The 72,089-nt window shown below is 38.3% G+C and overlaps 1 protein-coding gene across 1 annotated transcript; it reads right to left on the reverse strand.

The window, feature by feature from the left end:
- On the reverse strand, nt 6,516–52,236 carry RBM46 (RNA binding motif protein 46). The gene is made up of 6 exons (XM_003356986.4): nt 52,064–52,236; nt 39,320–39,481; nt 37,975–38,442; nt 36,616–37,398; nt 15,086–15,145; nt 6,516–8,537 (listed from the first exon to the last, which is right to left on the reverse strand). The coding sequence occupies exons 2-5, from the start codon at nt 39,468–39,470 to the stop codon at nt 15,090–15,092; spliced, it is 1,458 nt and encodes a 485-aa protein (XP_003357034.1). The 5' UTR covers nt 39,471–39,481; nt 52,064–52,236; the 3' UTR covers nt 6,516–8,537; nt 15,086–15,089.

Consider the following 72,089-nt stretch of genomic DNA (forward strand, 5'->3'; position numbering starts at 1 on the left):
TGGTTATGCTAAAGGTGTGGATCATGTAGGGCTTCATTGGTTTTGATACTATTCTGCATAGTTTACAGAGAATGTGTAAAGAGATTTGGGTTTTGGTGATTCCCATTATCCTTAGGAAACTTGGTTCCAAATTTCTCTTTAGCCAGCTGACTTAGGAATCGCCCATAACACAAGAGTTGGAGCAAAGGAGGGCAGTATAGCACAGAGCTCTTTAGGCAGTCATACACCACTTCCACCTGACGGTGGCACTGTCAGATCTGTACTTGCTGAAACAGCCAGTCCGTGAGGGTCAGACTTTATTAAGCCTGATCACTAACTGAGAGCTGTTTTCCAGATGGAGGAGAATTATTTACCTAAGACACCATGACTTTGTTCCGAATCTTGGAGGTCTTCATTGTGTTTTTCCAAGGAAAGTTTATACATGCTTCACACACATCTTATTTAGTGACACATCTTAAGTACATTGGACCCATTGAGTCAAATTTGGGTGAAGTATTACACTGCTGCATTTATCACATGGGTTTATATGGCCCTAGATTACTCTAGTCAAAACCCATTAACTTCTGGCCCCTCAGTAAATCAGTGTAGCTTTTCCTAATGTGTTCTCTTCAGATTACAGTTTACTAAAGGTCTTCATTTTGTTTCTGAGAACGGTTACATGTCTTTTTACTTTAAAAAATTAGATAAATAGGTAGACAGATTTACCATTGCACTGAGTCTGGAGTAAAGGGAACCTGTGCTCTCATATGCTTTTCTCATAATTATTTACTTTTTTGCGTATCCTTCCAGTTTGGGTATGCAAATATAAACACAAACAAATGTTTTCTTCCTTCTCACTCTAAATACATCAAGGAGCTTACCCACATATTTTGAATCTTGCTCTTTTTCACTATTCTCTTTCTATATTAGGAATAAAGGGTATTCTTATTCTCTTTTGTACAACCTCTATGTACCAACTAAGATATTATTTTAATCAGTCCCCTAAGGATGGGTATTTGGGTTCCAAACTATTTCAGTAAATAGTGTTTTACATGAGCCATTTCACGCACATATGTAAGACTATCCCAGAAACAGGATTGCTGGATCAAGGCCCTTAAGTATTTACAATTTTGGATGATGGCTGCAAAATTGCTCTCTATGTGAACTAAACCAATTTATAATCCCTCCAGCAGTGTATAAGAATGCTCATTTCCTTCAATGTTTACCAAAGGTTTATTAACCTTTTTAATTTCTGCAAATCTGAGTTTTTTAGTTTGGATCCTTCTTATAAGATAAAGTACCTCTTAGTACATCTTAAGATATATTTCATCTTAAGAAGCTGTAATACTTCTTAATACATCTTAAGGGACATCTGCCTTCATACATTTTATCATTGTTCTCTTGATGGGATTATCTTTTCATTGATACTCAGAATTATTGGAGTTTAGCCCTCTTCAAATGATTCATAATTATTGTTCAAGTTTATCATTTGCCTTTTGAGATAGCTCATGGCACTTTTTTGCTATGCCTGCTTTCCTTTTTTTAATCAATTAATTTGCTGTGCCCACACGTGGCATGCAGAGCTTCCTGGGCCAGGCACTGATCCTATGCCACAGCAGTGACCAACCCACTAAGGCACCAGGGCTCTCCTTAGGCCACAGGGGAACCCCAGACTTTCCTTTTCAAATGGGACTTATTAACCTTTTCTATTATGGCCTCTAGATTTCTTTTCCCCCTTTTTAGGGCCGCACCCACAGCATATGAAAGTTTCCAGGCTGGGGGTTGAATTGGAGCCGCAGGCCACTGGCCTACGCCACAGCCACAGCAACGCAGGACCCAAGCCGTGTCTGCAACTTACACCACCGCTCACAGCAACATCAGATCTTTAACCCGCTGAGCGAGGCCAGGGATCGAACCTTCATCCTCATGGATACTAGTTGGGTTCTTCATCCATTGAGCCACAAGGGGAATTCCGGCCTCTAGAATTTGACTCATAGTTTGGGAAATCTTCCCACTCCAGTATCGTTTTAAAAAAGAGAGAGAGAAGAGAGGTAAGGTGAAATTTTCTGCATGACCTTTCTGCATACAAGGGATTTTATGCAAGCCAAGGGATCATGGCTACTTACAACATACTCCACATCTCTGCCATAGTCCCTTGCACAAAGTTGCACAAAGAATTTGATAAAGGACTGTCTTTAGAAATATTTCCCTGGAGTTCCTGCTGTGGCTCAGTGGTAATAAATCCGACTAGCATCCATGAAGATGTGGGTTCAATCCCTGGCCTCACTCAGGTTAAGGATTCAGCATTGCCATGAGCTGCAGCGTAGGTCGCAGATACAGCTCAGATCTGGTGTTCTGTGGCTGTGGTGTAGGCTGGCAGCTGCAGCTCTGTCTCAACCCTTAATCCGGGCACTTTCATAGGCCACAGGTGTGGCTCTGCCCAATGAGATAATATATATAGCTACAAAACTTAGCAATAATGGCTTGTGATCAATAGCTACCTGCGTCATAAGAATTAAAGTGGCAAATAATTAGTAGTTATGTTCTTAAGTCAAAGAAATTTTTTGTATTTTATTGTTATTTCCCCCAATACAATTTTTTTTCCCACTGTATAGCATGGGGACCAAGTTACACATACATGTATGTATACATACTTTTTTCTCCCATTATCATGCTCTGTTGTAAGTATCTAGAAGTAGTTCTCAGTGCTACACAGCAGGATCTCATTGTTATTCCATTCCAAAAGCAATAGTTTGCATCCATTAACCCCAAGCTCCCAGTCCATCCCACTCCCTCCCCCTCCCCCCCGGACAAGCACAAGTCTATTCTCCAAGTCCATGATTTTCTTTTCTGTGGAAAGGTTCATTTGTGCTCTATATTAGATACCAGATATGAGTGATATCATATGATATTTGTCTTTCATTTCTGACTTCACTCAGTATGAGAGTCTCTAGTTCCAAACATGTTGCTGCAAATGGCATTATGTCGTTCTTTTTTATGGCTGAGTAGTATTCCATTGTGTATATATACCACATCTTCCTAATCCAATCATCTGTCAATGGACATTTGGGTTGTTTCCATGTCTTGGCTATTGTGAATAGTGTGGCAATGAACATGTGGCTGCATGTGTCTTTTTTAAGGAGAGTTTTGTCCAGATATATGCTCAAGAGGGGGATTGTTGGGTCATATGGTAGTTCTATGTATATATTTCTAAGGTACCTCCATACTGTTCTCCATAGTGGCTGTATCAGTTTACATTCCCACCAACAGTGCAGGAGGGCTCCCTTTTCTCCACACCCCCGCCAGCATTTGTTATTTCTGGACTTATTAATGATGGTCATTCTGACTGGTGTGAGGTGGTATCTCATGGTAGTTTTGATTTGCATTTCTCTAATAATCAGGGATGTTGAGCATTTTTTCATGTGCTCGACAAAGCCCAACATCCATTTATGATAAAAACTCTCACCAAAGTAGGTATAGAGGGAACATACCTTAACATAACAAAAGCCATATATGACAAACCTACAGCAAATATAATACTCAATGGAGAAAAGCTGAAAGCTTCCCACTAAAATCTGGAACAAGACAGGGACGCCCACTCTCACCACTGCTATTCAACATAGTATTGAAAGTCCTAGCCACAGCAATCAGACAAACAAAAGAATAAAGGGCGTCCAAATAGGAAGATAAGAGATAAACCTGTCACTGTATGCAGACAACATGATACTATATACAGAAAAACCCAAAGACTCAACCCAAAAACTACTTGAACTGATCAAAAAATTCGGCAAAGTAGCAGGATATAAGATTAACATTCAGAAATAAGTCACATTTCTGTATACTAACAATGAAACTTTAGAAAAGGAATACAAAAACACAATACCTTTTAAAATTGCGCCCCAAAAAATCAAATACCTGGGAATAAACCTGACCAAGGAGGCAAAGGACCTATGTACCGAGAACTATAAAACATTAATCAAGGAAATTAAAGAAGATGTAAAGAAATGGAAAGATATTCCATGCTCTTGGATCGGAAAAATTAATATTGCAAAAATGGCCATAGAACCCAAAGCAATCTACAATTTCAATGCAACTCCTATCAAATCACCCATGACATTTTTCACAGAACTAGAGCAAACAATCCAAAAATTTATATGGAACACACAAAAGACCCAGAATTGCCAAAGCAATCCTGAGAAACAAAAACCAAGCAGGAGGTATAACTCTCCCAGACCTCAAGCAATATTACAAAGCCACAGTCATCAAGACAGTGTGGTACTGGTACCAAAACAGACATATAGAACAATGGAACAGAATAGAGAACGCAGAAATAAAACCTGACACCTATGGCCAATTAATCTCTGACAAAGGAGGCAAGAACATAAAATGGGAAAAAGACAGTCTATTCAGCAAGAATTGCTGGGAAACCTGGACAGCCGCATGTAAATCAATGAAACTAGAATACACCTTCCCACCATGCGCAAAAAAATAAACTCAAAATGGCTTAAAAACTTAAATATAAGACAAGACACCACCAAACTCCTGGAAGAGAATATAGGCAAAACATTCTCTGACATCAACCTTACAAATGTTTTCTCAGGTCTGTCTCCCAAAGCAACAGAAATAAAAGCAAAAATAAACCAATGGGACCTAATCCAATTGACAAGCTTTTGCACAGCAAAAAGACAACTTACAGAATGGGAGAAAATAGTTTCAAACGATGCAACTGACAAGGGCTTAATCTCTAAAATATGCAAACAAATTATACAACTCAACAGCAAAAAACCCCAACAACCCAATAGAAAAACGGGCAAAAGACCTGAAAAGACATTTTTCCAAAGAAGATGTACAGATGGTCAAATAAAATTTCACATATAGTATGAACAAAATTAACTGCTCAACCATAACATCATAGAAAAGGACAGTGCTTGATATGAATGCACTGATTTACATATTTCTGGTTGAAGGGGGTGGAAGGAATGAAAAATTAGTACAAATAAATGAATATTATACCCTCTACAGAATTATACCTAAAGAACATGGGCTACCATCTGAGTGTCTTCTATTTGCACGTGTTTTACCTTTAACATTAGAAGATTTATTTATAATCCTGCTTTTCCAGATGTGAAAGTATGGCTCAGAGAGATTAAAAGCTGTGCACAAGTTCAAAGAGCTGCAACTTGGCAGAAATGGTCATCAAACCTGATTTCCCATCATGTGACTATAGATAGCCAAATACACTGAGAGGCGGGGAAGCTCCGACCCTTGAACAACACGGGAGTTAGGGGTGTCCACAGTCCAGTATCCGCGGTTCTTTACTGGTGGATTCAGGTAAGCACAGAGGGTGTGCTTCTGCAACATGTATTCATTAAAAAAAAAAATCCATGTACAAGAGGACCTGTGCAGTTCAAATGTGCAGTTTAACTCTATAACTTAAGTGAAAAAGTTATGTGGGAACTTACAATTGCGATGATTTTGGCCATCTGAAATGTTTCTATGAAAAACAAAATTCATGTGTCTATTAACTTTTCTGGTTTGGAATCTGAGTCACTGCTGCCTCCCAAGGGTATTTCCACAGCAGCTGACAAAATAATAATACTCATTATATGTTTGCTGAAGAGTGATAGGAACCTATGAGTCATGGTAATTAAATTGTAAAATCAGATGTCAGAGAAAAATTAATGCTAATTATGCATGGTGCTATGCTCATTTCAATTAGAGGTTAATCTAAGGCAGTAAACTGGAAAGTTAAGCATTGCATGTGGTTAGGTGGAATGAACCTTTAGAAATGAAAAAAGTGAGACTAATTTTCTCTCCAATAACTTCTGCTAGAAAAAAAAAAAAACTTTAGCAGAATATTTGCAACTATTTCACATTCTATTTATGAAAATCCTATGTCCCCTACAACGAGTTGATCTCAAAGTTAACGTCTGGTATCTAAGAGTGGAAAGATTTTTGTCTCTGTAGACCTTCATTAGTAATGCAATATAGGAGCTCCCGTTGTGGCTCAGGGGTAACAAACCCAACTAGTATCCATAAGGACTCGGGTTTGATCCCTGGCCTCATTCAGTGGGTTAAGGATCCCGCACTGCTGTGGCTGTGGTGTAGGCTGGCAGCCATAGCTCTGATTCGACCCCTAGCCTGGGAACTTTCATATGCTGCAGGTGTGGCCCTAAAAAACAATAAAAAAATTCATTATAGACTCATTATTTCATTCATTATATCCTACTAAAATAGTAAGTAACATAGTCAAAATGACCTAGATTCAGTAATTATTCACCAGAAAAAGGGGAAACATCACCAGGTTCATCAACAAAATATTCCTATTGGTCTATGAAAAGGATTTTTGTTACTATGTTTTACAAAACTATTAATTTTCTTTCTGCAGTATCTTTTGCTTTGGTCCCAGTGAAAACACTGAGCCTATGATTATATACGAAGTAGGGGGAGTTGTTCTCAGAATGTCAAGGCGATGGTTAAGTGCTAAATTTTGGGTGCATACTAATAAACAAAAGTAAAAACACATGCATATTAGAAGCATCGCATATTTAATGTCCAAGAATTTGAATTCAAGTACAAAAATTAAACAACACATGATTTCAACATTAAAAAACTCTAACACTTATTACTCAAACAACTATACAGTGAATATCAAACACAAATGAAGCATAACTATAAAAACCTTAAATACATTAACAGCAAAATTATAATTTATTTCTATAACAAATAATCATCAACTGAAATATTTATAGTTATTTTCAAGGACAATGGTAGACTGCTTTTTCTTTAGTACTGCATAAAATTTGCATCTTAATCTTTTTGCCCTTCATTTCTTTCTACATAATAGTTAGATGCTTCTGGTTACAGAATTGTTCTAATCTCTAATACAGATGGTGATCCTTGGTAATCAAATCTAGTGTAACCACTGTCTGCAAGTGCTTTAATGTTTGTGAAACTCTAGCAAAGTTATAATGAAAAAATTTAACGTAAACTTCTAGGTTCTACTGACCACTCAGGAATTAGAAGTTATTTAAAATCCCGAAAGTTTAAAAAGAATAGTAGTTTGTTATGCCTTTATCAAGAGAAATCACTGAGTAACTTTTTAAACTTAGCATTTTTACAAGTTTTACAAGTGTAAGTTATTCTGAATTGTGATGTTTTACTATGTTGAAATAAATATATAATTATCATTTTAAAACCAAATGTGCAAACCCGATTCTAAAATAAAAGAGTATTTTAATTTGCAGGCTTTACAAAGAAACTTTCATACTCCTGTTTACAGTATTTTCTTCAGAAGAACGAGGCCTGATTGGAGATATACAGTCGCTGTCCAACATGGCTGCCATTAGCAAGTGACACTGTTGGTGACAAGGAATAGCTCGGATAAGAGTAAAGCCTTGAAGTGTAAGGAAGCACGCTGGGTGTCCCAGAAGAGAGGGTAGCACTAACAGGGGAAAGGCTATTTATTGAGCTGCGACGAAAATTGTAGTCTGTAAATAAATACATAACAATTATGCTGCACATCTTTATGGTTACAAATTTAATTCAAAGAGACAAAGCATAAAAACTATAATCACAGTTTAACATAATGTTCGAACATTCAAAAGCCTGATAATATTATACTGCTGGTAAAGACTGTCAGTACTCACTGCATTGCAAATACCGAAAGTGTCATCGGTCGGTATCATGTAAGCTTTCAGCGACACAATGCTTCAGAGCTCTTCCTAAAATGCATTCTTGGATTATCTATTTCCTGGTTACCTATTAATTGTTGTGTATCTTTATGTTCACCAAAAAAGAGAACCTCTGATTTCTCTTTGCTCCATCCATAATGAAGCTCCTTTTAAATTTGGTACTAACACTAAGGGGTCATGAAGAAAAGATAAAAAACAGTGAATTCATATTTACTTCTTTTTTGAAATTGTATTAGGTAGGTATCAAGGAGCAGAAACATTCACCCCTGGGTTGCAAAAACTGTCTATATTTCATTATTTAAATACTACTGTAAACATTTATACAACTCAACAAACCAATTTAACATTAGAATTCTACTGGTATCATAAAATAATAAAATGAATCAAATAAACTTCAAGAAACATTATCAACTTATAGGATAGAAAAATCCAAAAATTAAACCAAATTATTTTTTAAAAAGCCAACGTTTGAAGCATTATTGTTCCACAATGAACATTCATCTTATTTATCAATAATGTCCTGCTTCATTAATTATAATGTGTATAGATGTGTGTGACTAGTAAAGACCAAATCTGTAAATCCTGTACTTCCCAAAAACTCAACTATGTTCTTTAGTGCAGAGATAAGCCAAGGGTGTGCAAATGACTGTAAGATGATTCCTTATAAAAGTTATGGTGCTTCTAGGAATGGAAAAAATTAGGTCATTGAATGTTCCAGGTAAAGTTCTTTCTGTATTTTCCTGGTACTATAAGTGAGAGCTAAAAGATGAACGTTAACTTAGTGTTGTCATGGGTCTTAATATTAAGCCAACAGGAATGAGATCAACTGCAGGGAGAATAAGTTCAAGCAACATCAGAAAGGACCTAGTTAAGAAAAAAATAGAAAAATAAAAATCAGTTAAATATAGGTTTAATTTCTAATACTGTAAAACTCTAGTTAGAATGATTTTATAACCTTGTAATTTTTATTAATGGTACCATAAGAGCAATAAAAGCAGTTCATTCCAAGAAGACATAAATACACTTAAGGCATGCAGTTCTATTTTTGTATTTTGAAATCAGATAAGGAATCACTTTGATACCATTTGCTTTTCTAATATCCAAAGTAGGATACTTCCAGGTATTATAGAACTTTTTTCTTAAAGTATTCACTTTGCCTGAATCATTATGGTATTGAGTATAAACGGAAAACTTAGTGCTCCTGATAATTCAAATACTTGCATTAAAAAAAAAAAAAGTTCTGATTATTTCCTTCTAAAGATTATCACACAGATACGGTCAATTCCCTATTAGTCCCGTATATGTGACACATCTAGATCCTTCAAATTGTAACAATGTGGTCAGAGACAACATGATTTACAAGAGTGGATCTTTAATTAGCTACATTTCTGCCCTGAGGAAATGTAGTTTTTAGAGAAATCACTCTCACTTTAGGTTTACAGCCATTCAAGAGCTAATGCAGCATATTTATGAAATGTGGATCAAAGAGTTCTTCAGGCGAAGGGCTTCACACGTAAGACAGACAATTAGCTACTGGCAGAGTGCTTCTTGGGTGTGCAAATTTGCATTTCTGATATTCCCCTACTGTAAACCTGCAATTTAAAAATACACTAACCAATAACTGTACTCTCACACTTTTAAGAAGACTAAATTAAAATACAAAATTAAAAGTTCACTTTGATGACTTTATTTATAAAGGATAAGAAAAAAATTTCCTCACCAATACTATAAAGATTAGGAGATGAAAAGCTTTAGATGTTTATAAGCACTTCAAAACTAATTTTATTACAATCTAATGATCTAAATATATTTGGAAAAATATCTGGATGATTCGAAAAGACAAGGCATATCAAACTTAAGATAAATAATTAGTAATGATAAACCTAGATGAACCATGTTTTCCTCTAACATACAATTTATCTGAGACAGTAAAACTCAGAAAACATCACTGATTTCTATGAAACCACCAATTAATAAATGAATGAAAACTCCTAGCATATATTTACTTGCCCACCCCTGCTTTTTAGTCCCAATGAACATCCTTAGCTCTTTAATCCCTCAGACTGGGATCTATACTCCCCTTTTTCCTTCTTAGGGGAATGATACGGAGCCAATTTCAGAATGTACGTTTTACACTGAGAATTATTCAACTGTCCCAACACCTTTTAAATTGGGGTACAATTTACATACAATAAAATGCACACATTCTATGTGTTCATTTCAATGAGTTTGACAACTGTATAAACCCATGTAACCAACACCCACAGCAAGATATAGAACATAACCATCGGTCTACAAGTTCTCATTATCCTTTCCTGTCAAGAGCCCTTCCGCTGGAGGCAACCACTTTCTGATTCCTTTCAACGACAGCTTAGCTTTGCCTGTTCTTGGACTTCAGAGAAAATGTGTTCTTAAAGTATTTTTTTATATCTAGCTTCTTTCTTTCAAGATAATTTCTAAGATTCACTCATGTTGCATATATCAGTGCTCTGCTCTTTTTATTGCTGAGTACAGCAGTCCAGTGTATGATACACAATTTCTTTACCCATTCACCTTTGATAAAGACGTGTGTTATTTCTAAATTCTGACTATTATGGATAAAGCAGTTATACACATTCTTATACAAGTCTTTTTGTGAATACATATTTTCATTTCTTTGGGGGTAAATAACTAGGAGTAGAATTGCCGGGTCACACAGGAGAGAAAGATATGGCTGAGCAGTGCTCCAACGTGAGCATTTTGACACTCACATCAATGAAATGGAGAGCTCCAGCTGCTCCACAGCCTCAGCGACATATGCTCGGTACTGCCAGTGCTGTGAAACATCACTATCCAGTGATGTGAAATGGGGTCCCGTTTTGACTTTAATTTGGATTTCCCTTAGGACTAATAATGACTATTATTATGGTTTAGTGACCATTTGAACATCTGTAGTAGAGCATCTGATCAAGTCTGTGGATTCCTTACTGGTTTTGTCTTTTTATCATTGATAACAATAAAGTTTCTGACCAATAGGATTCACTAAATCAAAATAATAAATTAGGACTAGGTTGAGTCCTCAGAAGTCTTTAATTCAAGTCGCCTCTTTCACTGAAGAAGATTACAGACAAAAGATAACCATTAAGTATCTGTTTCATATTCCTACAGATAAATGGAGAAAGAACAAGTTAAAAAGTAGGCCTCCCAATACCTAGTATTATTCCCCTTGATCAAGCTTTCTTACTCTGGCAATCTTCTCAGAACAGGTTTGAGGGAAAGCGTCTCGAATGGCTGTTGTGGGCAGGGGGAGGGGAACACGGCATAGGATGCCTAAGCTGTCTGGCTTCTGCCCACTCCTACCGACCCTCACTCTCCCACCTCAGTCCACGCAGCTCTGAAGTCCCTTGCTTTAGATGCTAAACTTTATGTAGTAATTTATTTGAAGACAAAGGCCCTTTTGCACAAAAATAAATGAAAAATGGATGAGAATAACTTACTCTAACATAATGCTTCAATATAGTGATTCGAATTTTGATCAAATTCTCTGAATTTCATATTTACATCTCGAATGAACACAGTTTCACAGAATAACTTTGATCTATGTGAAGACTAGTAAACAGGCTTAACCTTAAGTGCCAATTCTAATCAAGCAGTAATTGCTGAAAGGACCCTGGCTCACAAAGCTGTGTCTGGAACGAGCAGCAAAGTGGGTAATAACTGTGACCTCACATCAGACATGGGAGCCAGGGCCAAGCCTGGCAGCACATCACCAGCGGCTCGCCAGCCCCGCCACCGTAGCAACTACAAACTGGTCTCCCACAGGAGAGACGAATACCACCAACACGCTCCTCAGAGAAAATCTAAGCAATGGATATACACTGATGTTTTCTTCTATTTGTGTCTTGCATTTTTGTTTCTAATTCTCTTACACGTCCTGACCAAACATCAGAGGTTCTCTAGTTGCATTTGTTTCAGGCAGATAATCTAAGGGAAACCTGCATAGAGCTTTAAAGTGAGTTTGGTGAAAGAATCTTCTCACATTAATTTTGGCTATCTTTTCTTTTAGTTTTTCTCTGAGCAGATACTCTGAACTACTTTTCCATTAAAAAGCAAAGTCCTCATAATTGTTTTCTTCTTCTTAGCTCCATGAGGTCCACCTTCACAACCCCCTCTTTATGATGCACCTTTTAAAAGTGTATGATTCAATGGTTTTTAGTATATTCACAGAGTTGTGCAACCAACACCTCTATCCAGAACATTCTCATCACCCTCATCAGAACCTCTGTGTCTCCTAGCATTTCTCCCCATTCCCTCTCCTCCAGCCCCAGTAACCACTAATTTTTCTGTTTCTACAGATGTGCCTTTTGGGGATGTTTCATATTAATGGAAGAGCATAATTTATGTGGTCCTTTTTAACTGGCTTCTTAGCACAATGTTTTCAGGTCTCAATCATGGAGAATGTATCAGAACTTCATTCCATTTTATAACCATTGTATAGAGTTACTGTAGTTTGTTCATCCACACAGCAGTCAAGGGAAATCCATGCTGCTTCCACCTTTTGGCTGTATATTTCACATGGGCATATGTTCTCAATTCTCTTGAGTAAATAACTAGGAATGGCATTGCTAGGTCATATGGTAAACTCTATGTTTAACTTTTTGAGATACTGTCAACTAGTTTCCAAGGGAGCTATAGCATCTTAACACTACCAACAGCCATGTATGAGGACGAAGCACCTGACATTCTGATCTATGAAATGCATTCCTCATACCTTTAATATGCGTTTTAAGCATTTCTTTAGATTTCTATGAGATCTCAATAAAACAGTTGAAAATTTTTCATTTTACCGTTTTATTTCAATTTCTAATGTTCAAATAGTTGTAACTGTAATCACTCAAGAACTTTTACTGAACCATTTCATCTACAGAACAAAGTTTTTATAATAGCATTATAAAAAGCAACTTATAACCTATGAAATAGTTTAAAATCATTAACTATTGTTAAATGATACTTTTGGCTGGAATTGACTAGTAAAACCAAATTTACAAAAAAGGTAAAGTAGACTTGCAGTGGTCAATGCTTTTTCTAAGACTAGGCCCACAGAGTAAACTTAGGTCAATATTTCTGTTTTAAGATGATTTATAGGAGGCTTTGAGTAGGCTAATCTTACTAACAGATGGCTGGATTAAAAAAGAAAGCTATTGTCTATAACCATTTCCTTATAAAATTCTGGTTAATTAGTTCTCTATTTTTTACTAGGGTAATTATATTTTTCAGATTCGATTTTGGGGGAAATCATCAGTTTTTGTTTTTAACTAAATTATTTTCTACATTTACAACTATTTTATCATATAAATCTGAAAAAGTGATTTGGGTTTTAAACTCTTACTGTGAAACTCTGACCCTGTATAACAATTATCAGAAACATATGCTTTGCCAGATAACTGTATTTTCATTTTTAAGAAATTACAGCTGTTTCAGTCTAAATTTTCTAAAGATTATAATTTAAGCCTTCAAAAAAAAAGGTTTGGAATCCTAGAAAATGCAAACTGATGTCACTATAGTGACAGCAATCAGTCCAGTGGTCACCTGGGAAAGAGGGTAGGGGGAAGAATGGATTAGAGTGGAGGTGATGGAAATGTTTCTTATCTTGATTGTGATGTCACCTCCCAGATGTTTACACAAAGCAAAACTGACCAAAGTGTGCAATTTAAATATATGCATTTTACTGTACTTCAATTATACATCAAAAAAGGAATCCTAAGTGTTTCTTTGGGCTAGTTTAAGTGTTTTCCAAACTACATCCCATACAATCAAGAATTCCTTAGGCCAAAAAACACCTTGGGAAATTTTTAGAAGAGATGGATTTAACAGCTAAAGAGACTGCTACTACAATTATTTAAGCTGTTAACATGCAGTATCATTTTCAAGGGGAGTATAAAGTATGTGGTTCTTTCCAAACTTGACCACAGAAACAGTTAATTCAGTGAATAACTGCAAATCAGTTTGGGAAGGAAGAACTTTTAATAAGGATACTATGGAATGGGAAAACATTAAAAACAAATCTGAAAAATTTTCTCAAAATACTTTAAACATAGTGATTGCAAACTCAAATGCCTTCCCTTTAGAGGCCAAGATGTAACAAAACAAACAAAAAAAGAACTCAAAAACGACCAAATATAAAACAAAAGGTATCAAGCCATTTTTACTGAAATGAAGCCTAGGTGCTTTTCCTTTCAAAAAACTGACGATACCAAACGAACTATATCCAGAGCTTCCAGTCTGCTACCTTTGTAACAAGAGATTAATTATGTCTAATTATTTTAATGCTAGTTTCTATACCACTGGAAAGAGAGTAACATAAGAGCTTATGAGCAGGAAAACTATGATCTGAGCTTAGCAAACTAGGCTTCAGTACAGCTTGAAAATTGCAGCTCACTAGAAAAACCATGAGGAAAAAACCTGAGCAAAAGTGAAGATAAAAGCCTTAGGAAATATAGTAACTCTTTTCAAGTTTCATTTCCATCAGTAAAAACAGTCCTCATAATTTAAAATTTGAACCATAAAAACCTGTAGGAAAGGCAGTTCTGAGACTAGCATCACATACTTGAATTTTTGTGCTAAGATTAAGATCTAAATAGTTTTAAGTCTCAAGCATAATAAATATTTCTTTGTATCTGAAGTATGAATTATTATTAATAAAAGCTAACATTTATTGAGCACTTACTTTCAAAAAATAATTATATAAGATTGGGATTATTTAACCCTTACATAGCCTTACAAGGTAAGTATTATTATATTTCTTTTTAACAAGGAGAAAACTGCACAGAAAGGTAAAGCAACTTACTCACAAACACATGGTTTGCTACCCAGAGAACTACAACATTCTTTTTGCCTCTACATGTAAAACCGAATCTGGATAATAAGAATCTTTACTCAAACTATAAACTGCCTTTAACTTCCTACTAAAACTTGTCCTGCTCAGTACCATGTTGCAAAAACTAAACATTGACTCCTAATAACTATGCTGTTTTTTTATTCCTGGCTGTGCCCATAGCTTGTGAAAATTCCCAGGCCAGGGATCAAACCCACACCATAGCAGCAACCCAAGCTCCTTCAGTGACAACGCCAGACCCTTAACCTGCTGCACCAAAAGGGAACTCTATAACTTTTATTCTAAGTTGTATCACTAATAATTTTGGTTTGGCATGTTAAAAGGTTTTAGAAGACCTGAAATATGGAAACCAGTTTAACTTTCTAAAACTTTGCTTAATGAGTCTGTAATTAACAAAGCTATAATAAGCAGAAATTTACACTAGGTTTCACTGGACAGTTTTAAATATTTCTTCTTAAAACCCTAAAAAGAATAATTTATAACTGGATTTCTGAAAACTAAATATATCACTTAATATTCCTAAGAGACTTTCTCTTACCTGTTTATTTTCTCCAAATTCTTCTATAAAGGTCCAGGCTGAAGAGATTGTGTTCCCTGTCTGTAAGCAGTGAAGACAGAAAAGAATTGAGTCTTTAGACTGATGTTATCCCTATCTTGGAAGTGCATGGAATCCTTGATAACTCTGGTTAAAAACTATTTGATCAGTAAAATATGAATATAAATTTAGAGGAAAAGAAACAAGTGATAAATATTACTATGAAGTTCTGCAAAGATGAACAAAGACAACAATATTTTGATTTTAGAATGAATATTATGAGTTAAATACTTTAAAGAAAAACAAATCTTTCTATACAAATTAAGTCCTAATAGTTGGTTTTTCCAAGAAGTACTACTCTACCAATACATTAAGAAAAGGACTTTAAAAACAAATGAGAGGGCACAATTTTTGACAAGCGGAGAGCCAATGAACCTAGGTGAGTTTGAAAAATACGAACATACTTTCTTTCTGGAAGAAAGAAATAAATAGCCAAAATAATACTAATCTTAAAAAAACATTTGCTTATTAACAAACTAAACTATCTACTTGTCAAATTTAACCATATACATTACAACTTTAGATATCTATCCATTTTAGTGGATCTCTCTTCATATGCCTTAAAGCTTCTGGTAAGGATATATATTCAAATACATGCTAAGAAATGAGAGTATAAACAAATGAAAAATGTTTGATGAGCCACATGAAACTGCAGATTTTAAAACAGCCATCTTAAAGACTATAACCCAGCAGAAAAAAAGAGTCTTTTTTCCATAATGAAATAGGTAACTTTAATAAACCCTCCCAGTGAGAACGAGGATACAGGATACGCAGACAATTATTAAAAGCAAAGCTAACTTTCCAAAACCATTGAGAATGGCCAAGACTGAAGAACTCTGGGACTGTGATCTTAGACAAGAAGGAAATCCAAAAAGGTATGCACATCTCCTGGAGGTGTGTTTCCCCTAGAAGGACTGGCCCATTCTACAGAGGGATCTGAGAGGCAAGGGAAGACAGCAAGAGAAAGACAAATTTCTGAGGATAAGAGGACAAAAACTGGAGCTGAGGAGCTACTGGTGAGGTACATCTGGAAGCCTGAATAAAACTGAACTAGAAGTAGACCAACTTTAATGATGACTAAATTGAAATCCAAATCTTCTCAATCCCTGCCTGGGGTCAACTTTCTGAAGCAAAAATAAATTCTCTCTGAATAAAGTTAACAGCATGTTAGCTTCCAATTATCTCCACATTTTTTCATATATAATATCTGGTATTCAAGCAAAAATTACCAGTCCTGGAGTTCCTGCCATGGTGCAGTGAGTTAAGACTTCAACTGCAGCAGCTTGGGTACTGCAGAGGTGCAGGTTTGATCCCTGTGAGTTAAAGGATCCAGCTCACAGCTGTGGCTGAGGTTCAGTTCCTGGCCCAAGAACATTCATATGCTTCAGGTTCAGCCATTAAACAAAAACAAAACAAACAACAACAACAACAACAAAATAGTTCGACTAAAACAATAAGACTTAAAACCACCAGAAACAAATCGGCAGTAACATACCTATGGGAAATGTAAAGTTTGCAGAAGTGCATATTAAAATAATTATGACTAATATAGTCAAGGAAATAAAAAACAGGACTAAAAATTTTGGAAGAAAAGTGGAAATCAGAAAAAAGCATCAAATGAAATTTCAGAACTGAGAAATAAATTAAAATGAATGGTTTTATCATGTTAGACACCAATGAAAAAAGAATTCATGAACAAAAAATAGGTCTGAAGCAAATATGCAGAAATACAAAAGAATAGAAAAGTACAGACAGAACATGATACATAAATGGGATACAGTAAAAGATGGTCTAACATACATGTAATTGGAGCACTACACAGAAGGAAAGCGAAAATGGGACAAAAGCAATATATGAAAACAAAATAAGGTAGAATTTTCTAAAAAAAAATGAAAAACATTGATTCAAGTACCAATTAGGTGGTTCAGGCCCCAATTAAGATAAAAACTAAGGGAGTTCCCGTCATGGCGCAGTGGTTAACAAATCCGACTAGGAACCATGAGGTTGCGGGTTCGGTCCCTGCCCTTGCTCAGTGGGTTAACGATCCGGCGTTGCCGTGAGCTGTGGTGTAGGTCGCAGACGCGGCTCGGATCCTGCGTTGCTGTGGCTCTGGCGTAGGCTGGTGGCTACAGCTCTGATTCAACCCCTAGCCTGGGAACCTCCATATGCCGGCGGGAGCGGCCCAAGAAATAGCAACAACAACAACAACAACAACAAACAAAAAAAGACAAAAAAGACAAAAGACAAAAAAAAAAAAAAGAAACAAAAGAAATCAGAGGACAGTGAGTGGAATTAATATACCTAACAGAATTAAAGGAAAATAACTGCTCATCTAGTAAAAATACCCTTTTCAAAAGGCAGGTAAATTAAAGACATATTCAGGTAAATAAAACTGGGGTAAAATGTCATAAACAATTCATACCAAAGAAAACACAAATGAATGTTCTTTTAGCAGAATAAAGAAATAATCATAGTTGAAGCTGGATAATAGAGGAGGAAACAAACATATGTAAATGATAAATGGAAACAAATATATATTAAAAACTATTATAATTAGGTATGTAGGAGACCAAAACATACAGGTTTTATGATATTTGGAAATATAAAGACACTCCATAAAATGAAGTGAAAATTTAAAAAGTTAAAGTGTACCAAGTGCCTTATCTGGAATGGAATAAAATCATTAGATTTCAAAAAGTTAATAATACATGTTGAAGTCTACAGGGTAGTAACTAAAAGAATAATAGAACCTATGATTAACAGCTAGAAGAGAACAAAGGGCAAATAAACATCCCATCAAAGGAAAGCAAGAAAGGAGAAAAGAAAACTAGAATAGAGACAGAGAACAAGGAACAGAAAGCAAATGGCATGACCAGAGACTGAATTCTATCTATACCAAAAGGTACAGTCAATGCAAGCTAATCAAACACTCAAAACACAGACTTTTAACAAAAACAAACAACAGCAACAGCATCAACAAAACCTAACTATATATTGGGCTCATTTTAAGGCTCAGATAAAAGAAAAGTAAAAGCTGAAAAATGGAAAAATATATGCATGCAACTCTGATCAAAAGAAAGCTTAAGTATATGTTAATATCAAAAAGTATCCTTTAAGGCAGGAATGCCAAGACAGATAGAATGACACAGTATAATGATAAAAGGTATATGCTTTATCAGAAAAAGTAACAATTCTAGATTTTTTATGTACCTAATACATAACCTCAAAATACAAAAAGCAAAAATTGACAGAACCAAAAGAAGGAACAGATAAATCTATAGACATGGTGGGTAATTTTCTTAACTCTCCCACAGTAAGTAACAGAGTAATCAGACAAAGAAACATGAAAGATACAGAAATTTAAATATGAATGATAAGCTTGGCCTAATTTACATTATGAGTGAGACCCATGTACCCAAAAAAGATATGCTGAAGTCCTAACCCCAGTGCCTTAGAATATGGCCTTATCTGGAAAAAGACTAAGTGCCGATGTATTTAGTTAAGAGTGTCATAATGGAGTAGGGAGGACCCTTAACCTGATATGACTGATAGCCTTATAGGAACAGAGAAACACGGAGAGGACAGTGCCACATAAAGACACACACACAGGGAGAAGATGATTATATCCAACAGAGGCAGAGACAGAGTAATGAACTAAGGGACTGCTGGCAAACACCAGGAGCTAAAAGAGGAAGGAAGTTCTCCCCTACCAAGACTCGATTTCTGATTTCTAGCCCCCAGAACAGTGAGAGAATAAATTTCTGTTGCTGAAGCCACCTGGATAGTGGTACTTTGCCACAGCAACCCTAGCAAGCTAATACCCTTGAATTAACAACTACAAACACATTCTTTTTAAGCAGGCATGAAATACTTACTTTAATTGGTCATTAAAAAACAAAAGACAAAGGACTAAAATTATATATGATATACTTTCTGGATATATAATATACTTTCTGGAAGTTCCCAGTTGTGGTTCGTGGAAACAAATCTGACCAGTATCCATGAGGATGCAGGTTCAATCCCTGGCCTGGCTCACTGGGTTAAGGATCCCACGCTGCTGTGGCTGTGGTGTAGGCTGGTAGCTACAGCTCTGATTTGACCCCTAGCCTAGGAATCTCCATATGCTGAGGGTGCGGCCCTAAAAAGATTATGTATATACCTATATCTATATCTATATATATACTTTCTAATCATAGTAAAATTTAACTACAAAAATATCCGCATGTTTAGAAATGTATGCACATGTTAAAAGAAATCAAAACAGAAAATATTTTCAAATAAATGATGATAAAAATAAAGTACATCAAAACATATGTGATACAGCCATAATAATACTTAAGAGGGAAATTCATAGTCTAGGAATGAATGCAGTAAAATAAAAGGCTGAAAACTCTAAACTAAGATGGCTTCTTAAATGATACTCCACAGATCCAAAAAATATATAACACCAATCTTACACAAACAGTAAAAGAGAAAAAAGTTCCCAAATGTTTTTATGAGGAAAATTATGGGCCAATCTCACTAATGAGCACAGACACAGAGGTAAAAATCCTGAAGAAAATATCAAAAGACAAATTTAGCAATACATAAAAGAATAATGTACCATGCCCAAACTGGGTTTATTTCAGATGTCACATTTAAACATCAATCACCATGTTAAAGTAATAGACAAAAAAGATATAACTATCTAAATAGATGCAGAAAAAAATCCATCATCCACTTGTGATAAAACCTCTTAGCAACTAGGAATAGAAGGAACTATCCTTAGAGTGACAAAGCGTTTCTATAGTAAAAACCACAGCAAGCATCACACGTTAATGGAGAAATGTTCCAAGTTTACAAGGATGCCTTCTATTATTATCTACATTCAATGCTGGACAAGTGGTTCTAGCCAGTGCAATAATACAAGAGAAAAAAGAAAAGGATAGAAAAGAAGAAAAAAGCTCATTATTTACCATTAACATAACTGTGTATGCAGAAAAATTTAAATAATGTAGAGTCAGACCATTAGACTCATATAGTTTTATTCGAGATAAAAAATAAATATATTGATATAGATAGGAACCATCAGAAATTAAGAAGCACCTTTTACAATGGCATTGAAAAACATTAAATACCTAGGAATAAATCTAATAAAAGATGTAGGAAATATTTACACAGTAAACTACTGAATGTTTGTGGAAAAATTAAAGATAGCCTAAATAAATGGATAGATCCATAAAGTTTTCATGGACCAGAAGGCCCAATACTATAAAAAATGTCGTTTCTTCACAAATTGATCTAAAGATTCAATTCAATTTGTATCAAATTCCTAGCAGAATTTTTTAGTAAAAATTTACAATCTGATTCAAAAATTCATATGGAAATATAAGGGCTGAGAAGGGTCAAGATAATTGTGAAGAAGAAGAAAAGACTGGGAAGATATTCTCTACCAAATATCAAGACTTTCTGGAGTTCCCTTTGTGGCTCAGCAGTTAACGAACATGACTAGGATCCATGAGGATGTGGGTTTGATCCCTGGCCTCACTCAGTGGGTTAAGGATCCGGCATTAACATGAGCTGCAGTGTAGGTCACAGACAGGGCTCAGATCTGGTGTTGCTGTGGCTGGTGTAGGCTGGCAGCCGTAGCTCTGATTCAACCTCTAGCCTGGGAACTTCCAAATGCTGCAGGTGCAGCCCTAGAAAGAGTAAAAAGAAGGAAGAAAGTATGATAACCAAACATGTATAAGAAATCAAAACAGAAAATATTACACATATATATATATATGTATATATATATATATATATATCTCAAGACTTTTCATAATTAAGACACTGCAGTAAAATAGACCAATGGAAGAGAATAGAGAATAAGGCTTGTATGTCAATGTATATTGGTATGTGTGTACACATGTGGATACACACTACATATGTACATACTTCACACCTCACTGAATTTGCAAGATAAAAAAAGCTTCTAAAAGATGATATAGGAGAATACTTCATCACCTTGAGCTAAGCAAAGATTCTTAAGCAGAACACAAACAGTATTAACTTCAAAGACTGAGAACCCGAACCATACTAAAATTAAGAACTTCCGTCTTTCTCAAAACGTACCATGAAGAGAGCAGAAAGGTGTTAGCAGGAATATGGAACAACTGAAACCTACGTTCAGCTAGTACAGTATAAACTGGTATAATAACTATGAAAATTGTTCGGTATTATCTACTCACTCAAGTTTTAACACTATGACCCACCACTTTTACTCCTATTTATTCAACAGAAATGCATGCAAAAGAAGAAGAAAAAAAATTATACAAGAATCTTCTCTTCACAGCATCACTATCAAACAAGCCAAACTGAAAGCACTCAAATTTTTAACAATACAACTAGCAAATAAATTCTATCATTTGGATGGAATGCTTACATCAATGACAGTGAATGAACAGACTGCTACATGCAACAATATGGGCCAGTGTCATAATGTCAAAACAAGCCAGATGAAAGCATACAAAATGTTGTACAAATTTGAAAAACAGAAGTAGTTAGCAGACTGGTTTCCTTTGGGAAGAGACAGAGTAATATTGTGTGGAGCTACAAAGTAATCTTCTAGGGTATTAATATTTTATGTCTTCAGTTGGTGGTTACACAGATATGGTCCCTCTGTGGTAATTCACAGAGCTTTCAGTCACGAATTGTGCATTTTTCGGTTGTTATGTAATGTAATGAAGTTTTTTTTAAAAAAGAGGAATCATAATAGCTATCATAGTGATACACATAAATGAGTTGATTATTTATAATTATAAAAAATAAAACCACTTAATAAAATAAATTTACTATCAAGATAGAATAACATATAAAAGGAAAATGATTCAGAGTGTAATTTTTTAAAACTATAATGATGATTTTCAGTAGACATGCCAAATGGAATTAATACTAAACAGACAGTTCTCCAAAGAACTAGCCAAAAAACACATGAAAAGATGTTCAACATCACTCATTGTTAGATAAATGCAAATCAAAACCACTACTAAGTACCTACCACCTTACACCAGACAGAATGGCCATCATCAAAAAGTTTACAAACATTAAGTGCTGGAGAGAGTGTGGATAAAAAGGAACCCTAGTACACTGTTGGTAGGATTGTACATTGGTACAACCACTGTGGAAAACAGTATGGAGATGCCTCAGAAAACTAAAAATAGAACAACCATTTGATCCAGCAATCCCACTCCTGGGCATCTATCCAGAGAAAACCATGACTCACAAACACACATGTACTCCGATGTTCACTGCAGCACTATTTGCAATAGCCAAGACATGGAAACAACATAAATGTCCACTGACAGAGGAGTGGATCAAGAAGATGTGGTACATATACACAATGGAATATTACTCAGCCATTAAAATGAACGAAATACCGGCATTTTTAGCCACATGGATGGACCTAGAAATTATCATACTACATGAAGTCAGCCATACAATGAGACACCAACATCAAATGCTTTCACTGACATTTGGAATCTGAAAAAAGGACAGACTGAACTTCTTTGCAGAACAGATGCTGATTCACAGACTGAAAAACTTATGGTCTCCAGAGGAGGCAGTTTGGGGGATGGGGGGATGTGCTTGGGCTGTGAGATGCAAATCCTGTGAAATTGGATTGTGATGATCATTCTACAACGACAGATGTGATAAACTCATTGAGTAATAAAAAAAAGAAAATATAAAAAAAGAGGAATCATAACAGCTATCATAGTGATACACATAAATGAGTTGATTATTTGTAATTATAAAAAATAAGCCCCCTGGGAGTTCCTGTCATGGCACAGTGGTTAGCGAATCCTACTAGGAACCATGAGGTTGCGGGTTCGCTCCCTGGCCTTGCTCAGTGGGTTAAGGACCCGGCATTGCCATGAGCTGTGGTATAGGTCGCAGATGCGGCTTGGATCCCACGTTGCTGTAGCTGTGGTGTAGGCCGGCGGCTACAGCTCCGATTAGACCCCCAGCCTGGGAACCTCCATATGCCACGGGAGCAGCCTTAGAAAAGGCAAAAAGTCAAAAAAAAAATAAAATAAAACCACTTAATAAATCTACTATCAAGATAGAATAACATATAAAAGGAAAATGATTCAGAGTGTACTTTTTTAAAACTGTAATGATGATTTTCAGTAGACATGTCAAATGGAATTAATATTAAATACGGAACAAGTCTTCCCTACATAACACCTTCACATACTACCACCTTCACATACTACCACCTGGACCTGGAGTTTAGAATTCGTTTTTTGCTAATCTTTAATATGAATGAAATCAATTTCAAGAGTGAAAAAATGCTGGGATTTAAATTACTGATCTAGGACAATATTTCTGTTGATAAATATAAAAGAGATGGTGACGACCCTCCAAGCAAAAGAAAACCTTTCAGCAGACTCTTAATTTATGTCAAACACAAGGTGACTACTGTGCTTTAAGTCCATTTTAATTTGCCACTTATAGTGTCATTTCTTAAAAAAAAAAAAAAAATACCAAAAACTAATATATTCCAATAAATTATATCAAATGGGACTATTCAGTATCAAGACACAGAGAGAGACCAGAGAAAAGACATACTGAAAGTCAAGAATAAGAATAAACGACATTAGGAGTTCCTGTCATGGTGCAGTGGTTAACGAATCCGACTAGGAACCATGAGGTTGCGGGTTCAATTCCTGGCCATGCTCAGTGGGTTAAGGATCTGGCATTGCCGTGAGCTGTGGTGTAGGTTGCAGACGCGGCTTGGATCCTACGTTGCCTGTGGCTGTGGTGTAGGCCGGTGGCTACAGCTCCGATTAGACCCCTAGCCTGGGAACCTCCATATGCCATGGGAGCAGCCCTAGAAAAGGCAAAAAGACAAAAAAAAAAAAAAAAAAAAAAAAAAAAAGCTACATTAAACTTCAAAGATCAGAGACAGGATCTTATTTTCTGAACACTGAAATCATCAGATGTGTTATTTTAGTCTTCTGCTAGATAGGAATAAGAGCCAAAAGAAAGATAAACTAGATATAATTCAACTAATTAGGACTCTAATTTTCATTATATTCGTGAAGACATAACATATCTAAACTGAAAGGAGTAACACCATCTTCTCAGTCTATACCTGTGTAGAAAAATGAAGAAATGCAATACTAGTATAAACTCAGTTTAGAAATAACACACAATAAGCTACTGCCAATTATTTTCCATTTATGAAGTCCTAATAAATGTTCTAGTGGGCACTAAATACAACTGTGGCTTATGTAATGAACTTAAGAAGCTATCTTAATGTTCAATAAAATAACAATACTATACATAATATGAGCCATTATATTCTACACTACATTTTGTTGACCAAGATAAAAACATGAAGGTTTTCTCAGATATTTAAAAGCAAGTACTACAACCATAATCTCACTGTCCAAATTTCCTACACACGCACTACATATCTACACATTCAATGTAAAGTAACCCATGTGACTCAGTCTATATTCCAAGGGTTTCATTATTTTAAAACACTCATTTCATCAGCATTTTAAAACTTATTTACTGTTCATTTCTACTTCAGTGGACTATACATATGTACCATGCTGTTAACCACCACTTACACTTTAATTGTACTGTGTCTGTACCTACCAACTCCATACTCAGAGATTTCTTTCTCAATCCTTTCTTCTTTCTGCTCCGAGCACAGCCAAACTTTAACTTTTGCCAAAATTTTATCTTTTAAACTTATGGCATGTAGATCTTTTTCATTTGTTTGAAAAGCACTATATGCTGAGTATTAAAAGAGGAAACAGGCCTGACCTATATAATGCAGAACAATAGTAACAACTATATACATATGTACAAAGTCCCTTGGCTTTATAATACTGATGGATCAAAACTCTACAACAGTAAATAAACAATTATCTAAACATTAATAAACTGTTGAGAATATAAAGAACAAGTCATTCTCAGTTACAATGTCTAAGAACTTAGTATAAAAGATTAAGTAAATAAAAGTAGAAGAATATTCCAAGCAGAGTAAACAGCACTTGAAAGCACTTAGAAACACCAATAAGCAAGCCAAGTTCAGACAGTCAAAGCAAGAGGTAGTGTCTATGGTTAGGCACAATGGGGCCAAACAACAGAGCATGTGAAATAGGAGAATGTGGAGTTCAGAGGACCTAACTACATTCCAGCAGCAAGCCACTGTAGGTTCCTGAGCAAGGAGATAACAATGAAAGAGAATAACTGAAGTGATAAATTATATCACTGAATTATGTACTGAGATGTTTGGAGTACAATCATAAAGCAAAATGAAGAGTGCCAAGCAACAAGGGACCATAAAGTAGACATAAACAAACTCTGCCTACTTGAAACTCTGTCTAGCATCTGATGGAATAAAAAGCATATCATCTGCCACCTTGAAACATATGCCATCAGTTGGCAATGCTTATCCTAGGGTAAACTTAAACATCTCAAAGCTACCTTGTATATAAGATATGTTCTCAAGCTGCCTGTAACTTAGAAAGGTTCATTTAGGATTCTGTGAGGTGTCCTAGGCCCACACTACAGTGGAGTGAGCAGGAATATGGGCTTGCAGAACTAGTGAAGATAAAATTGTCTCTAAAAAGGATACAAAAGCCCATCTCACAATATTTCAAGTTGTAGAAGAACAACTTCCCAGTTATATCCCACAAGTTCACAGTCTGATATCAAATGCATAATAACATTAGACAAAGCTAAGCTCGGTTTTCTGCTGGAATCAAGTTAACTTACAAAGAACAGCAGTAAAGAGCATAACCTCATAGGCAATTGGGGGATCTTGGGCAAATTATTCAATCTGAATAATTGAAGCCTTGGTTTCTTCATTTATTCACAAGAGGAAGTGTAGACATTAAAATAATACATATCTCAAAGAATTGACAGAATAATGCAATATCATGTAAAAGCATTTAACACTTACCTACATACAGTGAGTGCTCAGAGAACCTTAACTATTACTATTACTAACAATATTCATTATTATAAATGATTGGAAAATCTGTTGTCTTAGATTTGTTTTCAGAATAAATATTATTCTTCAGTACTTATATGGTGTGTTTTAATTTACAAAAGGCATTGCTGTGGGCCCTTTACAATTTTAACTCATTTAATATATACGAGATAAATGCATTCCCATTTTACAGAAAGTATGGCCAAGTTAAAGTAACTTTTCCAAGAGTAATGAAGCTGGGATGTGAATCCAGGAAATCTGGCTCTGAATGCCATGCTCTTTTATTCTATTTGGCCTATGTGCTACACTAAATTTATTTTTTTATATTAAATTTAAAATACTGAATTTCTTTTTGCTGAAATTCTCTCTAAAATGCAAATGTACATTTCCTGATCCTCTCACCTCAGATTAGGTCAGGTCATCCAATTACACTTTCTCATAACCCTCCATGCTTCTTTAAAGTGTTTATCAGAATTGTAATCAAACAGCTATCTCCCTCAATAGAATGTAAACTCTAGGGAGGCAGCAACTGTGTCTGATTCACTCTAGTGATCCTCAGGACTTCATACAAAACAGTGTTCAATAAGTATTTGTTGCACAAACATACATATTAACAAGGACTAACAATCAGCCAGCTGCTAGCTAATAAAATGAAAACGAAAACAAAAAGCCTAAAGGACTGAAGAATAATAAACAAAAAAGCTATTCACATGATAAGAATAAAGACTTTAAAAATAAACTTTCTAAATCAAAGTTTGCAGAAGGGCAAATTTTGTAGTGGGCATCAAAATAGTAAGGCTAATATACTCCAAGTGTGTTAAAGAAGATAAACCTGAATTAAAATAGTCTAGTAAGAATTCTGCCTTCCTCCATACATTTGTTCAATAATACAAACAGACTTGAGAGGTGCAAACTACTAGATATAAAATAAATTAAGTTTTTAAAAATGTAATGTAGGAGTTCCCATCCTGGCGCAGTGGAAATGAATCCAACTGGGAACCATGAGGTTGCAGGTTTGATCCCTGGTCTTGCTCAGTGGGTTAAGGATCTGGCACTGCCATGAGCTGTGGTGTAGGTCGCAGACACAGCTCGGATTCTGTGTTGCTGTGGCTCTGGCGTAGGTCAGCAGCTGCATCTCTGATTAGACTCCTAGCCTGGAAACCTCCATATGCCGAGGGTGCAGCCCTAAAAAGACAAAAGACCTAAAAAAATAAAAAAATGTAACATATAGCACAGGGAATACAGCAATATTTTATAACAATTTAGTATGGAGTATAACCTCTAAAATATCAGCTGTTTAAATGCTCACATGGTTCTGGATTATATCAAATCGTAATCTGTTCCCTGAAATTCTCCTCTATTAGACCTAATTCCAATCCATAGAACTTCATATTGAAGTCTCTCTCCCACGTGCCAGATCTTCAAGCATTTGAAGACAGCAACCTTATTCCCCCTGTAAAGACTGTATTAATATTTACAGACTAAACAGACCTAAATACTTCAGCTGTTCACGGTCTGTTCAGAGTCTCCAAGTCTTCCTGAGTTGTCAAGGTTTAATTAAACAAAACATTCCAGATATAGGCTGAGCAGAATAAAATTTTTGGCCTGAATACTATGGCCAAGCTCCTTCCCCAGAGCTACATCAGTGTCTCAGCATCAAGCCCTTAGAGCTTTCAACTGGATGCACATCTGTGCTTTACCTTGAGTTACTCTGTGCCTCCATTAGCAAGACGTGTCTTAAGGTAACTCTTCTTCACTTTATGCCATTTCCACTTATAAAAGGTTTCACAGGAACACTCTACTTTGGATAGTGGAAGAAAACTGTACTTTAATAAACCTGTAATTACATTATCTGGTCACCTTTGGACCCAAAATTAACATATCAGTGGGAGGAAAAAAAAGCCACACACACAATATGGCTCATGTGTTGCAAATTTATGTGTTCACCCCTAACAAGCAGACTGGAACATGTAAGCTGAAACAAAGGTAATGAGAAAATAATTAATTTCATAGGCTTACAACAACCCATCTACAAAACAGGACTACAAAAAAAAAAGTGAAAAAAAAAAAAACAAAAAGAAACAAAAAGTAAAGTATCTCTATAAATAACATCCTTAGAAAATACAACAAAAGAAAATCAAAACATGCAAAAGAAAAAGGGTTTACATAAAGGTCAACACAGATAACAAATACATAAAAGAAGCTGGCATTATACATCCTAGTTTATAATTTGTTTATTCAACTTTACTCTTGGTTAATTTGTATATAAAAATCAAGCTATACTGTTTAAACACAGAAGAAAAGGCATTCAGAATACACTCACCAAACTATTAGGTAATACAATTACAACAGACTAATGTTTTGTAATGACTGCATTCCTATCTACTTTTTTTTTTTTTTCCTTAGGGCTACCCCCCACCCTGCAATACATGGAAGTTCCCAGGCTAGGGTTCGAACTGGAGCTGCAGCTGCTGGCCTACACCACAGCACTTGGGATCCAAGCTGCATCTTCGACCTACACCACAGCTAACGGCAACACCGGATCCTTAACCCACTGAGTGAGGCCAGGGATCGAACCTGCGGCCTCAAGGATACCAGTCGGCTTCGTTAACAACTGAGCCACAACAGGAACTCCCTATTTGCTTTTTAACCTAAAGTTATAGATACATTTATAACAGAAATCACTATCAGCATGCTATATAAGATTATATTTACTAAAAGAAATGCAAGAAGGTATATAGTGAGCCAAATCATCTTAAAATATGAATTATTGTGTATATAAAAATCTATATAAAGGCCATTTTTGTAGCTCAAATGTCACTTGCCATAAGTAGTGGCCAACATGTAACTAATATATCTTTAACCAACTATTACAAATCTAAGGGAAAGAAAATCCAAGTTGTTCCTAACATTTTGATGATTTAGAGGTTCTAATTAGTAGGGAAACTAGAGTTTTTTCTTTTGTTTTAACTCTCCAGAGGGACGTGCACTCGTCTCAGGAGGGGGTGCCATCAGGTCCTGGATAGAGGATGTCTTACTCTAGGTTGGAGGATGGACTGCTCTAGGATAGATAATATTTCTGAAACCAATTAATAAGGGTAGATATGATATTTAATCTTTAAACAAAAGGCCTGGAAGCACTGACACTGCATAATTTTAAAGTGGCTAAAAGCAAAGATGATCACTTGAATAAAATTCATCACAGTAAAACCATTTTTCTAAAACATCTTCGGTCTCCATTCACTAGTTCATTCATACCATAGCATAAGAAGTTACTGCCTACTAAATATTACATAGGAAGCAGAAATAAAAGCATGATAGGCTCAAGACTAAGTGAAGCTTCCTACGCAGACTTCACTGATTCTAAACCCCTCCCAAATAAATAAGCCTTAGAGGAGAGAAAAATTAATACAACATTGAAATGCCTTTTAAAGCCACATTAAAAAATATATTTAGCTGACACCTTGTGGCAAAATTAAAAACTACTGCTGACATCAAAGAATGCAACACATATGCAAGATGTACTGTGGCCTTTGATATTAGAAGGGAAAATTTATAAACCATGAATTTTTCTAAATATTAAAAAATACCATATATTAAATGTATAAATTAGAAAGCAGTAACTATTATATTAGAAACTACTGTATTAGAACAAGTATTTTAGGAATGTGTTAGCCAAAGATACTAAGAAACTATAGGATAAAGGATCAAGTGTGACTAAATAAATGTATTAAAGTAAATAAAATCACATGATTACATTAGTTAATGACATAACTGGAACAAATATTGGGCACATGCTGTTTTAATATAAATCACTATTTTCCTAGATTCTCTGTTATAAAAAGAAAATGATTTTCAAATTAAGTAATTAGGTTGGTTCTGATTATAATTAATTGACAAATTCAGGGAAAGAAGTAAGCAAAAAGCAATTACTTGTCATCATGAAAATGAAACGGGTATAATATAAAGGCCACTGCTGTGGCTCTAAAAAGACAAAAGACAAAAAAAAGGGGGGGGGAGTTCCCGTAGTGGCTCAGTGGTTAACGAACGCAACTAGTAACCATGAGGTTGGGGGTTCAATCCCTGGCCTCACTCAGTGGGCTAAGGATCTGGCCTTGCCATGAGCTGTGGTATAGGTTGCAGGCAAGGCTCGGATCCCAGGTTGCTGTGGCTCTGGCGAAGGCCGGCAGCTGTAGCTCCGATTGGACCCCTAGTCTGGGAACCTCCATATGCCACGGGTGCAACTCTAAAAAGACAAAAGACAAAAAAAAAAAAAAAAAAGAAAAGAAAAGAAAAAAAGAAACAGGTAATTGATTCATTTAGTTTGTTCTCCTATGAATAGACAGATCTAAGCTTTGAATCAAGGAACAATAAACTGAAAAGAGAGTTAATTCCTACAAAAGCAGCTTGTGATTTTAAACTATTTGAATTCAAATCTCTATCTCGGTACACATAAAAAATATGATTCTTGGTCCTTCATAAGAGTATTTTTAATAATAATTTAAACAAAACCATAAGCCGGAAGTGTCTTTAGAGGTCACCAAGTAAGACCTGCTATTTTAGAGATGAAGGCTCTGTGGTCCACAAAGAGGAATGACTCACTGCCCATTTGAAGGTCACAGTTTGTAGGCAGCTGAGACTATATGTCCTTTTACTTGCTTACTCATTACTCTATTAAGCTGCTTCTTTCAGTAACAACTCCATAACAATTATGGTCCATTAGTAGAAGTGTCACTAAGATAAGAATTATGAGTTATACCAGATGATGATCTTTTGAAAAAAAATTATGTTCAAGAAGAACAGAAACACATGAACACCCGGCCCTCTCAGAGGGTCAAAGACACATAGTTGAGTTAATGGAATTTCTATCTCAACACTTGGTCATACGAACACAAACCAATGTATAAAATGTTGATGTTGATCCTAGTTAATTAGGTGAATTTAAAATCAAATTCAGCCAATTACTTTTGTTCTTTAATTAGTTTAAAATAGTATGAAAATTAGATCTATAATTAAAATTGGAAGACCTTCTAAAAATATTATTTTTCTTCTAATTATTTACAGTAAAACTTCATTATAACCTTTACATTATATTTAGCTTAAGTGTCTCCTCAAATTATTTCCTAAATTAAAAAAAAAAATAAACTAGAGAAGGTTTCTCTTTGTTTCAAAGTAATTTTTTGGAAAATTTTTAAAATCAAAATTCTATCTCTGCATTTCTGCCCATCAATCTGGAAATGACAGCTCATAAGAAAAAAAAGCACAAATTATTTTTCAGATTAAAACTTCTCAGAATAGTATACCTTCATTCTGCTCTGTCTTCTAAATAACTTTCAACAAAGTTACAAGTGATAACAGAAATCAAAACCTAATCCCCTAATCTTTAAGTAATATTAAAGGGACAGCAAACATAATATAGCTATCATGCTTATATATATCTACTAAATACTTTAGCACACAATGACCAGAGAAAATGAAAGATTCTGATGTTGTATGTCATTACGAAGTCAAATATGAGAAGCAACATGCAAGTTAGCCACAAAATGAGTACCGAAAAAAGTACAGAAGATATTTTTAAAAAATGAATATTCACACAAAAATTGGTCCACACAAAGCAGAATGACTTCATCTAGAAAAAATATTACTTGCTCAGAGGAAAAGCAAGCACAGTCAACATAACTATACTAAAGAGAAAATACCTGCAAAATTTTAAAAAGCACAACTGATGAAATTTCAATTAACTAAAGTTTACATCTATTCAATTTCTAATTCCTAAAATCTGACTAAAATCACCAAAGCAAATGCTACACAGAACTATTTGCCATTAAGCCACCATGAGGATGTTTCTCTAACAGGTGTTTGCTTGTGTTATGCCCCTTTCTGCTCATAAACTCAAGATTTATAACTCAGATCCCCTGGGAGGTGGGCCCTCTCTCTCTCTACTCCTCGACCTGTGTAGAGTCTGTCTCTGCCTTCCTCAGCAGACTCTGACAATTAACACATGAGGAGCATTCAAAAAAAATTTTTTATTTAATTAAATTTCATCAGTCATGGCCGAAACAAAAGTATAAAAAATTCAGATGAAATTAAATCAATGGCACAAGCTGGTTTGTGACAGAGGTTCTTCACTCCTGTTTTAGAAGTTTTAGGTGATCATTCAAGTAAAAAAACTACCCTCTGCATAAAGATTTAACATAGAAACAAGGGAAAAAATGCCTTGCCTATAGTTATCTGTTAATAAATTATCTAACAGGATGAATTATCGTCACACCCTGAGGCTACCTCCCTCCTTCCACTAAGTACCCTCCAGGACTTTCCTCTTCAAAACTGTAACTCTCCTCGACTTTCCTTTATCTCCTTGATTTTGCTTACTCCACTCCTAGATGCCCAAGAATCCTCCAGCAGAAAGCAGTGGCAATACTGGAAGGCTCAGATTCAAAACAGAGGTGAAGTTTTAGTAAAAGCACGATTATTCACACTGAGAGTCTGATTCATTATTAAACAGATACAAATTTATGAAACTAGAAAAGGATTATTTAAAAAGACGTGATGGTGAATGACCCAGTAAGTTTCCATACATCAAAGAGAACCTATCTCCTACCCCACATCTGTATTCTACCCTATAAACTCACTGAGTATCCCATTGATTACGGCTCCTAATACAACCAGGTGATAGATCATGTCTTATCCTGCTGGATCGGTGATGAGTTGCCAGTGAGGTTAGGAAGATTATTCTCTGATTCAAAGATGAGAGTTTAAAAAAAAAAAAAAAATGAGGTTTCAATTTTGGTATTAACCTCAGCTTCCAGCTTTTCTTAAAAAAATATTTTCCTTAAAATATAACCCACTATAAATAGGACCAAAAAAACACCAAAATATTTTAAAACTTGATTTTAAATTTCTACGCAACAGGAACATCTGGGATTCTGCCAAGACCACTAAATGGTCACCAGAAGTACTCTGATTTTAGTACTCATGTAGACGCCTGCTATCCATTGACAAAACTTTTTCCTCAACACCAACAATAGTTATTTAACTAAATATAGTCTCGTTTGTTTTTTTTTTCTTTTATTCTTCAAACTTGAAAAATGGGTGTGGTGATGCCAAAACAATGTGGGCAGTAAAAGCACATTCTTAAAGAGCTCTGAAATAAGAAGGTAAATGAGTGCTTATATCATGTATAATAGTCAAGGATCAAGGCAATGCCCAAAACAGCATCAAAACTGAAAGGGTAATAAAAGGATGTCAAAGCACATTTAAAAAATTATTCCACTCAAAAAAAAAAAAAAAAAAAAACCTTAAAATAGCAGTTAAATTCACGATCTAGAAAATTAGATTCAAATTCTTCAAGAAAATAGAGCCAAAAGATGATTAAGACTTAATAAACCCCATTTGAGGGACTCCAGGAACCAGTACAAGATCTCAGAAGAATCCAGTGCCTGAAACGTGCATGATTATCAATAACACAGCACCTCTCCCCCTCGAAGAACACATCACCACCAACTGACCTCGGCCCTGAGCGAGCCATCCAATGAAACCCTCAACCTTCATCTGAAGGAAACCGCTCCTGAAAAGGCTTCAGCTCTTTAAAGCGAGAGGCTCTGCTCACACAACCAGGCCAGAATATTGCCACAGGGTTTAATCATCCTTCACCTGCCCTGTGACAAAATGGAATCTCCTGGTCATCCACACCTACCGTAACAACCTCTGAGGGTCAGACATTTGTTTTTTGATCAAAGACTCCTAGACCCTCTGATTCTTCCCCTCCCTTGAACCCTCTCCCCTTTTCTCCTCAGCTGCTTCTTAACCTTCCCTCCCATTTCTAGTCACCATCAGGGACATCTGTGTTACTGTCTGTAGACAAGGCCTCAGGCTTTGTGTTTATAAGCCCTAGTATTTAACTGAAATTTTTGGCTTAAATTTGGATCTTAGCTCTTGTCTCTGATGGTGAACTGAAACTGAAAAAATACATAAAACATAAACTGTTAATTTTTTGATCATAAGCAGTTTTGATATAAGATTGATAAAATCTGGAACATGGACCAACGCAAACTGTATCTTCTAAAAACTTCACTTGTTGAAGCTAATTATATCTCTAATGAGCATAATCCAGTTGGAATACTATAACTGGGCAGGGGTTTTCTTTGGGAACTCTGGGTGAGTAAGAGGTAACTATGGACCTAGGACTTAGGTAATAACTTCTTGGAGTTTCCATCATGGCTCAGCAGAAACGAATGAGGATGTAGGTTCAATCCCTGGCCTCGCTCAGTTGGTTAAGGATCCTCCGGCGTTGCCGTGAGCTGTGGTGTAGGTCACAGACACCGCTTGGATCCTGCGCTGCTATGGCTGTGGTGTAGGCTGGCAGCTATAGCTCCGATTTGACCCTAGCCTGGGAACCTCCACATGCCTCGGGTGGCGCCCTAAAAAAGCAAAAAATAAAATAAAATAAATATATAAAAACATCTGACTAATGGAATTAAAAGCAGATGGGTAAACCATGTCTACATAAAAAATCTGACAAAAACTAAACTGCTTTAGGGAATCTTAGAAATTTAAGATAAATTTGTAAGGGACAAGAGTGAAGAGAGAAATAAAATGTGTCAGTATTACTCTGTTAGTCAGACAACTATCTTGCTCAGCAACTAAACACCTAATATTCCACTCCAAGAGAATAATTTGATCCATTTTTCTCTAAGAACCCTAATGTGAATCATTTTCTATCCACCTAATTTTATCTTTAGAGTGTCTTATTAAAAGAAAAATGGAAGGCTTCTATTTTGTACATTAATGGAAGCCATACCTAAGAATTTATCAATAACTTAGGTGACTGAAAAATTCCCAAATATTGCCAAACTAATAATTGAGGACACTGCTGGAAAGCTTTTTCTAGGGACCTGACCCTTCAGCTCTAACATTCTGGCAGCATCTCCAAATCAAAATCTCCTAAAAATATTCCTAACACCATGGAGTGGCCAGGGCAGACAAGCAAGTCTACAATGCATAAAAAATTGCTCTTACTTTTGAAAATGGCTTTCCTTTTTCCTTGCCTTTTCTTAACCAATTTGAGAAAATCAATTTTAAATAGATGTATGCTTTAGTAGTACAATTCTGCAACTAGATAACAATAATTTCAAGCTACAAATTTGACAATTACAATCAAGAATGATTATAATCAGACACCTTTTCCCTTCTACTGTTATTTTTAAGAAGCCACTATTCTTCTAATAAATATTATTTGGGGCACAAAGTAGTAATAACCAACCGAAATTGATAGCTGCATTAAAAAAATGAGACAAACTAGGAGTTTCCATCTTGGCTCAGCAGAAATGAATCTGACTAGGATCCATTAGGACACAGGCTTGATCCCTGGCCTCACTCAGTCAGTTAAGAATCCAGCGTTGCCATGAGCTGTGGTGTAGGCCAGCGGCTACAGCTCCCATTCAAGGCCTAGCCTGGGAACCTCCGTATGCTGCAGGTGTGGTCCTAAAGACAAAAAAAAAAAAGAGAGAGAGAGACAAACTGGTACAAGGGAGAGAGGGGGAGGGGCAAGGCGAACCCAACAGTAAAAAACAGGGGGTAGAGGAGTTCCCGTTGTGGCGCAGTGGTTGGCGAATCCGACTAGGAACCATGAGGTTGCGGGTTCGGTCCCTGACCTTGCTCAGTGGGTTAATGATCCTGAGTTGCCGTGAGCTGTGGTGTGGGTTGCATACACGGCTCGGATCCCGAGTTGCTGTGGCTCTGGTGTAGGCTGGTGTCTACAGCTCCGATTCGACCCCTAGCCTGCGAATGTCCATATGCCGCAGGAGCAGCCCAAGAAATGGCAAAAAGACAAAAACAGGGGGTAGAAAAATACCGGCGATATTACATCTCTTCCTTCACTCACAATGCCAAATATTTAGTCAGCATATGGCCCAAAGCTTTTCTTAATTACCTTCAAATGCTTTAGAGGAACTTACTTTTTTTTAAAAAAAGCATGAAATTAAAGAGAATGGTCATTAACAGCTCTTAATGATGCTTTTTGTCTTTCTTGAGTCATAATGACAAATTTCCAGATTGGTGAGCATAAGGCCGTGTCTACACATGACCCGTCTGAAATGCCTCTGATTTTAACTGCTCCCTATCCCTGCCCTCAAAAGGTGACTGTGTAGACATCACCAAGGACTCGGGAACTGTCTTATACATTTGTTTAAGTAACAAATCCTATAACTTCTGCAGAAATTATCAAAAATAAACTGATGGAACAGTATCATGAACTCTAAAATAAATCAAAACCAAAGTTCCCTGCCAAGGAAGTCATGTTTAAAAAGCTAAATCCAGGAAGATTATACAGAAGAGAAGTCTCAACAAAATTTACCATGAAGTCCTAAGATTAAGGTAAAATTTAAATTAAGTACTCACCACTAATGTTGAGTTCAAAAGAAATGACTTATAAATAATCTATAATAATACTTGCTAACTTCCCATTCCACAAGATTATTTAAAGTATTTTTAAACTTACCCAAATGAAGTAACGTAAACTGGGCTGCCAGTTCCTTGGCATCTTCTAACGTAGTACAGAGTTTGTCCGGCATGAAGTAACTCTGGGATCCATTTGCAATTGCAGGAATAACGATTTTATACACCAAGAGTACTTTCCCGTCCTGACTGGTTGCTGAATATAAATAATATTCTGGTGGTGCCCAATTATTTTTGTTGCAGTAATAATCCAAATGCATTACTGCAGAATTGAAATGATTGGATTTTAAAGAATACATACTAATTGGAGTAAGCTTTGTTCCAGGAAAAAATGGGTAAGTGCATCTTTCGATTTCAGGAGGGCTTGGGCTATGCTGGCCATTGAGACGAGCTTGAAGTGTCGGTGGCTTGCCAAGAGTTTTGGGGTGGCTCTCCTCTTTGTTAGCAAACACAATCAGGTTTTCAGAATTGGGGCTAATCTGACCATTAAGATGCTGCCTCCAAGTGTTTTCTTTATTCACTGGTTTTGCCAGTGTGACCTCAATACTTGCTCCATCAATGCACTTTCCATTCATAACAGACATGGCAGCCACTGCATCTTCTCGGTTGAAAAAGTGAACGAAGGCATAATCTCGAAGTTTCTTTACTCGTTCAACCGCACCGGGTTTGAATTTGTTGAATTCTGCTTTAATTGTTTCCTCTGTAGTTGAGATCATCAGATTTCGTACGTAGAGAACTTTAACTCTCTGCATGGTCTCCTCATCAACTTCCTTCTCTGGGTCAGCCCAATCTACTTGAATGGTATGGCCCCATAGTTGGAAAGTCCCTGTAAAAGAGAATAAATTAATCTGAAGACAATTAAGACCTCAAAGTCAACATTAAATAAAACTGTTTCTCCAAAGAAGCAGAAACTCAAATACATATTGTTATATTTGCTACACATCAGCTTGCTCACACAAAAATTTTTACTAAGGTGAACCCGGCCAGAACTTATGGTGAAATTAATTTTGGAAGAGGCAAAAGAACAAATACACTTCAAAGACAGACCTTTATTAGAAGAATAAGTATTTTTACCAAACAACTAATAGCTCAATAAGAGTAAATTGTAATAAATAATGAGCTATTATCAGTAAATTATTTTAAAGTGACTTTCTAAATTATTAAAATACTGCAAAATCAGTAAATTACTAAAAGTTAAATCAGTAAATCGTTACAAATAATGACTCATTTTATAGGAACAACTTTGTGTCTTTTAGAATCAATTATTTGACTTCCCTAAACAACATCTATTCTTCTTCAAGGGCACTACATATTTTCCTAATATTGAACTATGAGGTACTGTTGTTTTTTCCATGTATAATAAGGTTAACGTGGAAAAATAAATTTTAAAAGGAAAAGTTACCTGGAATTAGTTTTCTCCTAGCCATAGCTGCAGCTCTGTGAGATTCATATTCGACAAATGCAAAACCACGATTTTTGGTCTTATCAGTTGCACTGGGGTAAACAATGACATCTACCACTCCTTCTGTAACTTTCTTCATTTCATCTAAGATTTCTTCTTTCTTCTTTTCCTTGGGAATAGCTCCAATAAATAACCTGCAGTTATCCAGGCTTACACATACACCAATAAACTTCCCTGGTCGAATCTCATAATTATTAAGAATTCTGATGGCTAACTGGGCTTCTTCTTTCGTAGTATACATCACAAAAGCGTAACCTCGATTTTCACCACTAAATTCCATCATAAGTCGAAATTCATATATCTTCCCAGCTCTTTCAAATACAGGCACTAACTCATCTTCATACATATCACGAGGTATTTTTCCTACAAAAACTTCACAGCCTCTGGGTGGAGGTGGACCTTCCCAACCTGAAAGACAAAAATAAACACACAAATAAATTCTAGTAAGATATTTAAGTTCCTATACAATCCTTCATCCCACACATTTGCTGTGGGCCTCCTATGGGCCAGGTACTATTAAAGGTGTCAGGGATACAACAGTCAACAAAACACAGCCCCTTCCTTCCCTCACGAAGCTCATACTCAATAAAGAAGATAATGAGTAATATGTGTTAGGAAGAAAAATAAAGCCACAGAAAGGCTGATATCTTGGGCAGAGTAAATCTTTTCTATGCAAATGAGGTTGAAGCAGAGACCTGAATGAAATGAGGGAATGAGCCTTGAGGATGTATCAGAAAAAAGAAAAGCAAACAACACAGAGCGTGCAGGTCTGCTCAGGAAATGCACACCTGAGGGAGGAGTAAAGGGACAGGCAATGCAGCCATCAAGGTCAAGAGAGGCCAAGACTTTACTTTAACTCTGACAAAAAGTTAACTGGAGGGTTTTGAGCCAAGACATTGTACTGGCTATTGGCAGACAGGCAAAATAGTACACCTAACAACCCGTGTGGATCTGGTTTGCATCTGGTGTAAACACCACTCACTACTCTTTCAAATCCATCCCCAAGGGACCTCCCCTGTCATAACTAGAGCACCCTTTTCCAGGGACCCAGTGCTGACTTCTTTCTCAACTGCTTCTTAGACCAAGAGTAGAGCTGAAAAAATAGAAGGGCAAGACCTGTTCTACGTACACAGTCCCCCTGTTCTCCCACACAAAGTAAACTGAGTGCTAAGGTCCTAACGTGGTCACCAGGAAAGAGCTACTCTTGGGACACGTGGGGAGATACACACCTAATGTAAATGACTACACAAAAGATTCAACTGTTTGAACATAAACAAATCCACACCTGGAGGAGGACCACCAAATTTCCTTTGCCCATTTTCTTGAACCATGTTGTAACCAGTCTTTTCCATCAAAGCAAGTAACGCTGCTTCATTCTGAGTACCAGTTCGGACTTTACTGCATCCATTTGTTCCATCTATGTTTTCTTCATTCATGGTTGCCGTTCCTAAAGCAAAGTTTAAAAGAAGTATTTATGCCATGGAACACCAGGAGGAATCTATGAAGCATCTCTTCAAGCTGCAAAAGCCAAGGGCAATTTTGGCAGCTACATCTGGGGATCACTACAGCCCTGCCCCCAAAGCTCTTCCCTAGAGTGGAAGCTGGAAACCTCTTTTAATGTCTCTCTGATCAATTAAGCGGTTCCTTTAATAAAGCCTAAGCTATAAGATAGGAAGGTAAAAATGGGACAGAAAGAAAACAAAAACAAAAGTAGGAAAATGCAAGTGAAAGGGAGTTGGAGGAAGAAAAGCAATCAAAAAGAAATTACAAAGAGTTCAGAAATTATAAAGTGATAGAGCTAAAATTAGGTGGCCTTGAAAGTCCTGCTCCTTTTTTTTTTTTTCTTTTTATCTTTTTGCCATTACTTGGGCCACTCCCGCACATGAAGGTTCCCAGGCTAGGGGTCTAATCAGAGCTGTAGCTGCTGGCCTACGCCGGAGCCACAGCAACATGGGATCCGAGACGCATCTGCAACCTACACCACAGCTCACAGCAACGGTGGATCCTTAACCCACTGAGCGAGGCCAGGGATTGAACCCACAACCTCATGGTTCCTAGTCGGATTCGTTAACCACTGCACCACGACAGGAATTCCCTTGCTCACTTTTAAAATATCTGAATTGTTCTGAGTGATGATGAATATAGCCACAAATGCATCTGTTTCATAAACACTACCCCCAAAGAGTCTTTCAACAGTCTTTAAAGCTCCATCCAAGCTACGTTACTGCATCCAATGGTGTGATGCTAAAGATAAAAGGCAGAAGAGTAGCTCATGGGCCCACTCAGCTTCCACCTGCCATCCACCTTATTTCCTTAAATGCAACATTTGTGTTGTTTATTAAGCTACAAGTCATCTATCAAATGCCTACTGAGCTCACCAACCAAGCATTGGGAATGAGAATTCAACATACCCAAAAGAGAAAGTCATTTTATCTTCCAAACCTGTTCCTTTCTGTTTTACCCTAGCTCCATCATTTCATCCATTCAATAAACAAACGGCACCATAACATGCATACTCCTCCAAACTATCACAACCAGAAACTTGGGAATTAATCCTGAGTCCATCCTTTGACTCATAGCTAATCAGTCCCAAAGACCTTCATAGTTTTCCTCCTAAATACTGCTTGAAGTCAATCTTTTCCTGCCTATCCCCAGTCTGTTCCCAGACTGAATTTCTTACTTGAACTAGTATAGTTGTTTCTCGTTACTCAGTATCCACAGGGCACTGGCCCCAGTGGTCCCACCGATACTGAAACCCAAGTATGCTCAGGTCTTATATGAAATAGTACTGGAGTTCCCTTGTGGCACAGCAGGCTAAGGAATCTGGCATTGTCACTGCGGTGACAGTTTTATCCCTGGCCTGGGAATGTCCACATGCCCTGGGTGTGGCCCAAAAAACAGCACAGTATTTACCTACAACCTATGCACATCCTCCCATATACTTTAAATCACCTCTAGATTACTTATAATACCTAAAAGAATGTAAATGCTATATAAATAGTTGTAAATACAATGTGAATGCTATAAAAATAGTTGCCAGCATTGCTGCATGCGTGGCAATTTCAAATTTTGAGAACTTGGATTTTTTTTCAAATGTTTTCAATTGAAGATTGGCTGAATCCGCAGATGTGGAAGCATGGATATAGAGGACCAACTATGATAGGTTCCTAACCTTCATTTTCAGGTTTTAGCCTTGTCCCCTTCAGTGCTGTCAAGGTGATATAAAATACCTATCTGACTATCTTTAGCTTTTCCTACAAATACAAACTAAGGGGAAAAAATGAGTAAAATTAAAAAAAAAAAAAATCTTAGAATCAAGAAGGCCCTTCTAAAAAATAAACAAAAAGGCCTCACAGAAAAATATTGCTAGATTATTTTTACTACATAAATATTAATTAATTTGGGGCAGGTTTGGCCTCAGTCTGTCTCTTAAAAGGAGATAATAACAGTTTCTACCTCATAATATTACTAGGAGATTAAGCATAAAGGGCTTTGAGTTCTCATTGTGGTGCAACGGGTTAATGATCCGGCTCATCTCTGCAGCGCTGCAGGTTTTATCCGTGGCCCAGTGCAGTGGGTTAAGGATCCAGTGCTGCAGCTGTGGGATCGTTTGCAGATGTGGTGTGGATATTGATGCGATTCCTAGGCAGGGAACTTCCATATGCCTCAGGTGCATCTAAAAAAGAGGGGGGAAAAAAGTATGAAGGGCTTAAAGTAGTATTTTGCATATAAGCACTATAAATGTATTGACTATCTAATTAATACAATATATAGTTAATAACAATTTTAATAATACTATTGTAATTTTAAAAAGCCAAACTGCTAAGCAGGGGCTGTCAACCCAAATTCATTCATTTATTCAACAAGTGTTTATTAAGCACCAACTGTGTACCAGGCACGATTCCTTATGCCTGGGATGCAGCCGTAAATAAAAGACCAAAATTCCTCCTTTGCATAACTTACACTCTAGTGGGGAAAAAAAATGATAACAAAGGCAATATGTAAATAACATATGTTAAAAGATAACAGTAGGAAGAAAAAGAACAGGGATAGGGCAAATGGGTGAGGAAGAGGTTTGCAGAAGACAGGGTGACATTTTAAACAAATAACCACAACAGGCCTCGCTGAGACGATACCATTTCAGCAAAGACTGAAGGAACCCGTAGCCAGTGCAGTTCTTTGGGGAGAGCACTGCACACAAATGGAAAAATGAGGACAGGCCCAAAGACAGAAATGTGCATGACACACACAGGGTACAGCAAGGGGACCTGGGAAAGCCAGGAGAAGAGGAGATGAAGCCAGCGAGTAAACCGGCTGCCACATCCACAGATCATCTAAGTCAGGTGACAAAGGACTTCGGCTTTTTTTCGGAGTAAATGAGGAGCCGCTGGAGATTCTGAGCACAAGAGTAATATGATCTTTGATTTTTAAAGGATCGTCTAGCTACAGCATTGAGAAGTCCTTAGGAGAGCAAAGGCGGAAGCAAGGAGACCAGTGAGAAGACAGCTAAAATTCAGGTGAGAGATGATGGTGTTGTGGACAGAAAGGCAGAGGTGGGAGGGAGAGAAGGAGTCTGTGATGTGTGATGTAATTTGAAGGTCCATCCAATAGAATTTCCCCACAGACTGGGTATGAGATAAACAGAGAAGTCAAGGAAAACACCAAAGTTTTGGCCTGAGCAGCAAGAAGCCAGGAGGTGGAGAAGGCTGAGCTAGGACAGAATTTTAGGGCTAAGAGCAGCATTCAGTTTTGCACCCGCTAAGTTTGCATATCCTTGAAAGGCCTGCAAGACCATGGCAAGAAATGCTAAATAAGCAAAAAGGTCTAGTACAAGACTCTGAGAAGTTCAGTGGGCAATGTTTAACCAGAAAGCCCCTTCTCCATCAGAAACAGGCAGCAGCTACTTGGTTCTAGCAAACTTTTAACCTCAAGGAAATCCAGTTTGCCCAGTTACGCGAAATTTTCCAACTTCAAGAGAAGTCAGAAATCTGCAGATTTTTTCCTGTGAAATCTCTCAATTTTTAAAAGTTGAGAGTCAAGGTACTGCATTTACATATTACAACTATAAAGCTACATAAATGTCATTTCCATTTACATGTACAAATCCAGGCTTAAAAAATAGCATGACTGAAATGTACCCTGGTGGAAAATTATATTCAAACTTAATCCATGGTATACTTTATCCAAATGCCAATTCAAACCTGAATGAGTCAAAGTCTCACCCTTCAATTCTCTACACACATACTGACTGTTTTCTATGTCCAGTCACCCTGTTGGACATCCTGCTCGTGCTGGTGGTCCTGAGAGGCAGAACTTGAGGGGACAGTTCCAGGGACAGAGCACACCTCAGTCCAGCTCTCTACTAAATTAAGCAGAGAGAACTGCGAAGTTGGAAAGGGCTGAATGGGAGGGAGCATCTCACCAAGTGGAAGTATTCAAACACAGGCTGAACATGCTATAGAGATTCCAGCAAAGAAAGCACTGCTGGACCATGTGGCTTTCAACACCCCCTCCAAAATTTAGTACAAAGAGAGTTCAAGCATAGGCTCTGCCTTAAAAGGACTTAATCCAGGGAAGAGTAATATCATCGTCATGATGATCATCATCCAGCTGGGTGCCTCTATGTTTTAAGCCTGCCTTTTAGAGAGCATTAGCTCGACAAGAGGTTCACAGTTCCTTGAAAACAGAATATTGCAGGGTTAAAAAGGACTGGGAATTAATTCAATGTAAAAACAACAAAAACTCCACAGACCAAACAAAATACCTGCAGACTTTCTGTGGTTTAAGCTCTGGGCTGCCTAAGAGCAAAGATCCTGCCTGCCTGAACACTCTCCTATTATCCACCATAGGTACTCAATAATCATTTGCTGGATGAAGAGTCTAACAAAAAGCTCAGAAAAACCCTAAACATGACTTGCTTGATACACTTCTGGCAGGTATGCATTAAATTGGAATAATTTTTTGAGGAAAATTTGTTTGGTAATATTTATCAAAATCTAAAACATACCGATACTTAGTAATTTAATTATTACAAAGAAATTAACCTACAGATATAGTTGCTGCAAGTACATAAAGACATGTGCACAAGCATGTCCACTGAAATACTGTAATGCAAATCCCAAATCTAAAAAAGATCTAGCTGTCTACCAATAAGGGACTCAAAAAATTATAGTGTAACTACACAATGGACTGTGTTATGCAGTTCCTAAAGAATGTCATAGATTTGTGTGTGCTGATATGGAAAAATATTCAAGAAATATCACATGAGAGTAAGGTGGAGAACAAGACATTTACTACATACCAAATGTGTGTTTCGTTTAAAGATGTATATGTTTACATTCCCAGATGCTTGTGAATGCAAAAATTAAGGCACACAAAAAGTCCAAAAAAATGTATAAGGAACAACAGCTCTCAGGGTGAGTGGGAACGAGAAATCAAAAGGACCTTAACTTACTACTTTTCTGTGAATACCTAGGCCATGTGCTACATGTATGAAAAGCAAAAAGCCCTCGGGGTTTCCTTAAGAGATAAAATCTACATCTACATTAAAAAGTCATAAAGGTCCTTTCAAATCCTGGCCCAGCCAACCTCACTTCTAACTGTATGTCAGAAACAATACTTATTGAGTTGCAGTTTTGCAAATGTGCCTTGTGCTCATGTGCCAGCCTTTGCACAAGCCACTCCCACAGTCCTTCCTTGCTTTCTTTGCCTTTCCCACTTTAGAAGCGCTGTAAAAAAAAACAAACAAACAAACAAAAAAAACAAATCCCACAAAAAAACAAACAAACAAAAAACCTCCTTGACCCTCCCTTCTCAATGCTAAATTAAGTACTGGGTTTCTTTGTTTGTGCTGCTCTGACAGAACCCATCCCAGAGTGCTGGGCTGTCAGGCCCCTTCGAGTCCCCCTCCCCTAACCTCCCACAGAAGTTAGGAAGGGTCTAATCTTTGATTTGCAGGTCTCTACCACAATGCACATTCCTTGGCCTGCGACTGATGCTCAATGAATGACACAGGGAGGGAGGGACACCCTAATTTAACTATAAATAACAGACTTCGGTGAGAAAAGACCTGAGTTGCAGTTCTTAGTCAAGAGAACTTTGACAAATGACTTTACTTTCACCTTTACTTTTCTAATCTGTGCAATTCCATTCTATGTTTATTTCTGCATTCATTTATTTAGCACATTAAAAACCATGCATAATGATAGGCACTTTGTTTCCATGACCTCATTTAGTACTTACCCTGTGAGATCCTGTACTCTTTTCCATTTTAAGACAAATAAACTGAGACTGAGATAAAGTTAGAGTGCTTATAAATTGGTAGGGTAGATATTTAAATTAGACACCTGTCTGCCTAAATATTGGATTCCTAAGCCCCTACTTTATATTATCCTCATTTTAGATGTTTAATAATCTGAGGTCTCCAAAGAGTTATAATAATTTGCCTGAGATAGTACACTACAACACCAGTACCTGAATCCAGATTTTTTTCTCAATAGTTTTTTTTTTTTTTTTAAGTCAAAATAGGAGTTCCTGCTGTGGCTCATCGGTAATGAACCTGACTAGTATTCATGAGGATGCAGGTTCAATCCCTGGCCTTGTTCAGTGGGTTAAGGATCTTAACCCACTGAACAAGTGAGCTGTGCTGTAGGTGGCAGACACAGCCTGGATCTGGTATTGCTGTGGCTGTACCTGTGGCATAAGCCAGCAGCTGTAGCTCTGATTTGACCCCTAGCCTGGGAACTTTCACATGCCCTGGTGCGGCTCCAAAAAGCAAAAAAAAAAAAAAAGATAAAATAATAAATCAATTATTCATGATTTTAAAAAAAAACCCACAAACTTAAAGACAAAAAAAAAATCTATCAACAAAAACTTTTTCAAAAAACCCTAATAAAATAATTTCAAATTTATTAGACCTTAAAAATCATCTAATTCAACCACTCACCTGATTCTCCCAACTTCATAATATTGCTGCCAAGCAGTCATCCACCTTATTCCTGAAATCTTACAACACACTATCTTCCTGAGCAAGAGAACTGTGGTTAACTCATTCAGAAAGTTCTTTCTTTTGATGGATCATAATCTCTTTCCTTGTAACTTTCACACATAGGTCCTGATTTGATCCCTCTGGCCAAACTAAACATGCTTCTTTCATATAACTGCATTTGAAAAACCATTATCCTCTTCCCCAGGCTAAACAATAACAGTGTCTTTAACCCAACATTTCCTACAGTGATGTCCCTAAGATAGTATTCCAGGAGCTATTAACAGGCCTCAAAAATGTGTTCTATGCCTCAATTCATCTGAACTCACCATACCTCTCTCTTAAGAGCATCACAATGAACACACATATTTAAGGCCACGAAAAGTTCTAGTAAAAACAAACCTTTCATCTTTAACTCACGGTTTCCCAAACATTTCAATATGATACCGTAATTTTACCTGGCACCTTTATTAATTTTCTATAGAACCACTTGGAAAATGGTGCATTAACTGCTTCTTATACAATATAGTTTCATGTTCCCTCATTATCTTCTTTTTCCTTTAAAAGCATGATGACCCAAACAGAAAAGTCCATCAGTACAGAGAAGGATTAAATTAGTGTTTTACATAACGTATGATCCTGACAGTTCACATTAAGCAAACTGTCAAAAACAAGAAACAAACAACAACAGAAACAAATCTGCCCTAGCCTATGGCAAGCAAAGGATTTAGTCATACAGAATTTCACCTTATTTGGTTCAACCCACCAGGTCTTCCCACCCTACTCTGATTTTTACCCACTTGTGCTCCATCTAGGAAATGACCTAACTCTTCCAAAATACAACTTTTATATCTGCAAGCTTAATTAAGAGCTATCTTTCCAAATATAAACAGAAAATAACTTAAAACTGCCCTAGTCTGACCAGTGAATAGTAACAGAATTCAACACTGGCTTAAATAGTCAACATCCATCATCCTTGTAATCAAACAGAATGTCATTAATATTACTTGGGTCCTGATAATTCATTTTAAAAATGTATTTACATTTGAAGAACAGGTATACATGATATCCTAAAGAAACCTTTTTAAAAAAAAAAATAAATAAAGCTACATTGTAAAGGTCCATCTACAGAAAAGGTAAAAAGCTGTTCAGCTCTTCCTCAGTTCCTCCTTCTGTGTTCATTTTGCCATGGCCAGTTTGGCCTCATTTCTCTTTATATAATTTTCAGATTCTTCTAATTTACTGGCCTCATATATTTATTAATTGGCAGAAGTAGAAAAGAAGTCTTTCAAGAGAAAAGTCTTAAGTCTGTATATTCAGATAACCATACACTTTACACTACACTTCAGTAATGTATTTTATTAATATAACCCCAAGTCCAATAAATCAATGTAATATTAATAGATTCTAATAAAAGAGATTTTACTCTGTTGACAATCAGAATCATTAATGACGTAAAGATTAACCAGCCTTTTGTCTTTGAATTAATGCAATTTTTTCTACCATCAGTCCTTTAAAATTAAAAGCATTTTAAATGATGTAACTACCCTTCTCCGCTTAAGACTGTTTTTATTCTATGTTTTGCCACTGTATCATCACTGAAGGCTTTACAGTAAGAAAATATTACAATTGCAAGTGGACCTTAAACCACCTCCAATTTTATACACTGGAAAATCAAGAGTAAATGAGGTAAAGAAACTTGAGTAAGGTCATAAAACTAGTAAATGAAAAGACCTAGGGCTCAAACCCTCATAGATTTATAAACTCCAGTTCTCTTTCATCATTTAGTCTAGAGGGACCTTAATGGACTAGACATTCCACAGGACATCACAGTGGCTCCTTACACAAAAGACATCATGTTCATACAAGGTGGAGAACAGGAAACTTTGAGATTTCTGGTTTTAAAACATGCTGTAGGAAAATGGATGAGGAAAAAAGACTAGTCTAATATGCTACCTTAAACATGCAATTTATTGCCTATAATAAATGCAATAGATAAATATAGCTTCTGCTTTCATTTTATCCAAAAAAAGTCTTGGACTTTTTTTTTTTTAAACTGTAAAACACCTCCTCTACATGGCTGACTTCTGCAACCCATTCCCCCTCTCACAACTGCTTTATAGATACATATTTTGGGTTAATCTATGTCACTAAAGTTATTTTTTTTTGTCTTTTTTTTTGCCTTTTCTAGGGCTACTCCCACGGCATATGGAGGTTCCCAGGTCCAATCGGAGCTGGAGCCACCAGCCTACACCACAGCCACAGCAACTCGGGATCCGAGCCACGTCTGCAATCCACACCGCAGCTCACTGCAACGCCGGATCCCCAACCCACTGAGCAAGGCCAGGGATCGAACCCACAACCTCATGGTTCCTAGTCGGATTTGTTAACCACTGCGCCACGACAGGAACTCCTAAAGTTATATTTTCAAAGATATCTAGAGTCCCATGTTGAAATAACAGGCCAGACTCCACATTAAAGACTCTTTTTACTAGATAAATATTAGAAATATATACTACATTAGTACAATCAAAATATAAAAACTTGAAATTACAGAAGTATAAGATATGCTGAAGAATCCCATCCTCTCTTTAAGAATGAATATGTTATCTTAAAGCCTCCAAAACAACAGTAAAATGTACATCTATCCAATTCACAATTAAGACAGTTTAAAAATAGCTAACATGAAAATTGTACTTAATTTAACAAAAATACATTTCTAAAAGGACCAGAATTCAAGAACCTCTAAAGCAGGCATACAGTATCTTTACATTCATTCCAAAATGTTCCAGATCAATCTGAAAATTACCAAAATTCCAAGGAAGCACAGCAGTCCTACACATTATGATAAAATTGACATACCACCTGAAGTTTCAGGCTCATTTAGTCCTCAGCCACCTTCAACTGTGAAGTCACAGTCCTAAATTTTACAAACGTTTTTCCTTACCCTCCTCACTCAAGGAATCTGAGTAAGAGAAGGGTCCTGAGCCAGAGAACAGCATACAAAAAAAACAAACAAACAAACAAAAAAAGTGGGAAAGGTAGTATATGTAAACTCTAATTTTCACAGATAAATCTTTTTTCCTAAGCTTTGAACTTTCAAAGATTCTTCTCCATATCAGTTTCAAAAGCAAAAGAAGAAGGAAAAAAAAGAATAAAAGAAAAAATCCACTAAGCTATAAAGCATAAGGCCACAATAGCATAACCAATCATAGGATAGATAATTCAAGTAGCAATTTGAATCAAGACCTTAGCTTGAGATGCTAACTATATCTTCATTAGTATTAAGCATTTTAATAAGTTAACAAAAATAAAATTTTCAAATTCCTACTGCCTTGCAAAATAGAAAATGTATTAATGAAAAAATGACAAGCACGATTTTAGCAAAGTATAAATGAAAATTAATCACTTATTTAAAGGAATTTGTCAGTTGTGTTCAAACTACTTAAACTGAAACTTCATCTTCTGAATTACTACAAAAAGTTATGAAGTTTTGAAAATGAACATATGAATTTTAAAACCTGAATAATTTTTTATTCACTAAAATTAAAAAATATTAATTTCTAAGATATCAAAATACATCTACAGAAAGCACATCTGATCTGTAAGGCGTCCCTTAAATTACATGGCATTAACTTCCTGACTTGTTAGTTCAGTTGCTACTGAGTGCAGTACACTGACACCATAGCTGGCAGGTCAATAGAAGTTTTTTAGCAACAACTCATTTTAGTGACAGACTGCACTACAGCAACATGGTTCAAAACTGAGAAGGATTAATCAAAACTGTATGATATGTAAGCCTAACATTATTTCAACATAAAAGGATATAGACAGATTGGTTCAATTCCATTATAAATTACTTTTATTAAAGAACAAAAGGACATTTTTATTCCTAGAAGTTAAACATATGATGTATAAAAAGTTTTAGTATTAAGTATTTCACAACCTCTAGTAATACTGTAGAGGGCAGGTTTACATTTAGAAAAGACTTAAAACCTGAACTACTTTAAAAGATAATTGTGGCTAATAATAAGTTTTTAAATGGTGCCTTGAATAATAAGTTTAATAAGCCCTTTGAGATAAAGCTATCCATAGTAGAACCAAAATTCTTGCATACTACTACAAAACTGGGCGCTATAATTGGTTGCCTAAGATCTTCTACAGTCCCTCACCTGAAACCTGTTACAGTTTGAACACAGAGATCATATTTTCTTGCTTCACCAACCACCAGGTAGTAAAACAAAATGAGAAACATTAACAGCATTAATAGGCAAATCTGGACAGATTTTATTTGATTGTATTCACAGACCCTCCTGAAGCCAGCATGTTTTGAGTTTCCTAACAAAAATGACACCATTAAAATATGAGCCTTAACTCTTGTCCACTGGTCATATTCTTATTAATGATTCTTACCTCATAATATATCCAGTAATGCTACATCCTTATATTTCAATAAAATATATAATTTACATTTCACTTTATATTTCAAGTGTTGGTATGTATTATAATCGTCAATAATGTTCAAGTCAAATACTCCATCCACCCTCTTAAGAGAAAATTAGCAATTAAATCAGTGCCTTAAGCAGAAACTAAGGCATTGCTAATATTCAATACTTATAGCACTAGTAGTCATCTTTATGTGTGTAATGGCACGTAACCGCAAACAACCTAATTTTTAAAATGGAAGGGTTCAAATGCGGACGCTGGAAAGGAGTCTAATTACCATTACATTAGAGCCCAGGATGGGCTTTAGTTCTGAAAGAATCTAAACGGAAGTTTGCTGAAGTTTGCCGAACTCCTCAACTATACATTGCAGTGACTCTTAAAAGGAAAATATCTTCCTAGTATTTAAATAAGTAAACTCCTATCAACACGCGAATGTTATATATTAGTCTACTTACACACGCAAAACATCCTGCTTCTTGGTTCTACAGTCATCCTCAAACACAGAGTGGGAGAGATTTGTCAAAAAAGCTAAGTCTTGAAAAGCACCTGCTGACGTTCTATCAGACTGGCCTATATTAGTATCCCCATCTACGATAAAAACTATAGAGTATTTTTCAAGGATGTAAAGAGAGAGCCTATAGAAACGTCAACATCAGCTAAACTACATTCACAGATGAGGCAACTTGGTGTCCAGATAAACCAAGCAGCTTCACAAGGATCTCAGAAACCATATCAATGCCAGGATAAAACCCAAGTTCCTGGCTCCAGATTCAATGGTCTTTCCAGTGCCTCAAAGAAAATATTTTTAAAACTAATCATTAAGACTATCTGATATTAGGAAACAAAGATGGCACCGCGCGTGGATGCCCGTCGCCAGCTGCCCGCTGCGGTCAGTTACCGTCCCCTCCGCCCGCGGCCCCCCACTGCCAACACCCGACGCACGAGAGGGCGCTTGGGAAAGAGCGGAACCGAGGCCAAGGCACCCAGGAAACTTCGAGACTTATCCCCGCTACAACTCGACGGAAGGAATCACATTATTGCCAAATCTCCCCCAGCAGTCGGACGCCCGGGGCGTCGTCCCAGAGCCTCCCGCGGGGACACGCGGGCGCGACAACGGCCGCAGTTTAGGGCTCCAGCGGGCGGCCGGGACCGCGGTGCTCGACGGAGGAGAAGGAAGGTTAGGAGAACACGGAGGCAGCAGGTGGGGAGCGGCCGGAAGGCGACGAGGGGAGCGGAAATCGAGCGGAGAGAGGGCAGGGCGCCGCCGGCGGAAGGAGCCGCGAGGGGCCCCGACGGGACACGGGAAGGGGCCAGACAGCCGGCGGGGCCACGCGGCGGGAGCGGCGACGGCGGGCACTGGCGGCTTCAAAGATGCCCCGGGGCGGCCAGCCGCACCGAGGGTCCCTGCCCTGTGGGTGCTCGACGGGCCCGGGCGGGAGGAAGGGTGCAGTCTGCGGACACCGCGTCGGGCCGCGCGTGGGTCCCTGCTCGCAATCGCCGGGCAGGGAGGCTGGCAGGGCTTTGTGCGGCCAGGAGGCAGGCTCTCCAACCGTTACCAGCGGTTTAGCGGTGACCCCGCGGCCCCCATTCCCTCCTCACCCCTTCGGGTCTTCAAATGTTGGTCCTAAATCCTTGGGACCAACGACCACAAACCGCCGCCACCGTTTCGGGGACCAGTCGGCCGGAGCGGGGGTCGCCGCAGGGGGAGGGGAGCCCACGGGAGAAGCTCGCGCGGTCCTCGCGCCTCGGCTGGGCTCCCGGCTGGCGCCGCGCGCAGTGGCCTAGGCAGCCCCACGGAAAGCGGGGCCTCGACCAATCAGTGGCCGGGGGAGTGGGAGGGACCAAAGTTTAAATTCGTGGGTAGTTCTTAGGAAGGGAGAAGAAAGTAGCTGGAGTGACAGACACTTTAGCCAATTGGAGCTAGAAGAGAGAGCTGTAGGGCGCAGGTGGGCTTAGACTGATACCCCGGAAAAAGGTTCCTGGAGGTTTGGCTAAGGAGTTCAAAAGCGAGGGCTGCGATTGGAACCTCTGTGTTCTCTTTCTTGGGAATATGGGTGCATTATAAAAGTTCTTTTTCTGGGAGTTTTCAAGTCATAAACTGCTACTCTGACCCAAGACAGTCATGAATACTATGGACCTCTTTAAATAAGAACTTGGGGTGGGAGTGGTATAAGGCTAAAAGTGGTGGGAGAGGGAGAGGAACGGGCTAAAAGGTAGGTTTGTAATAAGACTAGACTTATAAAGATTGAATGGTTTAAATGCACAAGAGAATGGGCATTTAAATCTCTTGAATCAAGAGACCTAGTAATATGCCAGATTCTATGGCTAATCAGTGTGGAGAGTGACTGGGCGGTGGCGGGGCTCAAGAACCAGGTTCTGTGCTTGCGTAAAACCAGCTTTCACTGATACTGTTCTGTGGCGTTCGGCATACATAACCCCGAATTTTGCCCCCATTAAAGATAGAGTTTGGGATTAAATAGACAAAGAAAAAGACGACTTAGGAACCAACTCCATAGACTCAATAGAATATTAGAACTGGAAAGAACCTAGATCATGTGGCTTCTGCTTTATTAACAAAGGGGGAACTTGATGCCCAGAATAATCCAGAGTTACACAGTAACACAGGCCCCCTGATTGCCAACTTCAAGCAGCTTTCTTCTATTCTAACTTGTGATTTCAGTTTGTCTGTTGTCTCCATGTTGGAGGCTCTAATAAATGTCTTAGTTTCCTTTGTTAATGCATCACGCCCGCGTGTGTCTGTCTTTGTCTCTCTATTATTCATATATATATGTTTTTTAACCTACTCCAGCTGTGAGGAAGGAGCAAGAACTTTGGAGCCATTCAGATCTGGGTTCAAATCCTTATGTTACCGTTTTGTGATTGTGACACTTTGGACAAAAAAACTTCTCTGAGGCTCAGTTTAAAATGAGGATTGTGAGCTTTAAATCATGTTAACAAATAATGAGCAGTTATTTTGTGCCAGAAACAACTCTAAGGGATTTTCACATATGAGTTCATTTAATTCTCCCAGTAACTTTGGCAAATGTGCTGGCCCCATGCGGCCCCTTGTTACAGATGGGAAAACAGAGACACACAGAGCTTAAATGGCTTACTCAAGGTCATTTAGCAAGTAAGTGCCCCCATTTGGCTGTGTAACCTGCAGACATAACCACCACGTTATGCTGTCTCAAAGTGCGTCCAGAAACAAGTGGTATAAAACCCAGTGCAAGAGTTCCCATCGTGACTCCGTGGTTCACGAATCTGACTAGGAACCATGAGGTTGCAGGTTCCATCCCCGGCCTTGCTCAGTGGGTTGGGGGTCCGGCATTGCCGTGGGCTGTGGTGTAGGTTGCAGATGTGGCTCGGATCCCAAGTTGCTGTGGCTCTGGCGTAGGCTGGCGGCTACAGCTCCGATTGGACCCCTAGCCTGGGAACCTCCATATGCCACGGATGCAGCCCTAGAAAAGACAAAAAAAAAAAAAAAAAAAAAAACCAAACCAAAGAAACAAAAAACCCAGTGCACACTGAATATCAACAAATACTCTTTCCTAAACTCTGTGAGCTTCACTCAGTGGATACCAATCTCATTCACATAGGCTGCATGCAAAGTACAGCAACCAGGGAATTCCTATTGTGGCTCAGTGGTTAACTAACCGGACTAGTATCCATGAGGATGCACGTTCAAACCCTGGCCTCTCTCAGTGGGTTAAAGATCCAGTGTTGCCATGAGCTGTGGTGTAGGTCACAGACGCAGCTCAGATCCAGTGTTCCTGTGGCTGTGGTGTAGGCCGGCAGCTGCAGCTCTGATTTGACCCCTAGCCTGGGAACTTCCATATATCACAGGTGTGACCCTAAAAAAAAAAAAAAGCGAAGTACAGCAACCAGGGGCAAGGAGTGGGATGGACTGGGAGTTTGGGGTTAGTATTACCTTTAGAATGGTAGAATGGATAAGTAATGAGGCCGTGCTATATAGCACAGGGAACTATATTCAATCTTTTGTGACAGAACATGATGAAAGATAGTATGAGAAAAAGAATGTCATTATATGTATGACACTTTGCTGTACAGCAGAAATTGGCACAACATTGTAAACCAACTATATTTTAATTTCAAAAGTAATTTAAAAAATTTAAAAAACAAAGTATAGCAGCCAGAAAACTTAAACTGGTAGAATACATCTCCTTTGTTTGTTTGTTTTTTAACATGTCATTTCTCCACTCCGGGAACTACAAGGATGGAAATTGCTGTATCTTATTGATGATATTTGTGGCTGCTCTTTTATTTTTCTGAAAAAAAGATGCCCCACATTCTTAATTTTCATGTTGGGGCCTTCTCAATGATGAGTACTTAATTTTAAATACATGTGTTTAAGGTTAAACTAACTAAAATTGTGTTAGACATGGTAACACCAACTGAAAAGTTTAATCTTTTTATCAGGAGTTGCTGAAGGATCCTTAAAATGTCACTAGGTGGAGATGTTATCTTGTGAGCTGCCCAAGATGTTCCGTAGACAGAAGTGTTGTTTTATATTTCTACCTTTCTTTTTTCCTTTTCCTTTTCCTCCCATTTTAAAGGAAACCAAATAAACAAAAACTCCCACTCATCACTAGAGTCAGGCCATAGAACCTCGCTTTTTAGCTAAGACGATGCTCCTTAAAGACCCCTCTGATGCTTACATTATCTGTCCTTTTGGTCACATTCCTTCTAAATATTTTATTACCCATAGCCTAAAAATAGGTATATTTCTCAAATGCTATGTCCTCTATATATAAAATTAAAGGAATGACCTTTATCTTTATTTTCAAGCCTCCCAGAAAAGAGGATCTTTTACTTTTACCAACTTGAATTACTTTTCAAGATTTCAAATTTTCAAGATTATGGGACAGGTGATTCTAATGAATAGTAAGAAAAGATAAGCTGCGCAGACGTGTTTTTGACCAAAAAGAAGCCCAGAGTTGAAAGATACTTGTTGGTGAGGGGGAAAGAGAAAAGGAGCTCTGTAAGTGTGGGACATGGAAAAAAAAAATTACCGATAAAAAATCAGAAGGGGTATGCAAAATACAGCTGATTAAAGAGATCTGGGTACTGCATATATGTGTTTTTCCCCATATTGAATGCTAGCTTTTGGGATGAAGTTGTCTTCACATACCTTCTACAAAATACAAAAACCTCAAAAGTGGGGGGGAAATCAATGAGAAGTCCCTATAAATGTTTAAAATCCAACTTGGTCCTAAGAAAGGAAATGTAAAGTGAACAGTTTCATAAAAGAGCGTCATGCCATGGTCTGCTTTGTTTTCCATGTGTTGAAGACAAGATAACGAGATAAATACAATATAGAGAGTTAGATGGTGAGAAGCACTATAAAGCAGAGATAGATACAGCTTGTATGTACAATATGGAAGGATGTAATTTATACACTATGGCCCTTGTCCACCCATATCTGGCAAGGATAGCACAGATCCACCAAAAACATGGCAACTACTTGCATGTTTATAGAATTAATGAACTACAGGACACAGCTTTCAAGCCAGGGACCCTCCTTTAATTTGGTGACTCTCCAATCTAAATATCTCCAAACACTTTTAAGAAGTATAGGCACTTCCTTTATGCTTACAGTAGTTATTTTTATTCCAAGTCAGTGGCACTTACTTTCACACCCTGATTAGTTGCTTTCTGTCTGACAGATTAATTTGAACTTTCCATGACTCTGTAATGTGAGTGTCAGCACCAAGATGATTATAAAGTAGAAAGAGTGTTTTTTTTCAGTTTTGGTGATAGGTCACCAAAAGCCATCTTTACATCCAGTCAGAATATAACCTAATTTTTTCAAAGCAGCAAATCACAATAGCGATTTCTGTACATAGGTTGTTGGTCTATTCAGGGAATATATCCATAGCTAAGGCCTGGAGACACAGAACCACCTAAATGTTTGTGATGGGTGAATGGACAAAGAAAATGTGGTACACATACACACACGGAATACTACTCAGCCATAAAAAAAGAATGAAATCCTGCCATTTGTGACAACATGGTTGGAACTTGAGGGCATTATTCTAAGTGAATAATTCACACAGAGAAAGTCAAACATTGTATGCTCTTACTTATATATGGAAAGAAAGAAAAGAAAAAAGGAAGAAAAAAAAGAAACTGAAAAAGCTCATAGATACAGGAAACACTAATGGTTCCTAAAGGCAAGGGATGAAGAGTGGGCAAAGGATGAAGAGAGTCAAAAGACACAAACTTCCAGTTATAAATAAATAAGTCCTGGGGGTGTAATAAATAATATACAGAAAGTGACTCTAGTTAATAATGCATATTATTTGGCATACTTGAAAGTTGCTAGGAGCAGATCTTAAAAGTGCTCGTCACAAGGAAAAACTTGTAACTATCTATAGTGGTAGACGTTAAATAGACTTACTGTGGAAAAGGAAAAATGATAGAAAAGATTGATGAAATTATGTGCTGGTTCTTTGAAAAGATAAATCAAATTGATAAACATTTAGCAAGACTCGTCAAGAAAAAAAGAGTGAGGGCCCAAAAGGATATAGAAACGCATGAATGATAAAATTAGAATCCCTTCAGCCACCAGTGCTAATCCCATTTATACCCTTTGCCCATTGGTCATTTTATTTTTTCAACACAAATTTATGGAGTGCCTACAATGTGCTGGGCACAATACTAATTTCCACGACTATTATTCATGATAAACAAGACTGAAAAAATCCTTGCCTTTACTTTATTCCAGCTACACTGACTTTCTGAATCTTCCTGGCCTACACAAGATAAATTTCTGCCTCAGGGACCTTACTCTTGCCTTCCATGATCCTGAAATAAAGCTTGTGGAAGTGACCACGAGCTCACAGTCAGTACTGTTCTAAGACTTTGCATGTGTTCATTCATTTAATTCTCATAACAACCCTTAAAGCTGGCACCAAGTATTGTGCTCACTTACCATTGTGAAAAAGAAAGGTTGCACAGTTAGAATAATGTTAAAAATCCTGGAATTGATTAAATAAATTGTAAGGCATCTATGCAGGGGAGAACTTGATAGTCCTTACATGTTCTGTTACAAAAGAATATTCATGCCATGGGAAACACTCCTTACTCTGATTTTGATGGAAAAAGGAGAGTCCCATTGGTATTAACAGTAAAATGTGCCTCTGTAATATTAACAAGGATTACAGGTAATACTGTATTTTGCCACGGTGAAATTGTGATATAATTGTTTTATGAAAAGAAAATAAGGTTAATATATTTTTTAAGAGGAAAAAAAAAAAATCAGATAACTTACTTTTCTTTCAGTGCTTGACTGGCAGTGAGGAGAATGCCCAGACTTCAGAAGAGGCTCACCGCCAGCGTCCTCGCTGTGTCAAGAAGAAGGTCTGGTTGGACACCAAGGAGACTAGAGGAAGAACCACTGCCAGCTCCCATTGGGAGACCCTGAGCAGATTAAAGATGGGCTGATCGATCACCCGCGAGCCTGTGACTGTCCCTTCCCAGGTGCGATGCCACAAAAGGGCAGGCAGGTGGGCCAAAGGAAGCACAAGGGCCCTCGAAGGTCCGAGAGAGTGAGCTGGATGAGCCGGGATGAGAACCCTCTGCCTGCTGCTCAGCGGACACAGCAGGTTAAGGCGAGTGACCGCCGCCGGACCCCCGCCTGTTCCTGCAAGCCAACGGGAGTATGTCCAGGAGCACGGGGACTCTCCATCCCCAGCTGAAGCGGACAACAGCCGCAGGAAGCTCTGGGGTGAGCAGCCTCAGACCTCAGGGCGAACCCCGGAAACACGCAGGCGCCCTGGGGACCACTCCCTGCCAAGGCGGGGCTCCGGGAGGCCGCCCTAGCATAGCCACGAAATAAAGTGTCCCCTCCTTCCATCTCCTTGGCCTCTGCAGTTGTGTAGATCAATTACTCAGTAAAGCAAGGCTTCATCTGCCGTAGAAGACACACACACACACACACACACACACACACACACACACACACACACACGGCACAGTAATAAGACAAAGAAATACGCGTTGTAGTTCCTTTTAACAAGGCATGTGTTACTTAGTTATGCACCATTTATCTTGTCTGAACGCATCCCTCTGGTATATGCAAGTGTAAAAATTTGTTTACAATTACGGTGGATGGGGTGACACTGTCCCCAAGGTTCCTGTGAGGCTGGCCCCAGGGTTGTGTTGCACTTAGTAAAGATTGAATACTGGATTTCTCCTTACTGTAGAAATTTACTGTTGGAGTTCCCGTGGTGGCTCAGCAGAAACAAATCTGATTAGGATCCATGAGGACACAGGTTCGATCCCTGGCCTCGCTCAGTGGGTTAAGAATCCGGTGCTGCTGTGAGCTGTAGTGTAGGTCGAAGACCGGGCTGGGAACCCATATTGCTGTGGCTGTGGCATCTGCCGGCAGCTACATATCTGAATCGACCCATAGCCTGGGAACTTCCATATTCTGAGGGTGTGGCCCTAAAAAGACAAGGGGAAAAAATAAAAAAGAAATTTACTTCATTCATTCAGATCAAAAAGGAGAAAGGAGCTTTGATTTTAATTTAAGAAAAATTCAAATGTTTCATATGTCCAGGCTGACAGTATTTATTTTTAAACAGAAAATTAAGTGACAAAATACTGACTGAAAGAATTCTTTTGAGAACAGATCAAATGACTACATAAGAGTGATTTACCTGCACATCCTCGCAAGCAAATGATGGAAGGGGCTGCTTTGGAAATACCTGGGATCCTTAAAATGGTGTCTGGAATAATTTAAATATTCTCTCTTGTAATCTTGGGTGCACTCCTAAGTTTCTTAAGTTGTTGTGGAATTAAGCCTCAACCCATCCCTGTCAGCAGTGTCACAGAATACAATGGATTATTAAATAATTTGTAAGCAAATTAATTATGATTGAAGGAGGTTTTATATGTACTAGTATCTAACTTAGAGTCTGTGTATATTATCTAGCTCTAATACTGATAATGGAATAAGCAAACTGAGCAGGTGGCCAATTGTTAACTCTACTTGTGGATGACAAAATTAAGAATAAAGGAAGAGGGATTTAACGCCAGGGGAGAAGCTGAGGAATAGGATTCTTTTATTTCTTCCCTTCCCCACCTTCTATGATAGATTGATTATTTTTCTGCTGATATGAAAATTATGTATTCTATATGCCTAAATTACTAAGACCTATACTTCTCAACATTTGTATTTTCTCTCTAAGTCAAGGAGTTTGAACTCTCTTAGCTCCCTCTTTCCTTCACCTGCTCCCCCAGCCAGATTGCACACACGTTTGGTTGCTGTTACATGGAATTTTAGTTTGGGATTATCATACACAGGCATACATCACATACACACTTTTATTCTTATAAATTATTTAATAAGTTACTTACTCACCCCTTAGTCCCATAAATCTCATTGTGACTGCCTAGATTTATTTCTATTTTGCTTAGAATATTCCCTCTAATAGTCTTTTCAAAGCTGACCTTTGAATATAAACCCTCTGAGCCTTGAATGTCTAACACTCTCGTTCTTGGTCCACCATATTTTTGTGTGTTTGTGTGTTTGCTTGCTTTTTAGGGCTGCACCCTTGGCATATGGAGGTTCCCAGGCTAGGGGTCTAATCAGAGCTGTTGCTGCCGGCCTACACCACAGCCACGGCAACGCCAGATCCAAACCTACACCACAACTCACGGCAATGTTGGATCCTTAACTCACTGAGCGAGGCCAGGGATCGAACCCACAGCCTCATGGTTCCTAGTCGGATTTGTTTCCTCTGCACCACAATGGGAACTCGGGTCCACCACATTTAAATAATAGTTTTGCTGGATACAAAATTCTACTTTCCCAGTTCTTTTACTTCTTTTACTTCAACACCTCAACCAGTACTTAATTATCTTTTTGCATTTACTGTTATTGTAGAGAAATTTGATGTTTATCAAATCTTGTTCTTTTGAAGGTTTTCTATTTTTTTCTTCCTGGAAGCATTTACCCCTGGTCTCTAAGATGTCTCTCTCTTTGATCTTCTGTTTCATTGTGATGTGTATTGTATTGTAACGTGTTTTTTCTCATCCATTTTGTTTAGCCCTCGTGAGCTCCTTCAATCAAAGATATTTCATTTTTCTTTTGTTCTGGAATATTCACAATCTTCAAATATTTTCTTCTTTCCTCGTGATCGTTTCTCTCTCCAAGGACCCGTGGAATGATGACATGGGTACTTCTCTCCTTCTCTTCTATAAAGTGTTCTTCTATGTATCTTATGTCTTCATAATGATAACTTCTTTTAGATAGTGTTGGCTGTGTGCCTAAGACTTCTGTGCAGTCTGCATGTAGCAACTGATTCAATCCTCACTGTAAACCTGCAGGATAGGTACGGTCACTACATCCATTTCGCAGATGAGAAAATGGTTGCAGAGACTTGCCCAGAGTGTCAGAGTCTTTCAGCTGGTAAGTGATAGAGCTAGGATTTGAGCCCAGGCATCTGGATCCAGAATTTTCACTTTATTTATTTATTTGTTTCCTTTCAGGCCCGCACCTGCAGCATGCCTCAAGTGCAGCAATGCCATATCCTTTAACCCACTATGCCAGGCCAGGGATCAAACCCGCACCTCTGCAGTGATCTGAGCAGTGGCAGTTGGATTCTTTATCCACTGCACCACGGCGAGAACTCCCAGAATTCATACTTTAATCACAATGCCTTGTGGCTTCCCTTTACTTATTGCTGTGCTGCTGGTGGAATTCATTGGCCTCTTCTTTCTGCTCCTAGTTAATTTATTGGTTGCTTCTATTCTGCTATTTCTCTCTCCTATGAAGTTTTTTTCACACTCAGCTATTTATTCTTGATTTTACTTTATAACCCCTAGATCTTATTTCATGTTAACATTAGCCCTTGTCTTTCTTGGAGAATATGTATTATGCTTATTTTAAATTTGTAATCTATTCCTTAATGAAAAAAGAACAAACTTCATCTGCTCTGGCTTGTTTATTTGTTTTGTAGCGGTTGGGCTCCTCACCTAACTAGCGTTCCTGTGAGCTCGTGGTCACTTCCACAAGCTTTATTAGTAAAAAGAACAGGGTTGGCGGGCAGAGCCCAGTTGCTCTACTGAATCTTCCCTGGTGAGTTTAAAGAGTTGAAAGCTGGGCAGGGGCTAGAGAGTCTCCTAATGTTTTGGTTATACACACCCAGTGCTCTCAGAATGAAGGAGGAGGGGGGATAACTCCAGGGTCTGTCACCATTGTTATCTCCTCTTCACCACCAGCAGCACCAGCCCTGGTGCCACTAGGCACCATTTTTGGTGCCTAAAAATGGTGACACCAGAGTTCCCGTCATGGCGCAGCGGAAACGAATCTGACTAGGAACCATGAGGTTGCGGGTTTGATCCCTGGCATCACTCAGTGGGTTAAGGATCCAGCATTGCCATGAGCTATGGTGTAGGTCTCAGATGCAGCTCAGATCTGACGCTGCTGTGGCTGTGGCGTAGGCCAGCAGCTACAGCTCTGATTAGACCCCTAGCCTGGGAACCTCCATATGTCGCAGGTGCGGCCCTCAAAAGACAAAAGACAAAAAAATAAAAAATAAAAATAAATAAATAAAATAAAAATAAAAATAGTGGCACCATTTTTCTTCCTCACGGTGCCAAGGCAGAAGGTCCTATCCCACCCAGTAGAAGCTGAAGGAATAAATATCACAAACTCTTCCCAAGACTTCAGGTATCGTGTTTTATCCGGGCTACTGTTTTTTTTCCCCAGTTTGTCTTTTCAGGGTTTTTATTTGTAGTTTTATAGATCCTTTGACATTTCTCTCGTTATTATGACATTTCCAGGGTTTCCTGGGAAAGTGCCTTCAGCCAAGGCAAGGGAGTCGTCTTATGAGGAATCAGAAGCCCTGAACTAAGTCATCAATCAAAAACAGAAAAAAGAAAACAAATTTTCTTGATATAATAGAAATATTCATTTGGTTATGTATATGAAGATCACCCTTTCAATTTATTCAGTCAAGCAAGTTAATTCTGTCATTTACTGTTCATGGTATAGACCAGCCTATAGGAAGATCTCAAGGCTTCCTTCTTGATGGCTCCATCCCTTTGAAGGAAGTTTAATGGATATAGTAAATAGTTTATAAATGGAACCTAACTTTCTGTAACCATTTCTGTTACTCTTTCTTTGACTTCTCTTTTCCCAGTTATGTAACTGGGGTGTTCTGGAGGACCAGGAAACAGACATGTTGGGGTTTCAAGTGATAAGTGCATGGAGCTGCCTCTACTGGCCTGGTTGCTAGTCCAGGCATCCAGGATTTCAGCTTGAAGGATAAGACTATGAGGTTTACTTGCTCACCAATTTTAAACACCAGATAAGAGATTAGGGATAAAGTCTGACTTGTAATAAAGAGTGTGTGACTATCTATGGTTATCTCTTTGCTAAGAAAGTCTTTGGAGGAGTTCCCTGGTGGCCTAACAGTTAATGATCCTGCATTGTCATAGCTGTGGCTCGGGTTTGATCCCTGACCTGGGAACTTGCACATGTCACCGGTGTGACCAAAGGAAAAAGAAAATCTTTGGAACTTCATGTCCATTGCCGTGGTCATGATAGCTATAGTTGGCTAGCTATGAATTTGGGCTTGTGATCCTAGCCCCCCAAAACTGAAAAACATAGGAAAAACATAGGCAATGTTGTCATTTGGTTATTAATTTTGATGTCAGAAGTGATGTTAAGTTTAATGTTAAAAAATGACCAAATTTGAAGAAAATGATTGTTTTTTCCTTTATTGTAAAACTCTGAGACACCAAAAGCAAAAACAAAACATAAAAAAGGGGGGGGGACTATATCAAACTAACACTATTAGACCAGAAATCAACTACAAGAAAAAAAAAAAAAAAGACTGCAACATACTAAAGACTATCTATGATAAGCCCCAGCTAACACTGTACACAACATAGTCAAGGGTGAAAAACTAAAGGCATTTTCTCTAAGATCAGGAACAAGACAAAGATGCCCATTCTCACCACTTGTATTCAGCATAGTATTGGAAGTCCATAGCAACCAGAAAAAGAAAAGAAATAAAAGGAGTCCAAATGGATAAGTAAAACTGTTGTTGTTTGCGGATGACATGATACTCTACCTAGAATATCCTCAAGATGCCACAAACAAACAAACAAACAAAAACCACTACTAGAGCTCGTCAGAGAATTCAGTAAAGTTGTAGGATACAAAATTAATATAAATAAATCTGTTGCATTTTATACTTTAACAATGAGCTATCAAAAAAGATAAGGAAAGAATCCCATTTACCATCATACCTCCAAAATTAAAACACTAGGAATAAATCTGACTTAGGAAGTTAAAGAGCTACATTCAGAAAACTATAAGATATTGATGAAGTAAGTTGGAGATGACACAAATGGATGGAAATATATATCATGTTCATGAATTAGAAGAATTAATATTGTTAAAGTTGCCATACTACCCAAGGTAATCTACAGATTCAGTGCAATCTCTGTGAAAATACCAGGCATCATTACAGAACTAGAACAAATAGTTTAAAAATTTTGTATAAAATCAAAAGACTCTGAATAGCCAAAACAATCTTGAGGAAAAAGAACAAGCCTGGATGTATCACACACTCTGCTTTCAAACTATACTACAAAGCTACAGTAATCAAAACAGTATGAGTCTGGCACAGCACAGTAAGAGAAGGGATGAAGCTCCCTCTGAATGGGAAGTTGCACAGGGTCCTTCATGCATACGACTGGTCTTGCTGCTTTCTTTACTCCTTTTCTTCCATGCTTCCAGCTGGCATCTCTCACCTGCCTCGTCTCATGAAGTCCCTGTCCAGACATCAGTCATTGTGTCATCAGGTGGAGAAGAGTCCAAGCAAGGTCTGACTCTGGGAGCACAGCTCTAGCAGAAGCTCTGTTCTTTGTAAATCTAGCAGTCACTAGGCTACTCTGTGCCACTTCATACAACAGCGCAGCCGAGACACTAGCCCAGCCTAGCTAAGGAGGTAGTTAAGCCTAGCTGGCAATATGCTAAAAATTCCAGGTTGATGGAGTTATGGTGATTTTAAATTTCATTACATACTTCTGAAGCCTCTAGATCTTCTACATGAGCACATATTACAACTATAGTTAGAGAAGTCATTTCAAAAAGAATAAAAATTGAGAAGACCCAGCCTTTTTGTACATGGTGCTTTTTTTAATTAAAAAAAGGTTTCAATGATAATTTATTCTCTTGCCAATAATGATAATAACAAGGAGAAGGAAAACACACTTAATCCAATATTTTTTTAATGTGGAATGCATTACCCAATAATTTCTAGCAAATTAACATTCCTACCAATAAGGACCCACTCACTGAACAGAAAGCCCTTGAATGAAAGAGGAAAGACTAGCCCAGGAGCCAGTTTCCTTGGGAATGATCCAAGGTGCTTTTGGATCCAAGGATCCAAATTCAGAGAAGAGTCAACAGTGCTCTCCTTGGGGGTGAGATGGGTTGGTTTTCCAATTTTGGAGATTGCCACCAAAAAACTCCTCAAAGAATAAATTTGAAAGACTATATTTAATAAAGTTTCACCAATGTTTTATCATCTAGTCAGACACATAAAGAAGCTGAAACATTTAGTAGAAGAATAGATGACCTATCAGAGCTAACATTTGCATAGGCATTGTACCCTGAATGCCTTATCTTTATTATTCACTACAACTTGATGAAAAGGCACTATTTTTATCTCCATTTTGCAGGGAAGAAAACTAACACTGAAAAACCTTAGATTATTTTGTTTTTCTAACTTCAGCACTGTTGATGCTCATAGTATGTAGTATGTAGTAATCACTTCATCTGCAACATTGCCCTATGATACTAATTCTAGAATCTCTATCACAAGTTCTCAGTAACATATGCCAATACTCACAAAGAGCTGGTTTTTAAATACCTTTTCATAAATATTGGATAATCAATGTCTTGACACATAGAGTTGGATTATTTCCAAACTTCTTGGTGAGAATCCGGTGGATCATTCACATGCGTCATCCTGGACTTTTGAGCATCACGATTCTAAATGGAAAGTGTGACATCTTTTCATTCCTGGAGCTGGTATTTTCAATAGCATGATCATCATAGTTATTAATGGGCATGATGTTCAAGGATGTATAAATGCCCAGGAACTTGGAGGTTTACTTTGTTCATAAAATGATATGTTTGTCCATATTGTCTCTACACACACACACACACACGAATATAGATATGGATCATTAAAGCAATAGAGTGAGCATTTAATTGCTTTACGTTTAGAAATGGGTTTGTGGGAGTTCCATTTGTGGTTCAGTGCGTTAAGGACACAGTGTTATCTCTGTGAGGATGCGGGTTCAATCCCTAGCTTCGCTCAGCGGGTTAAGGACCTGGTGTTGCCGAAAGCTGTGGTGTAGGTCACAGATGCAGCTCAGATCTGGTATTGCCTTGACCGTGGTGTAGGCTGCAGCTGCAGCTTTGATTCAACTCCTGGCCCAGGAACTTGGATATGCCACAGGTGTGGCTGTAAAAAGAAAGGAAGAAAGAAGGAAGAAGGGAGGGAGGAAAGAAAGAAGGAAGGAAGGAAAGAAAGAGAGAGAGAGAGGGAGAGAGAAGGAAGGAAGGAGGAAAGGAAGGGAGGGAGGAAGGAAAGAAGGAAGGAGGGAAGGAAGGAGGAAACTGGATTTGCTCCCCGGAGGCCAGCAGCATGAACGGACTGAGGACTACTGGACTCCTGCTGCCTGGGCAGCAGACTCTGGAGGGCGCTCCAAAGGCACCACATTTGAGAAACTACAGTGTCAGTGCAGTCACTGGTCAGTGCGCTGAGGTATGCTGGTGTACTTTAAGACTTTCAAAGCAGTAGAAAGAGATCTATCTTCAATGTGTTTCTTAAAACTACCCACAGTTAAGATACACTTTCTCAGGTAGCTAAGAGAAGAAAATTAGGGGTGAAGCAGGAGATTTTTCTTACCCATTTTCATAGTCTGTGGGTTCTGATGGACTATCTCCCACTCTTGTCATGGTACCATACCCTGGCAATACAAACAAAGGTGGTTCCTAAATCCCAATGTATTCAAGAATTATCTTAGAGAGTTGTTAAATATGCAGCTTTTTGATGGACCTAGAGCTTATCATACTAAGCAAAGTAAGTCAGAAAGAGAAAGACAAATACCATATGATATCACTGTGGAATCTAAAATAGGCGCAAATGAACCTATCGGCAAAACAGAAACAGACTCACAGATGCAGAGAAAGGACTTGTGGCTGTCAAGGGGGAGGAGGGGAGAGTGGGATGGAGTGAGAATTTGGGGTTAGTAGATGCAAACTACTACATTTAGAATGGGTAAGTGATGAGGGCCTACTATACAGTACAGGGAATTATATCAAATCTCCTGGGATAGACCATTATGGAAAATAATATTTTAAAAAAGAATCTAAAATATGGCACAAATGAGCCCCATCTACAAAACAGAAACAGACTCGCAGAATTAGAGAACAGACTTGTGGTTTCCAAGGAGGAGGGAGGGTGGGAAAGGGAAGTAGGGAGACTTTGGGATGAGCAGATGCAAACTAGGATAGAGGATGGATTAAAAAAACAAGGTCCTACTGTAGAACACAGGGAACTCTATTCAATATCCTGTAATAATAAACCACAATGGAAAAGAATATGAAAAAGAATATGTATATAACTGAGTCACTTTGCTGTACAGCAGAAATTAACAACATATTGTAAATCAACTATACACTTCAATAAAAATTTTTTAAAAATCTATAGGCACAAAAAATGCAACTTTTCAAGAGATTTTGAATCAGCAGATTTAGCAGGCAGGATTAGGTCAGCTGCATAGAAGAGAACATTCTACATTGCCTAAGTGAATTAGTGCCTTATTTCCTCTGGAGGAAGATAGCCTAAACCTGATAAGGTGTCACCACAGGGACCCAAGCTTCCTTCTTCTTGTGTCACTACTCTGGGTACCTGGCTTCCATTCACAAAGTCAACTCATGCTCCAGGATGGCTGCTGGCGCTCCAGCCATTGTGTTCATTTTGAGGCTGGCTGCAAGAGAAAAAGGAAAAGAAAAAATGCACTCTGTCCCTTGTCCCTCGCAAGGTGCCTTCCTGGAATTCCTACGCAGCACTTCTGCTTCCATTGCACAGGTCAGAGTGCTGCCATAGGGAAAAGAGGGCCAGGAAATGAAGTATGCTAATATGTGTACTGTTTAACCCCAACTCAACAAGGATCATGTTACTAATGAGGAAAGAGATAATGGTGTTGTAACTAGTAACCTCGGCTCCCTGCATGTGAAAAGTTGTCCAGGAACCTACCATTTTGACCAGTTCCCTGGGGATTGTGATGCCATGGGAAATCTGAATAAGAGAAAATGATAATTGGCTGATATTAAAGTTAAAACAAAAGCAGGGGGAAGGGGAGGGAGTGGGATGGACAGGGAATCTGGGGTTAATAGATGCAAACTATTGCATTTGGAGTGGATAAGCAATGAAGTCCTGCTGTGTATAGCACGGGGAATTATATCTAGTCACTGGTGATGGAACATGATGGACGATAATGTGAGAAAAAGAATGTGTGTGTATGTGGAGGGGTGTGACTGAGTCACTTTGCTGTACAGTAGAAAATTGACAGAACACTGTAAACCAACTATAATGGGAAAAGAATCATTTAAAAAAAAGCAGTCCCATCTGATGGAGGCAATCCAGCCTAATGAAATGCATATCTTGAAAAGAAAATTTATTTCTGAAGAATGCTAGAAAGTGAGGTGTGGTTGTTAAGAAGAAGACTTTAGCCGGATAAGTATTGCCAAATTATTATATTGAATTGTTATTCCAACTTAGAATAAACACACACCCCAGATTGACCACAGTCAAATCTACCCCTCAAGTGGCATCTTGAATGCTGTAAGCCCCCAGAGTTATCAACATAATTACTAATTACAACTGCACAGCTATTTCAGCTTTCCTAGGCTCTAGTTTAGAAAAAGAAGTGTTCGTGTACCATACAAGTTCGGGCTCCTATTCCCAGCCTCGGTGTTGAGGGCACACTTCCATTTTCCCTCCCTCCTCTTTTCCCTGGCTGCTTTCAAACAAACTTTCCCACTACCCAGGCTCATCATGACAATATCTCTTCACTGCCCGTCGCCCTTCTCTTCATAAAGTCCTTGCTTCAAAGGCACCAACACAACCAGTTGCTGTAAGCCAAGCCAGTCTGGCTATTCACTGGGATTTCCAAAAGGTCAGGGCACATCATTCAAATGGGTGAATTGCCTAAACGGCCCTCTGGGCCTTGGGCCTACCCACACGAAAGCAGGGCGGCAGAAGGTCCAGGCACCTCCTTGCTTCTCAGCTACGTTGTGGTGCAGAAGCCTGCAAACAGAAGAATCCCTTTTAGCAGAAAGAACATGTGCAGATACCAGAAGGAACTGTAAGCCTCCTAGAAATACTGCCCAGAGTGTGGAAGAAGCAAAACTAATATAAGACCCTTCAGTTAACTTTTTTTTTATTTTGTCTTTTCAGGGCAGCACCTCTGGCATATGGAAGTTCCCAGGCTAGGGGTCAAATCAGAGCTGCAGCTGCCAGCCTACACCACAGCCACAGCAATGCCAGATCCAAGCAGCATCTATGACCTACACCACAGCTCATGGCAACGTCGGATCCTTAACCCACTGAGCGAGGCCAGGGATCGAATCTTCATCATGGATGCTAGTCAGATCCATTTCCACTGAGATAGACCGGAACTCTCCCTAGTTAACATTTATAAAGCATATCAACGTGCCAACCCACTGGGGGCTCCACATAGTCTAACCTGAGTGATAATCTTGAGAGGGTAATATGTTCCCCATTTACAAGTGAGGAGATTACGAATGAGAGTTGGGAGGTTCCCGTCCTGGCTCATTGGAAACCAGTATCCATAAGGACACAGATTTGATCCCTGGCCTCACTCAGTGGGCTAAGGATCCAGCTTTGCTTGGCTGTGGTGTAGGCTTGCAGCTGCAGCTCCAATTTGACCCCTAGCCTGGGGACTTCCATATGCTGCAGGTGCAGCCCTTAAAAAAAAAAAAAAAAAAAAAAAAAGAGAGAGAGAGAGAGAGAGAATTGGCCAGAAACTCCAACAGGTCCAGGGAAGACCCAAGGTAGACTTCTTCATTTTCTCATAAGTTCTCCCTAATGAAGACTGAATACACTCGCAGAGGAAATGTCAAATTAGGAGGAACAGCAAATTAAGGTAATAATGTTTACAAAAAGACAGGAAAAGTGGAAGATTAAACAAGAGCCTCATTTCCAACATCTATACATAGATATTATCCCTATGAAATCTAGGAATAAAATTATTTTGGCCACCTCCCATTAAATTAGATGGAAAACATGTGAGGTAGAACAGGTTGCTTTTGCATTCCTGGAAGTGAGTCACGTAGCCTCTCGTGGCCCCTACATGGAGGCAGGGGTTGGGGGAGCTTACCCTGGCAGCCAAGTGGGCAGCGGAACCACACCCTGGAAGGCTGTTGTCAGAGCCAGTTAAAAAACAATCAAATTGGTGCCTATTCAAACTATGACTTCTGCCACTTCTGTCAGGCGGGCGCCCGGAGACAACACCGAGCCGCCCTTGGCCGTCCCCTGGTGGTGAGGAAGCTCTGACATCCTAGCAAACAGGGTGCTGCGTCTGTCTTGCACCAAGTGGGGTTCTGTGTCTATTTGCTGAAGCGAGTAAGATAAAAAGAAAAAAAGTAAAAGAATGGTTGCTTAGACGTTTGCATGTGAGTCTGCTGAGAAACTAGAAACAGGAGAGGAGTTCCCGTCGTGGCTCCGGGGTTAATGAATCCGACTAGGAACCATGAGGTTGTGGGTTTGATCCCTGCCCTTGCTCAGTGGGTTAAGGATCCAGTGCTGCTGTGAGCTGTGGTGTAGGTCCCAGACATGGCTTGGATCCCATGTTGCTGTGGCTGTGGCTTAGGCCGGCGGCTACAGCTCTGATTCGACCCCTAGCCTGGGAACCTCCATATGCCACAGAAGCGGCCCTAAAAATGGCAAAAAGACCAAAAAAAAAAAAAAAGAAGAAGAAAAGAAAAAAGAAACAGGAGACCTTTCTTACTTTGGCTGCCTGTGGCTAGAAGGAAGAACCAGCACTCTTTCTTTAGTTTATTGAGCACTGTCCTGGGTACTTAGAAATACTTTCAAAGAGCTTGTTGTTCAGTTGGGAAGAGAGACCAGCGTGCTGTCAGCAAGGCCAGTGCAGGGACTTCAAACCCGAAGCGTGAGGTGTTTCGGCCTTTGAGCTCACCCCAACCTCAGGCCCCATTTTAGGGTCACAGATAAAGGGAGCTGCCCACCTGCGTCCACCAGTTCACCCCCACTCAGGAGAGGGCACCCAGGTGTGAGCTTCGTATTTATTTCCTCACGCTGCTGCCAACATTTGGTCTATCTGGCACTTGACAGACACCTGGCCAGGCCTCATGAAGCCAGGAAACCTGTCTTTGTGAGACAAGGCCAAGGCCCTCGTCTTCCTGAGTCCTTGTCCCATCTGCATCCACCTTGGCCTTCTGTCCCATCTCTGAGGCTAATTTCCGTGGTGGGGCCTCACCCTTCAGATTTGACTGTCATCTCTGCCTTGGCTTCTCCATGTCAGCAGGGATTCCGGCCTGGTTCACAAGTGGTAGAGACTAGAGGGGAAATGTTTAGAGCTATATATACACATGGGAGGATAGTCAATCCTGCCTGCCCTCAGAAAATGGCCAAGACAGAGTTTTGCTGAGTCAGCAATGTTGGCCCCATCACACATGTAAATACCATCCTCCGGTCTGTAACCAGGCCCCTCACTGTGAGCTCTCTACCCACAGTAGTCCTACACTTTTTGTTTGCACACTGTTCCCCTTTGGCGGAGCGCCAGGATGTCTCGTTCGCTGGTCACTGGGTTGCGTTCAAGGGAGTGGCTTGGATTGTGAATTTCCCTGCCCAGAAACGCCTCCCCACATCCCTAGAGGAGCAGCTTAGGAGCTGCTGTGCATCTCTGTGTGTGCAGCAACAACCAGATGGTCGGGGTACACCTAGTATTTTTATGATGGGCTTTGGTTTCATCTTAATACCACCTTGGCATCCATTGCTTCCAAAAGGAGGCTGCTCTGCAAAAAGTTTATTCGAGAATAAAGTGTTCTCTGGTGTCAGCCCATAAATAAACTCCATCAGAGGACCACTGAGCTTCAACAGTGGCATAACTGGGCACAATTTACACCGATACTTCAACAAAACTAAAACCAGACATCCACCGTGTCTGCTAAATTTTCGCATCCCAGGGGGGCAGGCACCACCTTACCTTTCCTTTGCACTTCCTTGGGCGGGGGGCAGGTAGATTTAAGATCTGAAGAATTGTTACATCATATTTTTGTTTGTTTCAATTTTATTGAAATAGAGTTGATACCAATAATGTGTTAATTTCTGCTGTACAGCAAAGTGACTCAGTTGTACATATATACACATTCTTTTTCAGATCCTTTCCCATCATGGTTTATCTCAGGATATTGAATATAGCTCTCTGGGCTCTACAGTAGGACCTTGTGGTTTGTCCATCCTCTGTATACTAGTTTGCATCTGTTCATCCCAAACTCCCAAACCTTCCCTCCCCCTCACTC

This window comes from Sus scrofa, chromosome 8 (assembly GCF_000003025.6).
Source record: "Sus scrofa isolate TJ Tabasco breed Duroc chromosome 8, Sscrofa11.1, whole genome shotgun sequence".
NCBI classification, from domain to species: domain Eukaryota; kingdom Metazoa; phylum Chordata; class Mammalia; order Artiodactyla; family Suidae; genus Sus; species Sus scrofa.

Bases quoted from the DNA above. Each gene is read 5' to 3' on its own strand.
- RBM46 (XM_003356986.4), bottom strand. From the start codon at position 39,470: ATGAATGAAGAAAACATAGATGGAACAAATGGATGCAGTAAAGTCCGA. The intron at 37,399-37,974 runs GTAACTTTTCCT...TCTCTTTTACAG, and splicing joins TAGGAGAAAACTAATTCCAG to GGACTTTCCAACTATGGGGC. The intron at 15,146-36,615 runs GTAAGTTTAAAA...CACTGCTTACAG, and splicing joins GTTTACGTTACTTCATTTGG to ACAGGGAACACAATCTCTTC.